Source organism: Heteronotia binoei, chromosome 4, assembly GCF_032191835.1.
Source record: "Heteronotia binoei isolate CCM8104 ecotype False Entrance Well chromosome 4, APGP_CSIRO_Hbin_v1, whole genome shotgun sequence".
Taxonomy (NCBI): Eukaryota; Metazoa; Chordata; class Lepidosauria; order Squamata; family Gekkonidae; genus Heteronotia; species Heteronotia binoei.
Genome location: NC_083226.1, coordinates 12,292,635 through 12,363,937, shown reverse-complemented (window position 1 = coordinate 12,363,937; position 71,303 = coordinate 12,292,635). Strand labels below are relative to the sequence as shown.

The 71,303-nt window shown below is 49.4% G+C and overlaps 1 protein-coding gene across 1 annotated transcript; it reads right to left on the bottom strand.

The window, feature by feature from the left end:
• Nucleotides 1-33,186: 33,186 nt before the first annotated feature.
• On the bottom strand, nt 33,187-59,862 carry ATP1A1 (ATPase Na+/K+ transporting subunit alpha 1). The gene is made up of 22 exons (XM_060236805.1): nt 59,755-59,862; nt 56,428-56,487; nt 54,557-54,760; nt 53,349-53,462; nt 53,086-53,220; nt 52,855-52,972; nt 50,504-50,772; nt 48,633-48,831; nt 47,374-47,483; nt 44,640-44,774; nt 44,182-44,374; nt 42,407-42,582; nt 41,567-41,703; nt 41,018-41,168; nt 40,508-40,676; nt 39,595-39,749; nt 38,846-38,969; nt 36,280-36,425; nt 36,022-36,152; nt 35,033-35,134; nt 34,837-34,928; nt 33,187-33,509 (listed from the first exon to the last, which is right to left on the bottom strand). The coding sequence occupies exons 1-22, from the start codon at nt 59,782-59,784 to the stop codon at nt 33,481-33,483; spliced, it is 2,979 nt and encodes a 992-aa protein (XP_060092788.1). The 5' UTR covers nt 59,785-59,862; the 3' UTR covers nt 33,187-33,480.
• Nucleotides 59,863-71,303: the final 11,441 nt, after the last annotated feature.

Here is a 71,303-nt window from a genome sequence, read left to right as displayed (position 1 = left end):
CAAAGCAGACAGATGGAAATCTTCCTCATGCCACTGTGGCCACATAGGAAAAAGTAATTTTAAAAGTATGATAAGGTTGTATGATGACAACGAGAATTCAAGAAGCATTTTAAGGTAGATGCTGAGCTGATATAATTTAGTACACCTTCCGGTGATGACCGGGGTGTGGGGCATATGCAAATGAGTTGTGCTAATGAGCTCGGCACATTTTTTCCTATGAAATGACCCCTGAGGGAAACTTTGTCTTAGAAGATTTTTGCTCATTGCAAAAGATGAGGAGGATTTTGGAGTGCTCCTCAACATTTATTTTTCTGTTGGAATAATTGGAGGGAAAGTCCTTTCTGTATTGGGGGGCGGGGGGGTTGCATAAGTCTTCTACTGAATTATCCAGTCCCCCCCATGTCCTTCCATTTTAATTGCATCCTAAGCTAGGAAAACACCTCAACTTGTGTTATCTGCCTTCTCCACTTTGTGCCCCTTGAAGATCCACCTCCCAGCTGCTGGGTGGGACCCATGACCACCCTGCAGCAATCTAGGCTTCCCAATCCCCAGGTCCCAGAGGGGGATCCCCCGGTTTTACAGGCGTCTCCCCTCCCCCAGCCAGCTGGCCGGCGGGGGAAGCCCCACCCCCACAACCATCATGCACCTCCATGAACGATTCCCATAGGGAATGATGGGGAATTGAGCCGCTGGTATCGGGGGCTTTGAGGGGGGCTGTTTTTTGAGATAGATGCACCAAATTTTCAGTATAGCATCTAGTGCCTCTCCCCAAAATACCTCCCAAGTTTCAAAAAGATTGGACCAGGGGGTCCAATTCTATGAGCCCCAAAAGAAGGTGCCCCTATCCTTCATTATTTCCTATGAAAGGAAGGCATTTAAAAAGATGTGCAGTCCCTTTAAATGTGATGGCCAGAACTCCCTCAAGTTCAATTATGCTTGTCACACCCTTGCCCTTGGCTCTGCCCCAATGTCTCCTGGCTCCACCCCCAAAGTCTCCTGGCTCCACCCCCAAAGTCCCCAGATATTTCTTGAATTGGACTTGGCAACCCTACAGCAATCTGAGGTAAGATATGAGGGAAATGGGGGAGGGGGTGGACGCATTGGAGCCTTGAAAAGTCCAAGGTAATTCTCCCCCCCCCCCCCCCCCCCCAATTCTCTCCTCACAAATGTTCCATTCAGTCATGTACCGGCTGATAAGATTCTGGCTCTGTACCCAGAACCATTACTTTTATGGAAGGCTAATCTGGTTACTCAATGGAGCCCAAGGAGTGGCAAAGTACAAAGAGTTCCCAGGGCAGGGCAGGGAAAACTGCGCAGGGCAAAGGAGGCTTCGTCTCTCCTCCTGCAGGCCAAAGACAAAAGGGATGATCTTCCTGTTAATCGTTAGCCCTTGAGAGAACCAGGGGGCTTGGGAGCAAGCCTTGGGCCATCTTCTCCACAGGCCCCACTCCAGTGAACCAGAACTGAGGGAAGGCTGAGTTCAAGGCCCGTCCATTCGCCTGTTCATTCACCAATGAAAGGCAGTGACCGGTGGGCCTGCTGGCCTTGGACAAGGGGCATCCAGACTTGAATCTTCAGAGGGATGGAGTCCCACCCTTTCAGGGTGAACCAGACTGCGATGGAAGCAGACGCAATTCTTATACGTTTTGTTTTCTGCAGAAAACAGGGGTTGAGGAGGAAGGCCTGGCCAACCTGGAGATCTCCCAGAACTGCAACAGACCACCTGGATTACCAATTCTCAGTTACCAACTCAGGGATGAGAAATCCCTGGAGATTTGGGGATGGAACCAGGGGATCTTTGCACAGGATATAGTGCCATAAAGTGACACCGCTTCGGAGAGGTCTCTATGGCATTCCACCCATAAAGTGGCACCGCTTTGGAGATGGTCTCTATGGCATTCCACCCTGCTGAGGCCCCTCCCCAGGCTCGACCCCCAAATCGTCAGGAATTTGCCAGCTGGGACTCGGAGCTGACAACCTTAGGCTGAGATAATTTCCACATCTAAGGAGAAGTGCAGATGAAGGGAGCTGTACCTTCTATGCCCCCGCCCCTTCCTCCCAGACCATTTCTCCAGTGGGGTGTCCAACTCTGGTTTGGGGGATTCTTGGGGACTGGGGAGGGGGAGATAGAAGCCTGGGGAGGAGAGGAGCTCAGCAGGGTCGAATGCCGTACAGCCCACCCTCCCAAGCCGCCACTTGTTCCAGGGGAATGGATCTCTGTGCTCTGGAGATCAGTTCTAATCCCAGGGGATCTCCAGGTTCTACCTGGAAGCTGGCAACCTTATGCTTTATGGCACTGTCCCATGCAAAGATCCCTCCCTTCCCCAAACTACACCCTCCCCTGGCTCCACCCCCAAATCTGCGAGGATTTCTCAGCCCAGAGTTGGTACCTGAGAGTTGGTAGCTCTGTGCCAAGTTTACAGTGTGGAAAGCAGCCCCAGAAAAAGGGGAGGAGAAGACGACTGCAGATTTATACCCCGCCCTTCTCTCTGAATCAGAGACTCAGAGCAGCTTACAGTCTCCTATATCTTCTCTCCCCACAACAGACACTCTGAGGTGGGTGAGGCTGAGAGAGCTCTCCTAGAAGCTGCCCTTTCAAGGACAACCTCTGCCAGGGCGATGGCTGACCCAAGGCCATTCCAGCAGGTGCAAGTGGAGGAGTGGGGAATCAAACCCAGTTCTCCCAGATAAGAGTCCACACACTTAACCACTACACCAAACTGACTCTCACACCAAACTGGAGGCGGGGTGTTCAGAACACGATACCAATCTTAGATCCACTCCCCCTTTTTTCCAGGGTTTGGCCACCTGTTCTGCCCTGCTCTATTCTGGTGGCACCCACAATGATCATATAGAATCATAGAGTTGGAAGGGACCTCCGGGGTCATCTAGTCCAACCCCCTGCAGAATGCAGAAAACTCACCAATACCTCCCCTTTTGTTGGGCACAGGGCCCTCATTTCCGTAAGGAGCACTAGCGCCAGGGAAGAGGCTATGTGACCTGCTGTTTTAGGGGAAGCATTTGTCTGGCAAGAGAAGAGCTCTCTCCCCATATCTCGCTGCTCTCCAGAGCTCAAAAGCAAAAATAGAAAGTGCATTAATTCTTTGGCAAGCACCGCCAGGCTCACTGGGAAATGCTGTGCTCTGTCCCCTCAATTGAAGGCTTTGGAGGAATGGAACTGTGGAACTAGGGTTACCATCCTCCAGGTGTGGACTGGAGATCTTTTGGAATTACAACTTCTCTCTACATGACACAGAGCAGTTCCCCTGGAGAAAATGGCTGCTTGGGAAGGTGGAGTCTATGGCATTGTGCCCCTCTGAGGTCCTTCCCACCCTCAAGCTCCACTCTCCCCAGACTCCACCCCCTCAGGCTTCACCCCCCCCCCCCAAATCTCCAAGTATTTCCCAGCCTAGAGTTGACAACCCTGGAACAGCTGTCCAAGCCAATGCCTGTATTTATCTATTCTATCGGGTGTGTTACTGGACAGACCGATGAAAGATGTAATCACAATGCTGGGACTGGCTTCTATGCAGAATTGACAGGCAGCCCCTTTCATGATCAGCCATGTTCTTCTGGTGAAGTAAAGTCCAGGTCAGGAAGAGTTAAAAAGAAAAGAAAAGTTAAAGGTAGTCCCCTGTGCAAGCACCAGTCGTTTCCGACCCTGGGCTGGCATTGCTTTCATGTTTTCACAGCAGACTTTTTACAGGGTCGTTTGCCATTGCCTTCCCCAGTCATCTACACTTCCCCCCAGCAAGCTGGGTACTCAATTTACCAACCTTGGAAGGATGGAAAGCTGAGTCAACCTGAGCTGGCTATCTGAACCCAGCTTCCACAGGGATCCAACTCAGGCTGGGAGCACAGGGCTCCGACTGCAGTACTGCAGCTTTACCACTCTGCGCCACGGGGCTCTTCACAGGGAGAGTTAAGGAGCCAAAAAAGCTACTGTGAGTTGCTTTGATGCCAGTCAAATTGTCTCATCCCTTCTGCTTTGCTTTGTGGTGTTCACCTGCTCTTAAGAACATAAGAGAAGCCATGTTGGATCAGGTCAACAGCCCCTCCAGTCCAACACTCTGTGTCACACAGTGGCCAATATCCAGGGGCCATCAGGAGGTCCACCAATGGGAAAAGAACTCCAGAAGCCCTCCTATTGCCCCCCCCCCAGCAAGAAGAATACAGAGCACCATTGCTCCATACACAAGAACATAAGAGAAACCATGTTGGATCAGGTCAACTGCCCCTCCAGTCGAACACTCTGTGTCACACAGTAACCAAAATCCAGGGACCATCAGGAGGTCCACCAGTTGGACCAGAACTCCAGAAGCCCTTCCACTGTCCCCCCCCCAGCAAGAAGAATGCAAAGCACCATTGCTCCATACACAAGAACATAAGAAAAGCCATGTTGGATCAGGTCAACAGCTCCTCCAGTCGAACACTCTGTGTCACACAGTGGCCAAAATCCAGGGACCATCAGGAGGTCCACCAATGGGGAAAGAACTCCAGAAGCCCTCCTATTGCCCCTCCCCCCGCCCCAGCAAGAAGAATGCAGAGCACCATTGCTCCATACACAAGAACATAAGAGAAGCCATGTTGGATCAGGTCAACAGCTCCTCCAGTCCAACACTCTGTGTCACGCAGTGGCCAAAATCCAGGGGCCATCAGGAGGTCCACCAGTGGGACCAGAACTCCAGAAACTCTCCCTCTGCCCCCCCTCCAACAACAAGAATGCAGAGCACCATTGCTCCATACACAAGAACATAAGAGAAGCCATGTTGGATCAGGTCAACAGCTCCTCAGTCGAACACTCTGTGTCACACAGTGGCCAAAATCCAGGGGCCATCAGGAGGTCCACCAGTGGGACCAGAACTCCAGAAGCCCTCCCACTGTTCCCCCCCCCCCCAACACCAGGAATACAGAGCAGCATTGCTCCAGACACAAGAACATAAGAGAAGCCATTTTGGATCAGGTCAACAGCTCCTCCAGTCCAACACTCTGTGTCACACAGTGGCCAAAATCCAGGGGCCATCAGGAGGTCCACCAGTGGGACCAGAACTCCAGAAGCCCTCCCACTGTTCCTTCCCCCCCAACACCAGGAATACAGAGCAGCATTGCTCCAGACACAAGAACATAAGAGAAGCTGTGTTGGATCTAGGGTTGCCATGCCCTTGGGCCAGGCAGGGGTTCCTCCGCCCTGGAGGTTCCCAACCCACTGACCCACATTGGGTCAGCAGGGGGAACATCTGCTGACATTGCTGGAGCAATGATGTCACTTGCAGGTGACGTCATTGCGCTGGTGATGTTGTGTGCGGCCGCTCTACGTGTTTCCAGGAAAACTCTATGGTTTTCCCTCCCAAATTGCTAGAGCGTCCAGGAAAACCATAGAGTTTTCCTGGAAACGTCTAGAGTGGCCAGCACATGGTGTCACCAGAGCGATGACATCACTTCCAGGTGATGTCATCACACTGTGCATGCACCGTGCGCATGAAAGTTCCCTGCCGGAGAACGCAGAGGACTTGGCAACCCTAAGTGGGCGATGCCGCTGCGCTGCTGCCGCCTCTTCTCCGCTTCACCGTAACTGCTCCTCCGAGATGGGCTCAGGCTGAGCCCATCTCGGAGGAGCAGCTACGGTGAAGCGGAGAAGAGGCAGCAGCGCAGCGGCGTTGCCCGCTCCGCTCTACCTCTGAGGTGAAATCAGAGAAGGGGAGGGTGGAGGCAGGCCAGGAGCGTGGCGAGCCGCGAGTCCAGGTCCTAGAAGGACCCAGATTCGCGGCTCGCCACACTCCTGGCCTGCCTCCACCCTCCCCTTCTCTGATTTTACCTCAGAGGCGGAGCAGAGCGGGCGAAGCCGCTGCGCTGCCGCCGCCTCTTCGCCGGTTCACCTTAGCTGCTCCTCTGAGATGGGGTGGCTTGCCACGCTCTTTGGCACTGTTTCCCCCCTCCCCCTGCTTCCGTTTTTTTGGAGAGCGGGGGAAGAGGCTGTAAATCCTGGGGTCCCCCGCCAGGGCGGGAGGGTTGGGAAGCCTATACATGACTGAATGGAACATCTGTGAGGAGAGAATTAGAGGGAAAAACTACTTTGGACTTCAATCTGAGGTAAGATGTGAGGGAAAGGGGAGGGGTGGGGGTGGATGCATTGGAGCCTTGAAAAGTCCAAGGTAATTTCCCCCTCTAATTCTCTCCCCACAAATGTTCCATTCAGTCATGTACACTTTATTTTGTACCTCTGACACAATCAGAGCGAGTGGCAGTCTGAAATGTAGTCATAAAACATCCACTTCCCTAATGTGAATTATTAAATATGGATTGCTGTTTCTGTTTCACTTCCTCCACAGTAGCTGCAGAAATCATGGAGAGTGAGGGAGGCTGTTCTTGAGTGAAAGGAGATGCGCACCAGGTGGGCCAAGGGACGGACAGGTAAACATGCTTCCATTAATAATCACTGGTGTGGATGAACTGGAAAGCCAGGCAGGTGCCCATGGCAGTACCTGAAGAGACTGCCTATCTCTATATCCAAAAATAATTGCAGGGCTTTTTTCTGTAGCAGGAACTCCTTTGCATATTAGGCCACACACCCCTGATGTAGCCAATCCTCCAAGAGCTTATAGGGCTCTTATTGCAGGGCCTACTGCAAACTCTTGGAGTGTTGGCTACTTCAGGGGTGTGTGGCCAAGGAGTTCCTGCTACAAAAATGTCCTGAATAGTTGTAGGTGAGAAGTAGGGTTGCTCAGACCAATTCAAGAAATATCTGGGGACTTGGGGGTGGGGCCAGGAGACTTTGGGGTGGAGCCAGGAGACATTGGGGTTGGAGCCAGGAGCAAGGGTGTGACAGGCATAATTGAACTCCCAAGGGAGTTCTGGCCATCACATATAAAAGGGACTGCACACTTTTTAAATGCCTTCCTTCTGTAGGAAATAATGAAGGATAGGGGCACCTTCTTTTGGGGCTCATAGAATTAGACTCCCCGGTCCAATCTTTTTGAACCTTGGGGGGCATTTTGCGGAGAGGCACTGAATGCTATACTGAAAATTTGGTGCCTCTACCTAAAAAAACAGCCCCCCCCCCCCAGAGCCCCAGATAGCTGCAGATCAATTCTTCATTATTTCCTATGGGGATGTCTCCATAGGAAATAATGGAGTTCCCAGCAGACATTTTCTTCTCTTCCCCCCGCTTTCTGATGCCCCTGAAGCGGGGGGAGGGCCTCCAATCCAAGGGATCCCCTGCCCCCACCTGGGGATTGGTAACCCTAGTGAGAAGAAAGTAGCACCTACTGATGGCCAGTTGAACTAACCTCAGGAATAGCCTCAGGGGTGTCTCATTGTCTGTCATGGTAGGGCCTGTTGGCGTTTGAGGTTTTACTTCTATGGCACAACACCTTCATTCCCAGGAATTGGTTTATTTAAGAAAAGTTGTATTCTGCCTTGGCAGAGTCCTGCTCATGGTGGTTTACAAGTCAGAAACGATACAATAAAATCATAAGTTATCAATATAAAAACAAAAGAAGCCATTAAAACCAAGCCGTGGGCGTAAAAATAGCACCAAGCCATCAGAAAGGACTTTAAAAAACTCCCATAAAACAGGCCACAAACCAGGAGGAGACCATAAAATGGGTAAAGAAATAACAGCAGAACTAAGTTTCCCTCCCAGCAGCTGGAGAAGTGATACCTGATAGAACCGGTAACAGACTGACCGAAGTATCAGCCCTCCCTTGTTCCCTTTTTAGAAATATAAATGTGCCACTGGGTGACAGGTTTTCCAAAAAGTTAATTGTTAACTGGAAAAAAATTTAAAAGTTGACAAAGCGTTTAAACAGGCATGTTCCAGCTTCAGCCAATGACACTCTGTCTTCTAGGTGCTTTCTGTCTGGCCTCTGTGGCAAACTGGTTAGAGGAGAACCCCCAGCTAGGGTTGCCAGCCTCCAGGTGGGGCCTGGAGATCTCTTGCTTTTACAACTGACCTCCAGCTGACAGACAATACACAGCATTCGAACAAAGCAGGAGTCGAGTGTACCAAGTTGTATTCAGAACGTAAGCTTTCGTGTGCTCTCTAAGCACACTTTATCAGACGAGGGGATCAGGTATTCCCTCGTCTGGTGAAGTGTGCTTAGAGAGCACACGAAAGCTTACGTTCTGAATAAAACTTGGTTGGTCTTAAAGGTGAACTTGACTCCTGCTTTGTTCAACTACTTCAGACCAACACGGCTGCCCGCTTGGATCTAATACACAGCATTGTACATGTCAGAGACTCGAACCCAGGTCTCCACTGGGTTATTACTTCTGATCCCCTGCACGGAACCCCTGAACTATTTCCCAGACCCGTGGGCCCTTGAGAGTGGAGGCACAAAAGATGATGAAGAAGAAGATATTGGATTTATATCCCGCCCTCCACTCTGAAGAGTCTCAGAGCGGGTCACAATCTCCTTTATCTTCCTCCCCCACAACAGACACCCTGTGAGGTGGGTGGGGCTGAGAGGGCTCTCACAGCAGCTGCCCCTTCAAGGACAGAGTCTCAGAACGGCCTACAATCTCCTTTACCTTCCTCCCCCACAACAGACACCCTGTGAGGTGAGTGGGGCTAAGAGAGCTCTTACAGCAGCTGCCCTTTCAAGGACAACCTCTGCCAGAGCTATGGCTGACCCAAGGCCATTCCAGCAGGTGCAAGTGGAGGGGTGGGGAATCAAACCCGGTTCTCCCAGATAAGAGTCCACGCACTCAAACCCGGTTCTCCCAGATAAGAGCCCACACAAGAAAACCAGGCCTTTAGAATTTATATAAAGGTTTATTAAATAGTCAAAAGGATTCACTGCGCAATGCAATCTCAACAGTTTAGTAACATGAAAACAAAGAAGCACACTTTTCTATTGGATGGCAAATCTTCTAGCAGCATAAAATCCAATCAGCAGCATAAAAGTATTCTATACATTGCAGTCCGTCACAATGAAGCATATTGTATCAAAGCGTACTGGCATGGCATTGGCATAACATTAGTATTACATTCTCTGGTCTATACCCTTATGATAGCTTTTACCTTCTGGCATCAGATGGTCTCTTGGGTCCCATCAGGGCTCTTCTTCAATGGAATTTTCCAGAAGACGTTGGCCACTGCTCCTAATTCCTCCTTCCATCTAGTTATACAGCTGAGCATGAGTTCCCATGATTAACCAATGACCACATTCTTGAGTCCAGAAAGAGAGAGAGATGACCCCTGCAGGGACGTTGACATCAGGAACATCTGCAAGCCAAACTAGCAGTCTTGAAGCAACGGCTGGACAGATGCTGGTCAGGGATGCTCTAGGTCTAGGTCTTGCATTGAGCAGGGGGTTGGACTAGATGGCCCCTACCAGCTCTCCGATTCTGTTATTCGGACTAGGCCTTGCAATATTCATGTTAACCCGTGAGGGAAATTAGGGTGCTTTGCCTCACAGTACAAGATATACAAAACTTTCTTAGACTGCGCTGGGGAAAGCAAAGAAACATTGGCCCCAGGGCCCCGATGAAGTGCCCCTCCATCTTCAGTTACTTTATCACGGGATCCTGTCCACAGTTCTGATTCAAATGATGTTCAGTGGGATTTAGATCTGATAACGTTCAGCATGTCTGACAGAGAGGGCACTTCTATCTCAGTCAATGTGTCCCTCCAAGCTGAGTGGCCGCTCATTCACACAGGACGCCCCGCTCAGCAGCTAACTGGAGCCCTGCAGGGTCTTGCACTGCCCATTGCCCATTTGAAGATTTCTTCTTCTTCTTCTTCTTCCACTATTACTACCACCACTACCACCATCACCACCACCACCACCACTACTACCACCATCACCATGGGCGATGTACAACAGTAATAGAAACATCAAAGATAGGATAAAACATAGAAATAACATTAGTACTACAAATCTAAGGCTGTGATCACAAACACTAAATAATGCACTTTCAGTCCACTTCCAATGCATTTTTCATTTTAAACAATTTTATTGATAACATATGGTAGCAAATTCTGATTATATCATTACTATCTCTAACCCATATGATATTTTCCAATCCCCCCTCCCTCTGTTACTAGACTCCCGCCGAGGTTATATACTTAAGTTCAATTATAAAGGTACCCTTAACCAATCAAAGTTCAATTTCTTTCTTTTCTCATATTCATGTTAAAAAATTGTCCAATGTCTTTTTACATTCCACTCTTTCTCTATATATCCTCTAAATTTTTTCCACTCCTTTTTAAACACATCCAAATCATAGTCTCTTAAAGTTCTTGTTAATTTGTCCATCTCGCTCCACGATAAAACTTTCACAATCCAATCCCATTTCTCTGGTATTTTTTCTTGCTTCCACAACTGCGCATACAATATCCTAGCAGCTGAGAGCAAATACCAAATTAGAGTTCTATCTTCTTTTGGAAATTTTTCCATTTGTAATCCCAACAGAAAGGTCTCTGGAACTTTCTTAAAGTCATATCCCAAAATTTTAGAAATTTCTTGTTGTATCATCTGCCAAAACTTTTTTGACTTCCAATGCATTTTTCAACTGGATTTTGCCAGCTCACACAGTAAAATGCAGTTGGAAAGTGCACTGAAAATGGATTGAAAGTGCATTATTTAGTGTGTGAGATCACAGCCTAAAAGAATTTTAAGAGAAGAAAAGTTTGTGGGAGAGGCCAAGGAAAATATAAAAATGTTTTTTGAACGAAATCTGGAAAAAGACACACCTGTACAAATAATATGGGATGCCTTTAAGGCCTTTTTTAGAGGACTTGCAATTAGCTATTCATCAAGAAGGAAGGAAGAAAGAATGCAAAAATATAATAAGTTAATAGAAAATTTGAGCAAACACGAGAAATTCCAAAAGGAAAAAAATGCAAAGGAAATTAGAATGAAGATTCAAACCGCGCAGCACCAGATAAATTTATTACTTATGGAGGAATTGAAGAAAAAGCTAAAATGGGCTAAACAAAATTTTTTTGAAAATGCAAACAAGACTAGCAGGTGGTTAGCTTTTAAACTAAGAAAAGAGAGAGAGAAAATTATTAAATCCTTAAAAGATGAAAATCAAGAAGAGGTTACGCAAAAGACCCAAATAGAAGAAAAAACTTTATAAAAAGCAGGAGGTATCGGAACAACAACAAGAAGAGTACATCGGGCAAGTTAAGATGAAACAAATATTAAGAGACCAGCAGAAAATTTTGGAGAACCCAATAACAATGCAAGAAATAGTAGATGCAGTTAAGATCCAGAAAAATTATAAAACTCCAGGACTTGATGGATTACCAATTGAATTTTTTAAATGTTTTGAAGAGGTTTTGCTGATCCCATATAAGAGAGTCCTAGAAGGAATAAAAAAAGCTTCTAGAGTACCGGAGTCATGGAATGAGACGTTAATTTCATTAATTCACAGAGAAGGAACTGATCCCACAGATGTCAGAAATTATAGCCCAATTTCCTTATTAAATTCAGATTACAAAATTTTTGCTGCCATTCTAACGAATAGATTAAAAAAAATTATACCTGATGTAATACATGAAGATCAAACGGGGTTCATACTAGGAAGATTAATGAGGCAAAATATAAGATTCATCTTGAACATTTTGGAATATTATAGGGAACATCCAGAGAAGCAATTTGCCGCCATTACATTAGACGCTGAGAAAGCGTTTGATAATGTTAATTGGAATTTAATTCTAAAAACTCTAGTGACCATTGGATGTGAGGAAAGTTTTGTGAACTTAGTTAAAGCTATATAAAGCCAAAAAGCTAGAATAAACGTTAATGGGCATCTATCAGATTCGATAACTATCGAGCAAGGCACTAGACATGGATGTCCACTTTCCCCTATACTTTTTGTTTTAACGCTAGAGTTTTTGGTAAAGGTGATAAGAGATGATCACGAGATTAGAGGTGCAAAGGTGAAGGATGAAGTCTTTAAAATCCAAGCTTTTGCAGATGATGTGTTGTTTATTTTGGAAGACCCTATCAAATCGATTGAAAATCTTAAAGAAGATTGAAACAATATGGAGATGTAGCGGGACTTAAGGTGAACTATCTAAAAACTAAATTCTTGGCAAAAAATATGACAAGAGAACAAATTTCTGAGCTAGAAGTGAAATCTGGGTTTAGTCATGAAAAAAGAGTAAAATACTTAGGTATTTATCTAACAGCGGATTTGAAAACTCTCCAGAGGGATAATTATGAAAAAATCTTAAAGGAAATAAAAATAGATCTTGAGAGATGGTGTGACATGCAAATTTCCTTACTAGGGAGAATTGCCTCGGTCAAAATGAATATTTTGCCTAGAATTTTATTCCTCTTTCAGATGATCCCAATTATACTGCCAAAGACCTTTTTCCAGCAACTAAATAAGATGGTAGCAAAATTCATATGGCAGAACAAAAAGCTTAGAATAAAGTTGAAGGTTTTACAAGATAGTAAATTAAGAGGAGGTTTTGCGCTATCAGATTAGCAGATCTATTATAAAGCTTGTGTCTTGACCTGGGCAAGGGACTGGTTACTATTAAAGAATAAAAGACTTTTGAGACTGGAAGGTGCTGACTTAATAAGGAGTTGGCATTCTTATATATGGTACCAAGCTCCTTTGAAAAACAGTATCTTTTTTAGACATGAGATAAGAAAGTTGATATATAAAATGTGGATGGAAATAAAAACTCAAATATATAAATACACCCCTATTTGGCTTTCCCCGGTAGAAGCTTCTATCCACCCAAACTTCTGTTGGGAAGATAATTGCACCTATGAATGTTTACTGGATAATAAGGGTGACCTGAATTTGGATGGAAATCCTAAATTAGATTGGTGGATCAAATTACAAATTAAATCGAGATTTAAATCTGATAAAGAAGTAGGTTTTACAAAAAAAACCTGAATGGATTTGACTCTATAATTTTTGAGACAGAGCGGAAACTTATATCTAGAATTTACAGTTGGTTGTTAGAGTCTAAGATGCGAGATGAGATTGTTAAGGAAAGCTGGATAAGGGGGATACAAGATATTGGGTATAATATTGACTTGGCTGAATGGGAAAAAATTTGGAGGAAAAATTTAAAATGAACAAAGTCTTCTTTATTTAAAGAAAATTTGTATAAAACGATGTACCGTTGGTACCTCACACCAGAGAGATTATCTATATCCTAATGTCACCAACAAGCGTTGGAAATGCAAAAAGGTTAAAGGATCTCTATACCATATGTGGTGGCAATGCGAGCTTGCCAAGAAATATTGGGCTCAAATATATTTATGGAGTCAGAACATTTTAAAAATAAAGATCCATCATACTCCGGAATTGTATTTATTAAACGTATGCAAAATGCTGATCTCCAAAACAGAAAAAAACCCTCTTACTTCACATAGTGACTGTAGCCAGAATTCTATTTGCTAAGTATTGGAAAACTCAACAGATACCTGATAGAGAGGAATTTTTGCAAAAGTTGCTTGAAGCAGCGGAAATGGACGTTAACTCTAAAACGGAGAGAAGGGAACTTAGAAGAATGTAGAAAAACCTGGAAACCAATGTATGAATGGGCAATGCACTTGGGAATTGATTTGATGGAATAGGATATATGTATCAGTATTGGTTCTTACATTCCTTTAGATGTTAGTTGTTAGTTTTGTCTGTGTTGTTGTTTTGTTGTTGGTTGTTTTTTAAAAAAGAATCAGATGGCAAATTCCAGTTATTTCCTGATTTCAGACTGCTCCACAGGTTGGGGGGGGTGAGGGCAGGGCAAATACAGAGAGCAAAGGAGGGTGCCAGCCAGGATGGAAACCATAGCTATCTGCTCAGTGTGTGTGTGTGTGTGTGTGTGTGTGTTAGGGTTGCCAAGTCCAATCCAAGAAATATCTGGGGACTTTGGGGGTGGAGCCAGGAGACAATGGGAGTGGAGCCAGAAGCAAGGGAGTTCTGGCCATCACATTTAAAGGGACTGCACACCTTTTTAAATACCTTTCCTCCATTGGAAATAATGGATAGGGGCACCTTCTTTTGGGGTTCATGGAATTGGACCCCCTTGCCCAGTCCTTTTGAAACTTGGAGGGTGTTTTTTTTTTTTATTTTAATTATTTATTTAATCTAACGGTACGATACAGATTATCACAGAGCTTATCAAAAACATAAACAGATAACAAAGAAAATGAAAAACATAGCTATAGCTCTTGAACTATTATTATCCTTAAGGAGGATCATCTGTGGTTTTATATCAGCTATTGGCATTTTCCCACATATCACAAAAAGAGAAATACTACTCAGAAGAGAAAAAACTGAAAGTTTCACAAAGTTATCGCTGTGAATAATTATTAAATTCTAATACGAAAAACAGTATTACAGATATTATGGAACTTATCGTCAATCATTTTTCGTATACAAATTTATGCCTTTTTCCCTCGTACCATCTATAAAATTTCTCCCATTTCGTACTGGCCTCTGGTTTAGGGTCCCCTTTCAACATATTCGAAAGTATGTCCATTTCTGCTGCGTTAAAAATCTTATCAACCACCTCCTCAAAAACTTGGAGGGTGTTTTGAGGAGAGGCACCAGATGCTATGTTGAAGGTTTGGTGCCTCTAACTCAAAGAACAGCCCCCACAGAACCTAAGGATCAATTCTCCATTATTCCCTATGGGAATCGGGTCTCCATAGGGAATAATGGAGTGCCCAGCAAGCATCTCCCCCCCCTTGCTTTCTGATGACCCTAAAGCAGGGAGAGGGCCTCCAAACTGGGGAATCCCCTGCTCTTACCTGGAGATTGGCAACCCTTGTGTGTGTGGGTGGAATTAGAAGGAGCAATGATCCCAGTGATTATTTGTTTAGGCTGTTTCTTGGCCTCTCCAGATGTCTGCAGGAGGCAGCTCCTGAGAATATTAAAGTACATAATTAAAGGGAGGGGGAAGTGGCTGCTGAAAACAAAGCCCAGTGATGTCACAATTTGACATATCATTTTTAAAAAAAAAACGCCACATGTAAAATGACAACCCAACTGCTATCAAAACACCCCTTGTGACCAAAATTATAACAAAGAGCCTCCAGAATGCCTAAAACATAACACCATAATTGATACCCACCTGCTAATGTAAAGAAACCAGCCCTGCCACAAAAGCAGACAGGATAAAACTAGTTTTTAAAAGCCCTGCCACCTGAAAGAAAGCAAGCTAAGTGCCGGCCAGACCTCTGTGGGAGACCATTCCACAAGCACAGGGCCACTAATGACAAAGCCCGGTTTTTCTGATTGCTACATGGTGTTGCCATTGCCAATTCCAGGAGGGGAGTTACCTGGAGATTTTGAGGGGTAGAGCATGTGAAGGGACTTCAGCAGGATATAATGCTATAGAATCCACCCTTCAAAGCAGCCGTTTTCACCAGAGGAACCAATCTATGTAGTCTGGAGATTAGTTGTAATTCTAGGAGATCTCCAGATCCTACTTCAGAAGGTGGAGCGAGCCCACTGAGCCAGGCTAGAGGCTCCGTTGGGAGGAGGGTCCATACAGGTATTCTTATTTACCCTATAGCCTGCCTTTCTCAAAGAGACTCGGAGCAGATCGCAAAACCAAAGTTGATCGCCAGGAGGGATGGGCATGAACCAGCTCATGAACTTCACAATGAATTTTGGCCACTTTGTGATTCGCGAACTGAAGTTCATGGCAAGTTCATGAGCTTTCCACAAACTTTCAAGCTGTTGTAGGAGCTGTATTTACTAACCTTGGTGGTAAGGCAAAGAGGGATGCATAATGATGGCCAGTGATTTATACGGTTACATGTCTGTTGTTTCCTTCTCCCACTGGTGCCGAAAAACAATTCCCTAACCTTTCCCTATGCTGGTATTATGAGGACTGTTATTCTCAGCATTTGTTTTTTTTTTTTAAGTCTCCTTTTAGCATGGTCATGTTGTGAAATGCATATATATGTATTTTATCTTCCTGTGCAAAGAAAGTATTAAGTTTGAATAAAGACAGTGTGTAATATTTGTTCATGTCTTATGGCTTTCAAGCATCTGACATTTATTCTATGTGTCTCTTACGTTAAGCAAGTTTGGCCTAGAGGGACCCTTCCTCAGAAACCCTCAGCCCTGGCTTCTCTCCATCATTCCCTTAATAGGCAGCCAGGAGCAGGGAGGCAGAAGATCGTTGCTTGAGCAACCGAGCTAGGCTGGTGGCAAATAAGTCCCAGGGAGCCTCTGCAACAGGTAAACAACCACTCAGCCGCCAGCACAACCGGGCAAAAGCAGCCAGGGACGCGGGAGCCGGAGCTGTTTGAGAGAGAAAATCAGACAATAACATTTCCCTGGCACGTTCCATCTCTTCAGATGCCCCAGTAATGGTCACCATAGCCCTCTAAGGTTGCATAATTTCCATGCTTCAGCTGCGCAGAGGGTGGGGACAGGCTGAGGACACAGAGACCTGCGCTTGCCTGAGGCATCCAGGAAGACGGTGGCTGAGATGAACTCTGAGCAGGGGAAAGCCTAGTTTATGGGGCCCCTGGTACTGCCTTACCTTCCTGCTCCCAAAGTCCCTTTGAAGCAGAATGCTCCAGAATCTGCCCTTGGAAAGGATGACCAGAGAGGTTACGGTTCTTAATAGGGATGCCAATCCCCAGGTGGGGGCAGGGGATCTCCCGGTTTGGAGGCCCTCCCCCCGCTTCAGGGTCATCAGAAAGCGGGGTGGGGGAGGGAGGGAAATGTCTGCTGGGCACTCTATTCTTCTCTATGGAGATCGATTCCCATAGTGTGTAATGGAAAATTGATCCTCGGGTATCTGGGGCTCTTGGGGGGGGCTGTTTTTTTTTCAGGTAGAGGCACTAAATTTGTAGCATAGCATCCAATGCCTCTCCTCAAAACACCTTCCAAGTTTCAAAAGGATTGAGCTAGGGGGTCCAATGCTATGAGCCCCAGAAGAAGGTACCCTTATTCTTCACTGTTTCCAACGGAGGAAAGGCATTTGAAAGGTGTGTGGTTCCTTTAAATGTGATGGTCAGAGCTCTCTGGAGTTCAATGATGCTTGTCACACCCTTGCTCCTGGCTCCACCCCCAAAGATCCCAGATATTTCTTGAATTGGACTTGGCAACCCTAGTCCTTAATCAAATCTGCTGGAAGCAGTACAATCATTACCTAGTTTCAGAAAAGATTTTAGGAAATGGTTCCTTTTTGGGGGGGGTGGGGTAAAAACCAGCTTTTAACCCTGTATGAATTCAGTTAAAATTGTGATTTAAGACCCACGGAAACGAAAGATGGAGCTCTGTTAACCACCATGTTTGCAAGTTGGAGTCTCGAATATTTATTGCATGCTCCCTGTTCCCTGAAGGAAACTCACGGTCTGAAGAGAGCTCACAGTCCAGTGCTACCAGTGCTATGTGCAGTTTCCTTTGGGCTGGAGAGCCCTGCAGACTTCTGTCACTGTGATTTTAAAATCATATAATGAAATATAAGTGGATAGACGCTCCAGCGGCAGATCTTTGGATCCTTGCGTCAGATTCTCAGAGAGTAACTTCTTCAACCTGCCCCGTTTGCCATGTGATTCTCTGTTCTTACCTAGGCAGGACACGCTCCATGTATCTAGGGCATTGGTCTCTCCCGGGGCAGAACACTGTTTCCCCTTCTCAGCAGCAGCCTTGTGGGGGGAGAGAAGCCGGCCCAAGGACACCCAGAGAGCTTCCCCAGCAGAACATTCTGTGGGGAGCAGTGTAGCTCGTCCTCCTTCTCCTATGGTATTTCCATGCCCTCAAACAGGATCCTGAACGTGCTGTTCTTGCCCCACTGGGGGAAGCCTGAGGTTGTCTGTAAGGATCTGCTACTAATCTTTGGAGTGCCAGCCTGGTACTAAATGTTACTAAGCCAAGCCAAGGCAATCTTTAATACTGCAAATGCTCTGAATCAGATTGTAAAGTATTCCTGAAATTCCTGAGCACTTTCCCTTCTGACAGTTGGACTATATATACTCCACTTTTCTCTCCAATGGGGACCCCAAGTGGCTTGTTCATAGAGTCGGAAGGGACCTCCAGGGCCATCTAGTCCAACCCCCTGCACAATGCAGGAAACTCACAAATACCTCTCCCTAAATTCACAGGATCTTCATTGCTGTCAGATGGCCATCCAACCTCTGTTTAAAAACCTCCAAGGAAGGGGAGCCCACCACCTCCCGAGGAAGCTTGTTCCACTGAGGAACTGCTCTAATGGTTGGTTGTTGTGTGTGTATATGTGTGTGTGAGTGAAGTGCCATTAAATCACAGCTAGCATTCCATCCCTGCCAGTCATGGCACCTTGTTGCTTCGTCTCAGTTTCCTGGAGTAGGAGGGGTCACAGGTGACCAGGACAATGTTCTTACCCAACAGGATTTCTGCTGGGATTTCTGTAGGCAGTTCCCCCACTTTCTCCATTCATGATCCCATCAGTGGCCTGGGGAGAGTCTCCATAAGCCCAGGTTCAATTTACATGAATGATGCCAGTCTCTGGGGTTGTGCCTGCCTAGCCAGCAGCTGGGGGACTTTGGTGGGGTCCGATGCCAGAGAGTCTACTAGCCTCCAAAGCAGCCATTCCCTCCAAGGGAACTCATCCTTATGGTCTGGAGATCAGTTATAATTCTGAGAGCTCTTCAGGCCTCCAAAGAAGGTGTCCCCATGCTCCTTTCTTTCCAATGGAATGAAGGCATTAAAAAGGCTTGCAGTAGGGTTAGAACGGATAAAAGGAGGTACTTCTTCACCCAAAGGGTGATTAACATGTGGAATTCACTGCCACAGGAGGTGGTGGCGGCTACAGGCATAGCCAGCTTCCAGAGGGGGTTAGATAAAAATATGGAGCAGAGGTCCATCAGTGGCTATTAGCCACAGTGTGTGTGTGTGTGTGTGTGTGTGTTTTGGCCACTGTGTGATACAGAGTGTTGGCCTGGATGGGCCGTTGGCCTGATCCAACATGGCTTCTCTTATGTTCTTATGTCCCTTTAAATGGGATGGCCAGAACACCCTTTGGAATTCAATTGTGCTTGTCACAACCTTGCTCCCGGCTCCACCCCCAAAGTCTCCTGGCCCCACCCCCAAAGCCCCCAGATATTTCCTGAGTCAGACCTGGCAACCCTAGAGCATATTCCTGCTCTTGGGAAATACCTAGAGATTTGGGGGTGGAGCCTGGGGAGGGCGAGGGGCCCAGCCTCCAAGGCAGCCATTTTTTTCCAGGGGAGCTGATCTCTGTAGTCTGGAGATCAGTTCCAATAGCAGAGCATCACTGGCTGCCACCTGGAGGTTGGCAACCCTATCCGAGCGTGGCAGGGTCACCATGTGCCATTGCTGAAGTGGCAAGAGAGCGCGTCAGTGCCCTCCTCACCGGAGATTGTCATTCTAACCACAAGCTTGGGGTGGGGAGGAGTCAGTTTGCCTTTTGGGGGGTGCCTGAGAGTGGCTGGTCTCTGTGACCCCCAGTGGCAAACCAGGGAGGGGGAGGGAGGTGCTGCAAAAGACTCACCTCCAAGTGTTGGGAATATGTAGGAGTTGTCAAGATGTCATTCACAGCCTGGCTTTGCTTACGCACAGGCTGGAAGACAGTGGGGTGGGGGCGGGAGGGGAGGGGAGGATTCCTGGCAGCCAGGGAAAGTGAAATCCTCAAAGGCAACCAGGGTGGCATGGGGGTGGGGGGGGGCAGAATGTATCTGTCAGCTAGTCTTCTGGCCTCACTTGAGCTGAAAACGTTCAGCTTGTGCAGTTTGGAAACAGATCTGGATGTTTAGCTCTGACAAAATGTCATGGGTATTTTTTAGAGGTCTTGATCTGCAGCAGAACAGCTCGATTCAAGCCCGGCAGGAGCACCGTAGGGACAAACAAGATTTTTGGAAGGTATAAGTCAGGGGTGGCCAAACTGTGGCTCGGGAGCCGGAGAAGGCATTTCACTCTTTAAATCACTTCCCTTTAAAGTTGCATTTAAAGTTGCTTTCTTTCCACCTCCCTCCCCATCTATTTCCTCCCTCCCTTCCTCCCTTCCTTCAAACATCTGGTGTTCATGTCTTGCAGCTCTCAAACAAAAGAACGTAAGACAGGGGTGGCCAACGGTGGCTCTCCAGATTTTTTTTTTTTGCCTACAGCTCCCATCAGCCTCAGCCATTGGCCATGCTAGCTGGGGCTGATGGGAGTTGTAGGCAAAAAAAAAACATTTGGCGAGCTACCATTGGCCACCCCTGACATAAGAGAAGCCATGTTGGATCAGGCCAATGGCCCATCCAGTCCAACACTCTGTGTCACACAGTGACCAAAAAAAGCAGATGCCATCTGGAGGTCCATCAGTGGGGCCAGGACACTAGAAGTCCCCACGCTGTTGCCCCTCACAAGCACCAAGAATACAGAGCATCACTTGCCCCAGACAGAGAGTCCCAACTATACGTTGTGGCTAATAGCCACTGCTGGACCTCTGTCTACAAGCCAGGCAGCTCCACCCCCTCAAGTATGCGTCGCCTACCATCCTACCATACTTCAATCACGCATCCAGCCCCCTTTCTGCCTCTGCACAGCAACCCTGGACCTCCCCGGTGGTCTCCCATCCAACCTTGGGGACGCAAAACACCTTACAGCATCATTCTGTTTTCCTGAGTCTTAGTCGCACAACGACCCTGTGAGATGGGTTGAGACAGTGACTGCCCCAAGCTCACCCAGCAAGTTTCCATGGCAGTGTGGGCATTCGAACCTCTCAGAGCCTAGTCAGACACTACACTGTAAAAAAGCACCAGTCGTTTCCGACTCTGGGGTGAAGTTGCATCACGATGATTTCCTGGGAGACTTTTTACAGGGTGGTTTGCCATTGCCTTCCCCAGTCATCTACACTTCCCCCCCCCCCAGCAAGCTGGGTACTCATTTTACCGACCTCGGAAGGATGGAAGGCTGAGTCAACCTTGAGCCAGCTACTTGAACCCAGCTTCCGCTGGGATCGAACTCAGGTCATGAGCAGAGAGCTTGGACTGCAGTACTGCAGCTTTACCACTCTGCGCCACGGGGCTCTCTACGCTACACTGTGCTGGCTCCCTAATACTGGCGGATGATGCTTAGCTTCTGGGGTCTGACAAACTCGGGCTAGCCGGGTTAAGGGCATAGCTGCCTTAACTTGTGCATAAATCCAGGTTTGATTGCACCTTATTTTGCGTGTCGCTGTCCCCCCAATCCTTCCTTCCCTTTGGGAGGGGCCATGGCTCAGTGGCATGCAGGGGACTGGATAAACATGGAGCAGAGGTCCATTTAGTGGCTATTAGCCACAAGGTATAGATGGAACTCTTTCTGGGGCGACTGATGCTCTGTATTCTTGGGGCTTGGGTGGGGAGCAACAGTGGGAGGGCTTCTAGCATCCTGTCTCCACAGATGGACCTCCTGATGGCACCTGGGTTTTTTGGTCACTCTGTGATAGAGTGTCGGACTGGATGGGCCGTTGGCCTGATCCAACATGGCTTCTCTTATGTTCATCGTCGTGTCTTCTGTGCAGCCCCACATGGGGACTGCCTGAGGCCAGGCCTGCTGCGGAAAAGATTTCAAGCTTTCTAATAGACAGGAGTGCCACTCCTCCCTTAGGCACTTTCCCGCCAAAAAGACCACCTGACGGAGGAGGGGCGCTACTCCCTCAGGAACTCCACCGCTGTTCTCTGCGTTTTTCCTCACCCCAGTTTCGAGGCCGAGAAGATTTTTTCCTCTCAATTTTTTCTCAACAGTTTTTTTCCTTTTTGTTATCATGATAAATGGCCACTCTCTGTGCCTTGGCTGCCTACGATTCACATAGCCCCAGGTTCAATCCCCAGCATCTCCAGTTAGGAAGGACCAGGGAGGAGGTGATGGGAAAGGCCTTTGCCTGAGACCCTGGAGAGCTGCTGCCAGTCTGAGTAGACAAGACTATCCCGGTGGTCTAATTCAGTTGAGGGCAGGTTTACAAGATGCAGAACAGAAAGGGCTGTCCTAAAGGCAACAACACTAGGACAGCGAGGGTTAGAGAGATCTGTAGGCCTCTCTTTCCCCTTCCCTCTCTTTCTTTCTCCGGGCCGGCCACCCCTAGTTGTCCCACCTGGGATGGATATTAGGGCGCTGTCTGATGCCATAAAGAATTCTTAGGTTTTAATTTATAACAATGTTATGTATCAGACCCTATGCATGGCGGGAAACCTTCGCGGGCAACCTGGCGACTCCCGGAACGCTAGCAACGTGATATTTCCGTCTGAGATCTGAACTTTTTTAAAGTAACCAATGAGCGGTCGGGGCGCAAAACTTGACTGCCGTGATTTGGTATGGGAAGTTGGGGGGTGGTTCTTTTGCATGCATATAAGCGGGGGCGTGGCCTTGCCATGTGGTTTCAGTATGTAGCTACCAATCAAGCCAGTTCTGTGTCAACTCCAAATGCATCGAACTCAGTATCCGACAAACAACTTGGATTCTAAATGGCAATATGCTGAATTGTTGTATTTTGATTGTTGCAAGCCTCCTGCATAGGGTTGCCAAGTCCAATTCAAGAAATATCTGGGGACTTTGGGGGGTGGAGCCAGGAGACTTTGGGGGTGGAGCCAGGAGACACTGGGGGCGGAGCCAGGAGCAAGGGTGTGACAAGCATAATTGAACTCCAAGGGAGTTCTGGCCATCACATTTAAAGGGACAGCACACCTTTTAGAATGCCTTCCTTCCATAGAAAATAATGAAGGATAGGGGCACCTTCTTTTGGGGCTCATAGAATTGGACTCCTTGGTCCAATCTTTTTGAAACTTGGGAGGTATTTTGGGGAGAGGCACTAGATGCTATACTGAAAATTTGGCACCTCTACCTCAAAAAACAGCTCCCCAGAGCCCCTGACACCCGCGGAACAATTCCCCATCATTCCCTATGGGAATCGTTCCTGGAGGTGCATAATGGCTATGTGGGTGGAGCTTCCCCATAGCCAGCTGGCTGGGGGAGGGGGGAAGCCTGTAAAACCAGGGGATCCCCCGCTGGGACCCTGAGATTGGGAAGCCTACTCCTGCAGCCCTGCTTGGCAGGGAACAGGGCAGGTACTAGTCTAATAAAAGAAATATTGCACCAAACTGAGAGCCACCTGCTAGCAAACAGCAGTCACAAACACACCCCAAAGCCCTGCAGCGGAGGAGAGCTTTCCAGCCCCGGCAAACAGAACCCGCCATCCTGTCCCTCCATGCCCAGGGAGTCTGGAGAGAAACCCGACCCGAAGCTCCAAGCGCCGTGCTTGGCACACAAAGCCCCGAAAGGCAATCTAGGATCAGCTCTGCACTGGTCACCTGCCCCTCCCGGCTGCTGCCTTGACCTGCGGAGCGATAATCAGGACCGCCTGGCGGCTGCCTGTGCACCTTTCTGGCTCAGGGCTGGCTTTGCGGGAGGAAGGACGGGGGAGAGACGGAGTCAGATGATCCATAATTGATTTATTCTTCTACAATGTACTCTGACGGCATGTCCATGAACAGCTTGCCCGAGGTAAGGGAAGAACAGAGCTCTTTGTCTGCCTCCGTGGGAACAAAGGCCTGCCTGTGAGCACGAGGGCGGGAGGGAGCGATCAGCCGGCTTGGCATCCTGCACCGTTGGCACCAGGCAAGGGGAGCCGGGGGCGCCAGGGCTGGGGAGGCTGCTGCTCACGGAGCTCTTTGGGCACTCGGCTTTTGTCTCCCTCTCCTTCCCCAGCAAAATACAGGCCGGCTCTCTGCCGGGAAATAAGCCACCGGGCCAATCCGTTCTTCTCTTTTTGAAACCCCCGGGCACCAAACTGCTTGTGGCAAAATGCAATGCGGGATTCGGGGCCAGCGTGGCCGGCACAGCTGCGTTTCAGTAGCCAGGTTTACCCATCAAGACGCCCTGCCTTGGATGGCCAAGGCTAATTGGATCTTGTTAAATCTCAGAGGCTCCGATTCTTCCTTGGATGGGAGACCCCCAGGGAAGTTCAAGGTTGTCATGCAGGGGCAGGCAATGACAAACCACCTCTGTCTCTTGCCTTGAAAGCGCTCTGGGGTTGACATCAATCAGCTGAGAATTGGCAGCACTTTGCACACACCAGAAAGCATGGCCCCATCTCATCAGATCCCAGAAGCTAAGCAAGGTCAGCCCTGCTTTGTACTTGGGTGAGAGGCGATCAGGGAAGTCCAGGGTTGTGAGCCAGAGGGAGGCAATGACAAACCACCTCTGAATAAGAACATAAGAGAAGCCATGTTGGATCAGGCCAATGGCCCATCCAGTCCAACACTCTGTGTCACATAAAAACATAAGAGAAGCCATGTTGGATCAGGCCAGTGGCCCATCCAGTCCAACACTGTGTCACATAAGAACATAAGAGAAGCCCTGTTGGATCAGACCAGTGGCCCCTCCAGTCCGACACTGTGTCACATAACAACATAAGAGAAGCCATGTTGGATCAGGCCAATGGCCCATCCAGTCCAACACTCCGAGTCACATAAGAGAAGCCCTGTTGGAGCAGGCGAGTGGCCCATCCAGTCCAACACTGTGTCACATAAGAACATAAGAGAAGCCATGTTCGATCAGGCCAATGGCCCATCCAGTCCAACACTCTGTGTCACATAAGAACATAAGAGAAGCCCTGTTGGATCAGGCCAATGGCCCATCCAGTCCAACACTCTGTGTCACATAAGAACATAAGAGAAGCCATGTTGGATCAGGCCAGTGGCCCCTCCAGTCCGACACTGTGTCACATAAGAACATAAGAGAAGCCCTGTTGGATCAGACCAGTGGCCCCTCCAGTCCGACACTGTGTCACATAAGAACATAAGAGAAGCCCTGTTGGAGCAGGCGAGTGGCCCATCCAGTCCGACACTGTGTCACATAAGAACATAAGAGAAGTCCTGTTGGATCAGGCCAATGGCCCATCCAGTCCAACACTCTGTGTCACATAAGAACATAAGAGAAGCCCTGTTGGATCAGGCCAATGGCCCATCCAGTCCAACACTCTGTGTCACAGAAGAACATAAGAGAAGCCATGTTGGATCAGGCCAGTGGCCCATCCAGTCCAACACTGTGTCACATAAGAACATAAGAGAAGCCCTGTTGGATCAGACCAGTGGCCCCTCCAGTCCGACACTGTGTCACATAAGAACATAAGAGAAGCCATGTTGGATCAGGCCAGTGGCCCATCCAGTCCAACACTGTGTCACATAAGAACATAAGAGAAGCCCTGTTGGATCAGACCAGTGGCCCCTCCAGTCCGACACTGTGTCACATAAGAACATAAGAGAAGCCATGTTGGATCAGGCCAATGGCCCATCCAGTCCAACACTCTGTGTCACATAAGAACATAAGAGAAGCCCTGTTGGATCAGGCCAATGGCCCATCCAGTCCAACACTCTGTGTCACATAAGAACATAAGAGAAGCCATGTTGGATCAGGCCAGTGGCCCCTCCAGTCCGACACTGTGTCACATAAGAACATGAGAAGCCATGTTGGATCAGGCCAATGGCCCATCCAGTCCAACACTCCAAGTCACATAAGAACATAAGAGAAGCCCTGTTGGAGCAGGCCAGTGGCCCATCCAGTCCAACACTGTGTCACATAAGAACATAAGAGAAGCCATGTTGGATCAGGCCAATGGCCCCTCCAGTCCAACACTCCAAGTCACATAAGAACATAAGAGAAGCCCTGTTGGAGCAAGCCAGTGGCCCATCCAGTCCAACACTGTGTCACATAAGAACATAAGAGAAGCCCTGTTGGATCAGACCAGTGGCCCCTCCAGTCCGACACTGTGTCACATAAGAACATGAGAAGCCATGTTGGATCAGGCCAATGGCCCATCCAGTCCAACACTCCAAGTCACATAAGAACATAAGAGAAGCCCTGTTGGAGCAGGCCAGTGGCCCATCCAGTCCAACACTGTGTCACATAAGAACATAAGAGAAGCCATGTAGGATCAGGCCAATGGCCCATCCAGTCCAACACTCCAAGTCACGTAAGAACATAAGAGAAGCCATGTTGGATCAGGCCAATGGCCCATCCAGTCCAACACTCCAAGTCACATAAGAACATAAGAGAAGCCCTGTTGGAGCAGGCCAGTGGCCCATCCAGTCCAACACTGTGTCACATAAGAACATAAGAGAAGCCATGTTGGATCAGGCCAATGGCCCCTCCAGTCCGACACTGTGTCACATAAGAACATAAGAGAAGCCATGTTGGATCAGGCCAATGGCCCATCCAGTCCAACACTCCAAGTCACATAAGAACATAAGAGAAGCCATCTTGGATAAGGCCAAGGGCCCATCCAGTCCAACACTCCAAGTCACATAAGAACATAAGAGAAGCCATGTTGGATCAGGCCAATGGCCCATCCAGTCCAATACTCCGAGTCACATAAGAACATAAGAGAAGCCATGTTGGATCAGGCCAATGGCCCATCCAGTCCAACATTCTGTGTCACATAAGAACATAAGAGAAGCCATGTTGGATCAGGCCAAGGGCCCATCCAGTCCAATACTCCGAGTCACATAAGAACATAAGAGAAGCCATGTTGGATCAGGCCAATGGCCCATCCAGTCCAACACTCTGTGTCACATAAGAACATAAGAGAAGCCATGCTGGATCAGGCCAATGGCCCATCCAGTCCAACACTCCGAGTCATATAAGAACATAAGAGAAGCCATGTTGGATCAGGCCAATGGCCCAGCCAGTCCAACACTCCGAGTCACATAAGAGAAGCCATGTTGGATCAGGCCAAGGGCCCATCCAGTCCAATACTCCGAGTCACATAAGAACATAAGAGAAGCCATGTTGGATCAGGCCAATGGCCATCCAGTCCAACACTCTGTGTCACATAAGAACATAAGAGAAGCCCTGTTGGATCAGGCCAATGGCCCATCCAGTGCAGAACGCGGCGGCTAGACTGTTGCTGGGGCTCCCAAGGTGGGAGCACATACAGCCGGGGCTGCGCGGGCTGCACTGGTTGCCAGTGGCATACCGAGTTTGCTACAAGGTGCTGGTTATTACCTTTAAAGCCCTATATGGCCGAGGACCTACCTACCTAAGGGACCGTCTCTCCCCATATGAGCCCCAGAGGGCACTGAGGTCATCTGGGAAAAACCAGTTGAATATCCCTGGGCCAAGGGAGGCCAGACTGAAGGCCACCCGGGACCGGGCCTTCTCTATTACCGCTCCATTACTGTGGAATCAATTCCCTGAGGAGGTGAGGGCCCTACGATGTTTAGATGGATTCCGTAGGGCCTGCAAGACCCACCTCTTCAAGATGGCCTTCAACTAGTGGAAAACTAGTGACAAACTAGGTATGCTGCTGAAAATGCTTTTATTCTTGAAATGCTTTTACTCTCTGAAATTTACTGAAACCTGTTTATAACGCCATATTGTTAAGTTAATTTTAATAATTTGTAATTGTTTTAACCATGTTTTATAAGTATAATTGATGTAATGTGTGTTTTCTGTTGTGAGCCGCCCTGAGCCTGCTCCGGCGGGGAGGGCGGGATAGAAATAAAAAATTATTATTATTATAACACTCTGTGTCACATAAGAACATAAGAGAAGCCATGCTGGATCAGGCCAATGGCCCATCCAGTCCAACACTCCGTGTCACATAAGAACATAAGAGAAGCCCTGTTGGATCAGGCCAGTGGCCCATCCAGTCCAACACTCCAAGTCACATAAGAGAAGCCCTGTTGGATCAGGCCAATGGCCCATCCAGTCCAACACTCTGTGTCACATAAGAACATAAGAGAAGCCCTGTTGGATCAGGCCAGTGGCCCATCCAGTCTAACACTCTGTGTCACATAAGAACATAAGAGAAGCCATGCTGGATCAGGCCAATGGCCCATCCAGTCCAACACTCTGTTTCACATAAGAACATAAGAGAAGCCCTGTTGGATCAGGACAATGGCCCATCCAGTCCAACACTCTGTGTCACATAAGAACATAAGAGAAGCCATGCTGGATCAGGCCAATGGCCCATTCAGTCCAACACTCCGAGTCACATAAGAACATAAGAGAAGCCCTGTTGGATCAGGCCAATGGCCCATCCAGTCCAATACTCCGAGTCACATAAGAGCATAAGAGAAGCCATGTTGGATCAGGCCAATGGCCCATCCAGTCCAACACTCTGTGTCACATAAGAACATAAGAGAAGCCCTGTTGGATCAGGCCAGTGGCCCATCCAGTCCAATACTCCGAGTCACATAAGAGCATAAGAGAAGCCATGTTGGATCAGGCCAATGGCCCATCCAGTCCAACACTTCGAGTCACATAAGAGCATAAGAGAAGCCATGTTGGATCAGGTCAATGGCCCATCCAGTCCAACACTCTGTGTCACATAAGAACATAAGAGAAGCCCTGTTGGATCAGGCCAATGGCCCATCCAGTCCAATACTCCGAGTCACATAAGAGCATAAGAGAAGCCATGTTGGATCAGGCCAATGGCCCATCCAGTCCAACACTCTGTGTCACATAAGAACATAAGAGAAGCCCTGTTGGATCAGGCCAGTGGCCCATCCAGTCCAACACTCCAAGCCACATAAGAACATAAGAGAAGCCATTCTGGATCAGGCCAATGGCCCATCCAGTCCAACACTCTGAGTCACATAAGAACATAAGAGAGGCCATGTTGGATCAGGCCAATGGCCCATCCACTCCAACACTCTGTGTCACATAAGAACATAAGAGAATTCCTGTTGGATCAGGCCAGTGGCCCATCCAGTCCAACACTCTGTGTCACATAAGAACATAAGAGAAGTCCTGTTGGATCAGGGCAATGGCCCATCCAGTCCAACACTCTGTTTCACATAAGAACATAAGAGAAGACATGCTGGATCAGGCCAATGGCCCATCCAGTCCAACACTCCGAGTCACATAAGAACATAAGAGAAGGCATGTTGGATCAGGCCAATGGCCCATCCAGTCCAACACTCTGTCACACATTGGCCAAAAACCCCAGGTGCCATCAGGAGGTCCATCAGTGGGACTAGAACTCCTGAAGCCCTCCCACTGGGGCCAGGATGTTTCTTATTTGATAATCTTATTTGACAATCTTGTTTTGACAATCTTAAGGGGTCAACTGAACTCAGCTGAGACTTCAGGGCACTTTCCACCACCCACTACCACCTTTCTGTAACTGCTACCCCAAGAGCAGCTCTATGATCTTAGAAACTGGGACAAATTTGTAGTTTTCCAGAACTCAAGCCTGGCGTGTAGCACAAGAGTTCAGTTCACTGCAAGCAAGATCCAATCTCATTATTCTCCCCCCACCCCCGCACATACACACTCTAGCTATGATATTTGGAGACCCTCAAGGCTCACAACTGTTTCACCCTTCCTCCCTCATCTTGACTTAGCATCTTCAACAGGGATGCAATAAAAAGGTCCAGGGAGGGAAAGGGGGGAGGAGGAGGGGAAGAAGAGATTGGATTTATACTCTGCCCTTCACTACCTGAAGAAGTCAGAGCACCTTACAATCTCCTTTCCCTTCCCCCCACGCCCTACGACAGGCACCCTGTGAAATGGGTGGCGCTGAGAGAGCTCTAACATAAATTACTCTCAAAAGAACAGCTCTGACAAGAGTTATGACTGACCCAGGGTCACTCCAGCAGGTGCATGTAGTGGAGTGGGGAATCAAAACTTGGTTCTCCCAGATAAGAGTCTGCGCACTTAACCGCTACACCGTACCAGGAGAGAGCAGAGTGGTTGCCCAGCATCTGCACAGTTGCCCAGGTGACGACATTGACTACCAAAGAGAACCTGAGATCTGAAGCCATTTGATTGGGATAAATGATGGAATCCAAGCAACTCAGTAATACCCCTCTGGCCCACTTCCATTCCATTGCGCTCGGCCCCTGTGGCTGCAGGAAATGGAAACTATGCAGCTGCCTTATTCAGAGATAGGCTGTTTGTTCTTCTAGCCCTGCCCATAATCTGACTGAGCGTTCGAGCATCTTAGAATCAGGTGAAGCAGGCTGCGATCCCCTTGGAACTCACTGCCACAAGATGCAACTCACACTGGCTTCAGTGTCTTTAAAGGGGGACTGGTCCAGTCCTGGAAGAAAACAAGTCCAGTGGTAGATTTTACCCTAATAGTCAAATAGGTCCCTTTAGAGTCTAGAATCTGAGTTACTGGAGACCACAGAAATGCCCAGACGGCTAGAGAAGGCAGAAGACGGCTGCCGAAACAGGACCTTTTGTGTTGTAGAAAAAGGGCTTATTGTTAAACCAATGGTTCCTCTGAATCGCTTCTCAGGAGCATAAAGGAGGTCTCAATGTGCGTTCTGAAGGCCTGAGCAAATCAGATCGCCTTATCACAGATACAGCCAGGAACAGAGGGGAACAGTTGCTAGGTTTTGACCAAAAGGACCACAAAGGATGTTTCTGATTACTGGACACAGAGCTGGTATAGATTCTTTCCCTAACAGGTCAAAAGAGATTTTAGAAATTCAGAACAGAATAGCCTTGGAGTGGGGCAAGAAATAAAAGGAGCAACACGGGGACAGTTGTAGATTAGAAGCGAACACGTATCAATGGACTGGGTTGAGGCCCAGTTACAGAAGCATTTGAGATCAGCAAGAATGTCCAACTACAAAAACTGACAGATCCAAGTAGTCAGCCGTGTTGGTCTGAAGTAGTAGAACGAAATAGGAGTCGAGTTGCACCTTTAAGACCAACTCGGTTTTATTCAGAACGCAAGCTTTTGTGTGCTCTCTAAGCACACTTCATCAGACGAGGATTTCTGGAGATTTGGGGGTGGAGCCTAGGGAGGATAGGGACCTCAGTGGGGTGCCATGTCGTAGAGTCCACCCTCCAAAGCCCCCATTTTCTCCAAGGGAACTGATCTCTGTCGTTGGGAGCTGAGCTGTAATTCCAGGGGCTTCCCATTTCCCACCTGGAGGCTGGCATCCCCAGAAGAAGAAGAAGAAGAAATTGGACTTATATCCCACCCTCCACTCTGAAGAGTCTCAGAGCGGCTCACAATCTCCTTTCCCTTCCTCCCCCACAACAGACACCCTGTGAGGTGGGTGGGGCTGGAGGGGGCTCTCACAGCAGCTGCCCTTTCAAGGACAACCTCTGCCAGAGCTATGGCTGACCCAAGGCCATTCCAGCAGGTGCAAGTGGAGGAGTGGGGAATCAAACCCGGTTCTCCCAGATAAGAGTCTGCACACTTAACCACTACACCAAACTGGCTCTCTCAGAAGCGGAATCGATTGGGACCTGCTATTCTTTAAGTATGCTATCTACACAGCAACTAACGGACTGTATCATTTTCTGTTATGTCAAGGTTAAGAATGCAAAATAGTTGAGCGTTAATAAAACATCATGGAAGCGGAGATTCTCTGATGGTATCACCCGTGTACTGTTCCCGTAACAAAGCCAAGACGTTTCAGAGGCGTGCCTCTTGCAAGTAATTAAAACGATCTGATATGGGAAAGACACCGAGGGCTTCTGAAGGGCACGCTTGTATCTGAATCAGGTCTGAAGTCAGTTTCTCACCACCAGCAGAGAAAATGCGGATCAGTCAGCCTTACCTAGAGAGATCTGTGCTTTGGAAAGAAATCTATCTCACAGAGCACACTCTTTCCACAACCCACGCAACACAAAAGACCTCAGGGCAGCTCCGAAATCCGACCCTGACGCACGGTAATTCAAGAGAGGTGCCCTAGCAGCCGGGAGGTCAGATTCCAAGATGAGGAAGCTCGGTTTACTGTAACCCGGAGTCCGAAAGGGCAGAAAACGGAGCTGGACTTAACACTTAACCTGGGACTGATAACACTCAGCCGTGGCAGCGCCCAGCCACCTCTGGCTTCATCTCCTGAAATGCCCATTTATAGCAGAGCAAATTTTAGGCAGGTAGCAGTTGCCACCTGGCAGGCACCCAGAGACTTGGTCTCCGCGATGCCAGCCCCCTCCCCCAACAGGGCGTGAAGATAAGAGGGCAAAAACACATTCCAGCTGCAACCCCGTCACCTTCCGACTTTGCTGCACGCCTGCTCTTCTCTAACACTCCACTGCAATCCGTTCCTCTTGTACCCTTAGGAGCCCCCCACCGATTCAAAAATCTTGAGCAGCCGAAGGTATTTCTTTCTTTCTTTTCTTGATGATGCAAGGGCTAAAGGACTGAGACAAATTCTGTGACTGCTAGAGTGTTCGTAGGATCCTTATCACTGAGCAAACGAGCCAGGGTTTCCCGAGTATGGAGAGACGACTGGTTGAATAAAGGCTTACTATAGTAATCCCTCGTAAATCTAAAAAAAAAAAAAATCTGCATTCCAGCAGAGCACGAGAGGATCGATCCTGTTAAAGCCACAAGGGCAGATTCTATCAGGAGTAGGGCCTGTTCAAAAATCTCCCTTGCAAAAAACATTGTCGGTCTAATTTTCAGTTTTGCAAGCAAAAAAGCGCTGCGATAGCGTGGGATGGTAAAATAGTGCATGGGGGGGGGGGGCTTAAAGATTTTGGGTAAGAAAGACCAAAAATAGAGGTCAGCATAACTCTTGCGGCCTTCTCAAGTTCCAGCTGCCATGGTCAATTTCAAGGACTTACTTTTTGAGCAGAGGAGCTGCTTTGGTTTTGCCCATCTCAAAAATATCAATCAGTTTCTCGTCCAGGGCTTTCCTCCGAGTTGATCTGTGGGTAACCCGATTTAAAGCCGCTAACAAACAGTCTTCAGCAAAGAGCTGTTTCTAATCTCAGTTTAAAGGCAAATATCCAAGGATATCTGCCCCAATTCTGCTTGCAGGAGGATGTTGGACACAGCATGGAACCATTCAACATTTCTGCCGCAGTGCTAACACAGTCTGGCTTCCCTCCATCCTGGAACAACGCCCTTGGGCTTCCCCTGGCCACTCACAGGCCGCGCTCCAGTAGGAAGAATGCACTAAAGGTGGCTTACAAGGCAGAGACATCCCCATGCCCACCACCTCCTGCGGCAGTGAATTCCACGTGTTAATCACCCTTTGGGTGAAGAAGTGCTTCCTTTTATCCGTTCTAACCCGACTGCTCAGCAGTTTCATTGAATGCCCACGAGTTCTTGTATTGTGAGGAAGGGAGAAAAGGACTTCTTTCTCTACTTTCTCCATCCCATGCAGAATCTTGTAATTCCTGGGGCGGAATCCCCTAGCTAAGGCTAAGATGGGCAGCCGTTTATCCCCGCAAAGTCCTGAGGAGAGGGATACACTAAATTCCCACGGGAAGAAAAGCAGCACGGGGTTGATGAGGCTGCCCCACCTCCCCAGCTGCTGGGATAAGATCAGCCAGCAAAGACACGAGCAGAGACACAAAACATCCTCTCTCATGATCCATCTTTATTTGTAAAAGTCCAGATATAAAATCTTATCGGTGTCTTAGAAAAACAAAAAGGCACATTTAAAAACTACTCAATTTTTTTCTCCCCCCCCCTCCACCCCACCCCCCCAGGGCTATGCTGGACACCCTCCCTCTCCCCTGCTGCTTCTAGGGCACCCGGCTTCTGTTCGTCCGCCTGTCCTTCTGACAAGGGCTCTTCCGTCTTCCTGCATTCCAGAAGCGCACAGAGGGGAGAAGCGTCAGGGTGCAAACCCAACGGCGTCCAACGGTACTTTAATAGTAGGTTTCCCTCTCTACCCAGCCTACAAAGGGAATGGAGAGAAAGAAATGCATCAAGTTACTTTTCCTGTTTCTGAACCGGAGGTGCTTGTTATGCACCTTTTCTCTAAACGTTTGAGATGGGTGATTTCTCAGAATAGCTCCTTCCCCCGTGTCTCATGGACTTCGACACCGGAGTCTCAGAACGGCCTACAATCTCCTTTCCCTTCCTCCCCCACAACAGACACCCTGTGAGGTAGATGAAGATATTGGATTTATATCCCACCCTCCACTCCAAAGAGTCTCAAGAGCGGCTCACAATCTCCTTTACCTTTCTCCCCCACAACAGACACCCTGTGAGGTGAGTGGGGCTGGAGAGGGCTCTCCCAGCAGCTGCCCTTTCAAGGACAGAGTCTCAGAGCGGCTCACAATCTCCTTTCCCTTCCTCCCCCACAACAGACACCCTGTGAGGTGGGTGGGGCTAAGAGAGCTCTCACAGCAGCTGCCCTTTCAAGGACAGAGTCTCAGAACGGCCTACAATCTCCTTTATCTCCCTCCCCCACAACAGACACCCTGTGAGGTGGGTGGGGCTGAGAGGTCTCTCACAGCAGCTGCCCTTTCAAGGACAGAGTCTCAGAACGGCCTACAATCTCCTTTATCTCCCTACCCCACAACAGACACCCTGTGAGGTGGGTGGGGCTGAGAGGGCTCTCACAGCAGCTGCCCTTTCAAGGACAGAGTCTCAGAGCGGCTCACAATCTCCTTTCCCTTCCTCCCCCACAACAGACACCCTGTGAGGTAGGTGGGGCTGGAGAGGACTCTCCCAGCAGCTGCCCTTTCAAGGACAACCTCTGCGAGAACTATGGCCAACCCTAGGCCATTCCAGTAGGTGCAAGTGGGGGAGTGGGGAATCAAACCCAGTTCTCCCAGATAAGAGTCCACGCACTTAACCACTGCACCAAACTGGCTCTCCATACTCCCCCAATTCTTGGCAAAGCCATTAACTGCCAAAGCAGCCCCCCTTCCCCCCGGTGGCATTCTTCACCGCAAAAGCAAGGTCCCTGCAGAACCCCCATGCTACCCGGTGGACAGTGGCTCAGTGGCAGAGCATCTGCTTGGGAAGCAGAAGGTCCCAGGTTCAATCCCCGGCATCTCCAACTAAAAGGGTCCACGCAAGTAGTCGTGAAAAACCTCAGCTTGAGACCCTGGAGAGCCTGAGTAGACAAGACTGACTTCGATGGACCAAAGAGGGCCTGATTCCGTAGAAGGCAGCTTCATAGGTACCCGCAAAGGAAAATCCCTTCCCATCAGAGAGGCTGCATGGCCGCCACACATGAAACACTCCCCCCCATAACTGCTGCAGGTTCTTACCTCCAGGGCTGCGTCTGATGATGAGTTTTCTTACTTCGTCATACACAAAGATGAGGAGGGAGTAGGGGAAGGCACAGAACCACCACGTCGGTCTGCAAGGGAAGGAGACGGCAATGAAGAATGCTCCCTTGTGTGTGCCCAAGTGTTGGGCGGGGCGAGGCCAGGCCTGGCCGCGCTGAGCAAGCTCGCCACTTACTTGAGAGGATACATCCTCAAGGCCACGTCCATCCCGGGGCAGTACGAGAGGAAGGCAGCCAAGGCCGTCTCTTCAAAGAGGCCAAATATGAGGATCTTGTTCCTGGTGGGAAGTATGGAGAGGAATCAGCCCCTGGAGACAGCAGCCTCCCAGCTCAGCCCTTAAGGGGCTCAAACAGAAGAAGAAGAAGAAGATATTGGATTTATATCCCGCCCTCCACTCCGAAGAGTCTCAGAGCGGCTCACAATCTCCTTCACCTTCCTCCCCCACAACAGACACCCTTTGAGGTGGGTGGGGCTGGAGAGGGCTCTCACAGCAGCCGCCCTTTCAAGGACAGAGTCTCAGAGCGGCCTACAATCTCCTTTACCTTCCTCCCCCACAACAGACACCCTGTGAGGTGGGTGGGGCTAGAGAGGTGTCTCACAGCAGCTGCCCCTTCAAGGACAGAGTCTCAGAGCGGCCTACAATCTCCTTTCCCTTCCTCCCCCACAACAGACACCCTGTGAGGTGGGTGGGGCTGAGAGGGCTTTCACAGCAGCTGCCTTTTCAAGGACAGAGTCTCAGAGCGGCTTACAATCTCCTTTCCCTTCCTCCCCCACAACAGACCTCCTGTGAGGTGAGTGGGGCTGGAGAGGGCTCTCACAGCAGCTGCCCTTTCAAGGACAATCTCTGCCAGGGCTATGGCTGACCCAAGGCCATGCTAGCAGGTGCAAGTGGAGGAGTGGGGAATCAAACCCGGTTCTCCCAGATCAGAGTCCGCACACTTAACCACTACACCAAACCGGCTCTCCAAGGTCCTGGGTCTTCTGTCGTGGTCTCCCCAAAGCTCTCCTCTCCTTTCATGAGAAGTGATCCACGGGGGTCACCCAAAAGTACTCTCCTGGCCCATTTCCAGTCCACTTCTGCAATTCCCGTCCTGGAAGGCGGCTCAGGCCACAGAACTGCCTCCCCGGTCCCATTTAGGAGCCGTCGACCCCCCTGGGACTCACTTCATGCCCTGTTGGAAGACGGAATTCCTTCTGGTCTTACAGATGACCAAGTCTGCCCACTGCACCACCACAATGCTGACAAAGAAGGACGTGTGGCACGTAAACTCCACAATCTTCCGCTGCTCGTAGGTCTGGAGGAAGGAAAGGGGGGGGATTGAAAAGAGAGAAGTTTGTTCTGGTGCTTGACTTTCCCCAGCTGATCGCTGCGGAAAACCAGACAGCTCTGCCAACACCCTCTCGGGCCATTTGGACACTCACCCACTGCTGTCCATAGCTGTCCTCCACGTCATTGACCCACCGGTCATCCCACGACACTCGAATACCCAGCAAGGAGGAGGGTAGGAAACCATTCTCGGCCAGGATCACAAAGTAAGTGAAGAACCCGCCCAAGGCTTGGATCATCCCTGAAATCCAGAAGGAAAGAGCAGGTGAGGCACCCAGAGCAGAGGTCTGAAGCAGGGGTCATTTCATAGGAAAAGAGGTGCGGAGCTCAGTAGTACAACTCATTTGCATACCTCATTTGCATAAGCTGCACCGGAAGATGTCCTAAATTCTATCAGCTCAGCATCTCCCTTAAAATGCTTCTTGAACTGCGTAACTGTCATAATAAAACTTTGCTCCCACCCAATGTTGCCTCTAAGCTGCGGAGCCTTGCGGGCAAAAATTCTACTTTGTGAGCTACAGGCGTGAAAGTTGTGAGCGACTGCATCGATGCGTTTGCTCTGGGGCCATTTTGCCTGAGCTAAGACAAAAAATGTGTGAGCCGGAGGCTAAGAAACTGAGCTCGTTCACACTCAGCTTAGAGCGGATATTGCTCCCATCATACTTTTAAAATTGCTTTCTCCTATGCGGCCAGTGGCATAATGAAGATTTCTGCCTGTCTGCTTTATACGTTTCGGTTATTTCCCCATTTTTTTGGGCGGGGGAAAATATTAGAAAGTCTGTCAGAGTTCAGCAAAATTCTCACAGGTGGGTTGAACAATGGAGCCCAGAAGCGAGTATTTGGGGGAGGGGGGGAGAGAAAGAAAGAGCACAATAAAATTTAGAGGTTTTGGAGCTCTGGTCCTGTGAGCTCCTGCCCAAAATGAGGCCTGATCTGAAGCCATGTCATAAATGAAACCACACACACACACACACACACACACACACACACACACAGAGTGGAGCTTCAGGGGTGGAGATTCTTCAAGGCTGCCAGATCTGCTGGCTGCCTCCCTGCTGAGCAAAACCATAGCGAGCTTCCACCTGAACTTCTACTGCACACCACTCAAGACGACACCACGTGTGAGTCACCGCTGCTGCATCCCAGCCACGTTTGAAGCCATGATACGCAAGAGTTCACATCTTTTGAAACACCTCCCTATACTATCCTCCGTGTTCAGACAAGCCAACTGCTCCTCAACAAACCCTCCTCACCCTTCTGGGACTTCCTGAAGACTCCCAAGCGCAGCGTATGCAGAAGTACAGAGAGACCATCCATGTGCCCCAAAAGGAGGAGTCTGGCAACTGAATATTCAGGTTCTCTTGCCTAATCTTTCCCTTTCTACCAATGGCTCCTCTTGGCCTCTGCTCCTCCACTCTTCACTCTTGAATTTGGCTCCTGTGTGCTCATCCATACATCGCAGAAAAGCAGCAAAAACAGGGTGTGGCAGACACACAGGACTTCAGAAGAAGAAGATATTGGATTTATATCCTGCCCTCCACTCCGAATCTCAGAGCGGCTCACAATCTCCTACCTTCCTCCCCCACAACAGACACCCTGTGAGGTGGTTGGGGCTGAGAGGGCTCCCACAGCAGCTGCCCTTTCAAGGACAGAGTCTCAGAGCGGCTCACAATCTCCTTTCCCTTCCTCCCCCACAACAGACACCCTGTGAGGTGGGTGGGGCTGAGAGGGCTCTCACAGCAGCTGCCCTTTCAAGGACAGAGTCTCAGAACAGCCTACAATCTCCTTTCCCTTCCTCCCCCACAACAGACACCCTGTGAGGTGGGTGGGGCTGAGAGGACTCTCACAGCAGCTGCCCCTTCAAGGACAGAGTCTCAGAGCAGCTCACAATCTCCTTTACCTTCCTCCCCCACAACAGACACCCTGTGAGGTGGGTGGGGCTGAAGAGGGCTCTCACAGCAGCTGCCCTTTCGAGGACAGAGTCTCAGAGAGGCCTACAATCTCCTTTCCCTTCCTCCCCCACAACAGACACCCTGTTAGGTGGGTGGGGCTGAGAGGGCTCCCACAGCAGCTGCCCTTTCAAGGACAGAGTCTCAGAGAGGCCTACAATCTCCTTTCCCTTCCTCCCCCACAACAGACACCCTGTGAGGTGGGCGGGGCTGAGAGGGCTCCCACAGCAGCTGCCCTTTCAAGGACACCCTCTGCCAGAGCTATGGCTGCATTCCAGCCGCTGCAAGTGGAGGAGTGGGGAATCAAACCCAGTTCTCCCAGATAAAGAGTCTGCACACTTAACCACTACACCAAACCGGCTCTCAAACTTGCAGTCTATAGTACTGGGAGGGGGGGGCTCACTCCCCTTGCCCGCGAGGAGAGTTACTGCTAATTCAGAACCTGCACATCCAATCATGTTCTGCTCACAAATCTTCCCTCCTGTTCTGCAACCCGGAAGTCTTTGGTTTCCAGCCCAACAGCTGAGCAGCCTCAGAGCGAGCGACGAAGAGCTTCCAGGCCCAGGGAGTCACCTCTTTCCCCCACTTTCATCAGCCCTTGGACTCCTTTGCTGTTCTCCCAGCAATCAGCAGCCACGCTTTCACGAGTGCCAAAGCCAAGAGACACCTCCCCCCATCCAGAGAGAGACGGAAGGGGGCCGGGCACACTTACCAATCTGGCCGTAAGCCATGCTGATCAGCCTCTCATTCACCAGTTTGTCCGTCTTGGGGTTCCTCGGCTGCCTCTTCATGATGTCACTTTCCGCTTGCTCGTACGCCAGAGAGATGGCAGGAACCTTTACGCGCGGGGAGAAAAGCATCACATTGTAGGCTGCGTTTCTCTTGGCGCTCCAGAAGAAGAAGAATTGCAGATTTATACCCTGCCCTTCTCCCTGAATCAGAGACTCAGAGCGGCTGACAAGCTTCTATACCTTCTCTCCCCACAACAGACAACCTGTGAGGTGGGTGGGGCTGAGAGAGCTCTCCCAGAAGCTGCCCTTTCAAGGACAACTCCTGCGATAGCGATGGCTGACCCAAGGTCATTCCAGCAGCTGCAAGTGGAGGAGTGGGGAATCGAACCCGGTTCTCCCAGATAAGAGTCCGCACACTTAACCACTACACCAAACTGGCTCTCTATTAGAGCTATGGCTGACCCAAGGCCATTCCAGCAGCTGCAAGTGGAAGAGTGGGGAATTGAACCCGGTTCTCCCAGAAGAGTCTGCACACTTAACCACTACACCAAACTGGCTTTCTATTAGAGCTATGGCTGACCCAAGGCCATGCCAGCAGGTGCAAGTGGAGGAGTGGGGAAACGAACCCGCTACACCAAACTACACCAAGATGGGAGAACGCAGCCTCCACTGAGGAGCATGGGAGCAAGACAGGGCGATTACGGCAGACATAAAGAGCAGCCTCACTAACCATGTCAGTGCCCAGGTCGATGCACAGGATGGTGACGGTGCCCAGGGGCAGGGGGATATTGGCGATGATGAAGATGAGGAAAGGAGTGATCTCAGGGATATTACTGGTCAAGGTGTAAGCGATGGACTTCTTCAGGTTGTCAAAGATCAGGCGGCCTGAAAGAGGGAGGAAGGGAGAGAAGAAACTGCGATGAGGTGGCGACCTTCCCTAGAAGTCGGGGCAGCTCAAGACAGATCGAGTTGTCTTCCCAAAGCAAGGCGGAGCCAACCACAGTACCAACCAAAGGCTTTGCCAAATCCCACTGGGCTTGGCTGCCAGTTACATACTACAGGCCAAAGAGGAGGAGGACCAGGGCTTTTTTTGTAGCAGGGGCTCCTTTGCATATTAGGCCACACACCCCTGCTGTAGCCAATCCTCCAAGAGCTTACAGGGCTCTTAGTACAGGGCCCAGAGATAGAATTCTAGCAGGGGCTCCTTTGCATATTAGGCCACACACCCCTGATGTAGCCAATCCTCCAAGAGCTTACAGGGCTCTTAGTACAGGGTCCAGAGATAGAATTCTAGCAGGGGCTCCTTTGCATATTAGGCCACACACCCCTGATGTAGCCAATCCTCCAAGAGCTTACAGGGCTCTTAGTACAGGGTCCAGAGATAGAATTCTAGCAGGGGCTCCTTTGCATATTAGGCCACACACCCCTGATGTAGCCAATCCTCCAAGAGCTTACAGGGCTCTTGATACAGGGCCTACTGTAAGCTCCAGCAGGATTGGCTACATTAGGAGGGTGTGGCCTAATATGCAAAGGAGTTCCTGCTACAAAAAAAGCCCTGAGGAGGACACCAAGAAGGCACCACCCTTCAGGCACTGCCCCCCCCCCCACCAAACAAGGAACAACACGGCCATCAGAAGCATTACCTTCTTCCACCCCTGTCACGATAGAGGCAAAGTTGTCATCCAGCAGAATCATGTCCGCTGCCTGTTTGGAGACGTCAGACCCCGCAATACCCATAGCCACACCGATGTCTGCCTTCTTCAGCGCGGGAGAGTCATTCACACCATCTCCTGTGACGGCCACAATGGCACCCTGAACACAAAGAGGAATGTCAGCTCCTGGCCCCGGAGGAGGGAAAACACCCCGTTATCCCAAGCAGGGCCTCAAGCTGGCCTATCCGGGGAGGAGGAGGTGGAAAGAGTTTGAAAGAGGAATGAACCAGAAACAACTCCATTTTAATGGATTCAAGTGGGCAGCCGTGTTGGTCTGAGGCAATACAATTCGAGTCCAGTGGCACCTTTAAGACCAACCAAGTTTAATTCTGGGTATAAGTTTTCATGTGCATGCACCCTTCATCAGATAATGATACAATGTCCCCCTTGTTAACTGAAGCACTCCTGCCAAGGAAGCCAACCGGCCCGTCGTTCCCTCACCTGTCGCTGACAGCCCTCCACAATGATCAGCTTCTGCTGAGGAGAAGTTCTGGCGAAGACGATTTCCGTGTGGTGCATCAGGATGTCATCCAACTGTTCGGAAGTCATGTCCTTCAGGTCTGAGCCGTGGATCACACAAGCTTTGGCGTCTCTGAAATCCAAACACGGCCCCTGTTCAGACCTTCCAGAATGTTCTTCCTGCCCTTTGAGGGGAATTCCCCCTCCCCACTATGCAAGAGTTGATGTGGCGGTGAAAAAAGGGTGTCGGGTAACTGCTCCGCAAGAGACAACATGGGCAATGCCTAAAAGATTCCTAATCCTAATCCTAGCCAAATATTACCTCAAGAAGCAGCGCGCTGCCCTGATCAGGCTGGGGGTGGGAAAGCTGAAGCAAAAGTCCTTTTTGTTCAGAATTGGCACCGGCGTTGTTTACCAGCCTCTGCCGCGCTGTGCTGATGCAGACATTTGGATGTGGAAAGCTGACATCCAGGAGCCCTCTTTCCCACCCCCAACACAATCCCTGCCGCCTCAGTTTCCCCGTCTCAGTACCTGGCGTTGACTTGGTTAACGGGGATGTTGAGGCGAAGGGCGATATCTTCCACCGTCTCGTTGCCCTCTGAGATGATGCCAACTCCCTTGGCGATGGCTTTCGCTGTGATGGGATGGTCCCCGGTCACCATGATCACCTGGAAGGCAAAAGCAGCCATGACAGTCCAACGGCAGCACAAACGGGAGGGGGAAGGGCTCTCTCGAGGCTGGGGGTTGCCGGACAACAATCAAGAGGGCAAAAGCCTCCAAACAGAGCCACACATCTGCCTCGTTTGGGTCTGCCTGTCCACCCGCCCCCCCATTTCCCTCTCCACACTGGCAGTCTGATAAACAATCGACACCAAAAATTGGCTATGTATAAGATTTATATATTACATGCAATGATTAATACAAAACTTGAAATACTCTATTCAAATCATATATCTCCAACAGTAACAAAGTTTCTCAACCTGTGTCTCAGACAAATCCACACTATAGTCCTTCAAACAGAGTGCTCAGAAAATCGTTTTAACAAGACACAAAACCCTGGAAGACAAGGAAACTCTTAGAAAAACGCTGAGGTCTCTCGCTCCTGAGGTCCTTTGCCCGACAATTGTTTCTTTTTCGAAGCTGGGATTTCTTTGGCACCGATAATTTTATACGGAACGGTAAAGCCTTCCACAGTTACAAGAGCGGTCGACCCGGCCTACATTCTGAGAATCTGGCAAGCTGTTTTGCAGTAGCTATTGCATATAATGCATATATTTTACTACTAATATAAGACATTTCCTTGATGGAAGAGTCTATTTCCCTGTGTCCTGTCCAGCTGCGTATTAAGTCTGATAAACAAAGCGGCCCTACCTTGATGCCGGCACTTCGGCATTTGCCCACAGCGTCGGGCACAGCGGCACGAGGAGGGTCGATCATGGAAATGAGCCCAACAAAGCAGAGGTTGTCCACGGGGAAATTCACTTCGTCCGTGTCAAACTGGAAGCCTTCTGGAAACTGCTCGTCGGGCAGGGCCAGGTGGCAAAAACCTGGAAAAGCCAGAACGGTTCAAATTACTTCCTTCAGGCCGACTTAAGTTTTAGACACCCCATGTAAGCTGCTCTGAGACTCTGAGATTCAGAGTGAAGCATAAAGCCAATAGCATCATCATCTTCAATGGGGTGAACATTTCACTTGGCTATCATGGCTACTAGCCACTGGCTGGGCTATCCTCCCCCAGGTGTATCTTTATGGTGATGCTATTTTTAACTACCAATAAGAACATAAGAGAAGCCATGTTGGATCAGGCCAATGGCCCATCCAGTCCAACACTCTGTGTCACACAGTGGCCAAAAAAAAATTATATACATATATACACACTGTGGCTAATAGCCACTGATGGACCTGTGCTCCATATTTTTATCTAAACCCCTCTTGAAGGTGGCTATACTTGTGGCCGCCACCACCTCCTGTGGCAGTGAATTCCACATGTTAATCACCCTTTGGGTGAAGAAGGACTTCCTTTTATCCGTTTTAACCTTTCTGCTCAGCAATTTCATCGAATGCCCACGAGTTCTTGTATTGTGAGAAAGGGAGAAAAGTACTTCTTTCTCTTACTTCAATCTCCACTAAGTGTCATCCCTATCTACCAAAAAATGTCCCCCCCCTCGCCACTAGCTTTTCCTTGTGAAGATTCTCCGCTCCCTTAATTATCTTTGTTTCCCTTTCTCCGCACCTTTCCCTAAATGCCCTTTTTGAGATGGAGCTCCCAGCCGTCTACAACCAGAGCAACCTTCATCCCTTTAGGCAAAAGACATAAAAAGCCATAAACCGCTTTATGTAGGATGTCAAACAGTCCCTAGCATGAAATGTGCCTTCCTCCCCTTTCTGCTGTACCCCAAGTGGACTTCCCCACTGAGGTATCCATCGCAATCACAAGCCCTTTCCGTCACACCCTGTCTCTTTCAGAAAAGAACAGTGCGTGGACAAAGTGCATTGGAATTGGGAACTAGGCCGGGGTCCTACAGGGAGGTGTCAAGCTACACTACTGTCCCGCTGAGATGACAGCAGACACATTTACTAAGCTGCTACCAAAAGACAAATACCAAGGCCCGCAGGACAACTTGAACACTGGGAACCTCAACAGCATGTAGTCAAGAGGGAGTGTTGGAGTGAGTGACAGCATGCCTGGACATTTTTTTTTGGGGGGGGGGGGGGGAGAGCACACTGATCTACTCTAAGTGTGCATCGGTGTTATTTCCTTGAAAGGGATGCCTGTCTAGGGCTTAACCTGGGATCTGCCCTCTAACCTCTCCTCCCTTTGTCCTCTCACTCACGTCACATGGCCTTCCATGGAGGCACACGTCTCTGCGGGTCTCTCCTGCAGAAACAATGCCCTCCTACTCTCAGTCACTGTCAGCCCAGACCCTCAACAGCTGAACATTTTTTGTTTGCTTTGTCTTTGCTTCGTGGCTTGCAGCATTTCACACTGACCTCCTTCCCATTCCTCCCACATGCTTTAGCCAGTCCCCAGGGGAAAGGTCTTCATTTCGGTGGCCCTCTTCTCCAGCTTGCTTCCCCAGCTCTAAAGTCACAGGCCGGGGCTATCCCCCATAACATTCAGCCGGAAGTCCATCCCAGCTCTTTACCTAGCACTCTCTCCCCCAGGCCTCCCAATTCGAGGTAGGCATTCTGGAACGCGTCTTTGGCCTCTTCGTCTAGGGGCTGCTCCTTCCCGTGGATCAGGATGGTGCTGCAACGGTCCAGGATCCTCTCCGGGGCGCCTTTCATCACAAGCAGGTACCGCGACTCCGACGGGTTGGCATTCTTGTGGATGGACAGCTGTGCGTTGAGAGATTTTGAGCGGGGTTATGAACTAAAGAACCTGAACAACGCTTGAAGGGTTCTAGAACCTTAACAACGCTTTATGGGTTCTAAAACATCTGGTTTTGGACACACATGCAGTACAGTTTTATGCGTCGACCACCCAATGTACTGAAGGGGAGAGAGGCCTCAATTTGATCAGCACAGAATGCAACCAAGCGGAGGGTAAACAGAAGACCAGCTGGCTCAAGAGTTGCCCTTTTGGGCCTTTCCTTGCTCCTACCTGGTATTTGTTAGTGGAGTTGAAAGGTATCTCCACCACCTTGGGGTTCTTCTCACGCAGTTCCCTCACGGACCCACAGCACAGTTCGATGCATTTCAGGAGTGCAGACTCCGAAGCATCGCCCGCCACTGACCTCTAGCAAACAAGACAGAACCACACGTCAACACTGAAGCCCCAGGAACCAATCCTCCTCGCCCCAGAGAGAAGGCCCCCCCCCCGATTCTATACCCAAGAGATTGTTCTAAGAACAGAAACAACATAGTGGAAAAGAGCCAAGAGCAGGTTGCCAAAAGAGTTATGTCACCATCACCAAACTATTCGAACCTGCACTGAACGTGCCTGCTCTTCATCAGGAAACACGTTTAATGCATTTAGGACAAAGTCACATCCCTTTAGCCGACAGACTTTGCTCCTCTGGAGCAAATACCCCTGACTCAATCCAGCATATATTGCTTGATTGTTCTTTATACCATAACCTCCGTAAAGATTTATTTGGCAAGCTTTCTTTTTCTCCAGATTTGTCCATTCTGCCACCCTGTTATTATTTATTGAGTGATACTGAGGGGGTGGTTAGGGAGGCTGTGGCAAAATTTCTGGCTGACATCCTTAAATTTAATTCTGACCATGTTTGAATGCATCTGTAAGCTCGGTTTTATCTTGATTTTATCTCCAATGTTTAAATTTTTATATTCTGTGTATTTTTATCTGAATCTATTATGCCATTAAAGGTTTGGTATGGTATGGACAAAGTCACAGAACAAACTTCCCAAGCCGAGTAAAGGAACTTTGTCCCCTCAATGTGATGGGGCAGGTACTGGAGGAGGGGGGGGGGGCTCTACAAGGGCCGCAACCACCTGTCTTTGCTCCTTGCCTGAGACTGCGGACAAAACTTTTGTCCCCACCAATTTGGAAAAATCAGAACGTGTCGGGAAGCCCACTTTAAAGTTACTTCCTCTTTTGGAAGAAGTGCCATCCTTTTCCAAGACACTGTTTGCCTCCCCACGCAGAAGTATCGACAGAGCTACAAAGTGGCAATTCCTTCTGTAGGTATGCAAATCTAAGACCCGTTTCTAGGCTTCGAGCACGGGTGTCCCTAACCTGGCTGAACCTGACAGGGCCTTTTCAGTGTCAGCCCAACTGTTATGGGATAGCCTCCCCAGGAAGGTAGAAAGGCAACTCATAAATGTTTTAAATATATAAATAAACCAACCTATTGGCACGGCAAGGCTTAAAAGAATAGATCGTCAGTACCACTATAAAATGGCTGCCATGGGGAAAACAGTCCCTAATCCCTAAATGCTGAGAATTCCCACCAGACATTAAGTCAGGCATTCGCCAATAACACTGGCCACTATTTCCAGTGTTGGTTGCTCTCTGCAGATGCCTCTGGGGCTCTTTGGAAGCACTTCTTTAACCAACAAGGTAGAGGAAGGCTGGGGGTGGTTCTCTGCTTTGGGGAGAAGTGGGTGGATGGCAGCAACACACTGGCTGGGGCACCAGGGTTCACTGGCCTAATAGATGCAGCCAGCTTCATAAGCAAAACAAGACTTCCTCTTGTGACCGTGAAAACCAAGATACACCTGCTACGACAGCAGAGAGAGCAGCAGTTTGCACTGTTTTGTGTTCACAGTTCTGCTTGGAGAAAACGAAGGCATTTCCGCTATAAGTTGCACATACACACACAAACACAAACACACCCCGATGAGTACTATTTTATATGCGAAGCAGATGGAATTTTGTGTGGTTTTTTTTAAAAACAAAATTCAGGCTTGATAAGTACTGCACAACTGGAGAATTGAGAACAGCCTGGCTTAATGTGCTGGACCAGGGTTTGGACAAAGCAGATTCAAAGCCCTGCTCTGCCAAGGAAGCCGGCTGGGTTGACCTCGGGCCAGTCACACCTTCCCACCCTCGTCTACTTCGCAGGGCTGTTGTGAGGACAGGAGGAAAGAAAGTTCTACATCCATCCCCTTGACTGGGGATAAAAGGGGGGGGTATGAAGTTAATGAGCTTCGTTATCACAAGGGGATGCTGACAAAGGGGAAAACTCCATGTTGTCTACTGTTTCAGAACACAACACACACAAACCCCTCTGCTGGATCAGGCCAGTGGTCCATCTGGTCCAGCATCCTGCCTCACCCAGTGGCCAACCAGTTCCTCTGGAGGGCCAGCAACAGGGCAGAGGGGCCGAGGCTTTCATAAGAACACAAGAAGAGCCCTGTTGGATCAGACCAGTGCACAATCTAGTCCAGCATCCTGCCTCACACAGTGGCCCAAGCAAGTGGAGGTCCAACAAAAGGGCACAGAGGCCAAAGGCCTTCCCTGATGTTGCTTCCTGGCAACTTTTTCTCTCTAGCTCACTAGTGGAGTCCAATTATGTCCCAAAAGCCTCCCCCTTTCAGGATAAAAGGGGGGGGGGGTCCCAAAAGCCTCCCCCTTTCAGGAATTCATGAGGACTGCAGGGCCAAGATACGGCACCCAAGGCTGTGGCTCAGTGGAACAGCTGCGCTTGGCACACAAAAGGTCCCAGGTTCAATCCTAGGCATCTCTAGTTGGAAAACCAGGCAGGTGATGGGAAAGGTCTGAAACCCTGGAGATCTGCTGCCATTCTTAGCAGACCACACTGATAATGGACCAAAGGATCTGATTCAGTATAAGGCAGCTTCGTACGTAGAAGTGCTGCTGCAATTAAAGCCCACAAAGGCCAAGGGTTGGGAGGGCTGGGAGGACATACCTTCAGAATGGGGACGTTGTCCTGATCGGCCTGAAAGACAGCCCGGTTGCAGAGGCCCGCGACCCTGGCTAGAGCAGTCCAGGTTGCAGAGGTCTTGTCAAAAGTGGCTCCTGGGTGGCAAAACACAAAAGAAGGATTTTGTCCAGCTCCACCCCAAGACTTCACAGAAGATTCGTTTCACCCCCCCGCTGACAACCCAACCGCTGAGAACTCACACTGACCACCAAGGGTGGAATTCTAGCAGGAGCTCCTTTGCATATTAGGCCACACGCCCCTGATGTAGCCATTCCTCCGAGAGCTTCCAAAAGGCTTTTCTTTGCAAGCTCTCAGAAGATTGGCTCCAGCAGGGGTGTGTGGCCTAATATACAAAGGAGCCCCTGCTAGAATTCTATCTCTGGACCCTGCACTAAGAGCCCTGTAAGCTCTTGGAGGATTGGCTCCAGCAGGGGTGTGTGGCCTAATATGCAAAGGAGCCCCTGCTAGAATTCTATCTCTGGGCCCTGCACTAAGAGCCCTGTAAGCTCTTGGAGGATTGGCTCCATCAGGGGCGTGTGGCCTCATATGCAAAGGAGCTCCTGCTAGAATTCCACCCCCGCCGACCGCAAGATTTACTTCCATAACTGCTGAACAACCTAAATGAGAAGGGAGACTTCGCATTCAGCACGAGGAGGAGTTCTGGCAGATGTGCCATTAGAGTATCGCTGTTTGACTTCCCTCGTGAAAACCAGCACCTGTGAATGCTCTTGGGGTGATGTGACACCCCAAACTCTGTGTGGCTCCAAGCAGGAGATTACTGTGAGTGCCGTCACTGGTGGCTGCTGAGTGGGTTTCCACCTGAAAGCGAAAGGATGCCTAGGGTATCAAGGCTCCTTTTGAGGCCATGGCCAGCCCCTGGAGACCCACCACGGAGCAGTGGTTGAGAGTGCCAGACTATTATCCGGGACACCCAGGTCCGAATCCCCACATGGGAAGCTTGCTGGGTGACTATGGGCCAATCACACTCTTGGACTACCCTTGTAAGGATTTTAAAAAATGAAGGGGAAGGGAATGATGTTAGCTGCTTTGAGTCTCCCGTGGAGAAAGGCAGGGCCCTAAATGAATAAATTAGCTAATTACACAAATGAACCATAAGACAAGCCCTTGACTACACCAAGAATTGTACACAATGCTTCAGGCGTTTCCTGCAGACACTCTGCCGCACTTCCTGAGCCGCGCTGCAGCTCCCTCCTCACCCCTGATAAGCAGAGCGACCTTCTTACCACTCTGGTTTTCTGTGGTGTCAGCCTCGTGGATCTGGTTATCGAACCACATGTGAGCAACAGTCATGCGGTTCTGAGTCAGGGTGCCCGTCTTATCCGAGCAGATGGTCGAGGTGGAGCCAAGGGTTTCCACCGCTTCCAGGTTCTTCACGAGGCAGTTCTTGCGCGCCATCCGCTTGGCTGTCAGAGTCAGGCACACCTGGGAAAGCGAAAACTTTGCATTGACGAAAAGCTGCTTGTCTCCAGACAAATAGCTCACATTTTGTTCCCGCCTGGTTAAAATTCCACAATAAGAAACACGGTTCGGTATGATTTGGATGACCTGCCTGAATTGTATGATTTATATGATTTTATAGACATTTGATATTTGACATTTTAGACTTATTTTGGACTTCCTGGATTCTTATAAGGTTTGAAGGTTTTTATGATCAAATAGATTTCTTGGAATATTTTTGGTGATTTTGTATAGCAAAGATTTCAGGTTTTCACGGCTGGTAACATCATTAGGGTTTGTAGAATCTTTCGGGATCAAGTGCCGTGTTCTACTGGAGAAAGTTTTCCTTCCAGACGTTTCGTTCTCAGCTGCGGAGAACATCCTCAGTGGCGTTGCAGCCGGAGCAGGCGCTCTGACCTTCTTGGCTGCTGTGCATTGGGTGGGGCCAGGGCTGCTGGAGAGCTGCTATTTCTAGGCTGGAGGGGGTGTGATGAAAGGGCAATTGGTTTGTGGATGTGCCCATTGTTTGGTGGGGCTTCCTGGAAGGGTAGTGATAAGGAAACTGGCTGTTGAATGTGACCATTGTTCTGTGTTAATTGCTGGGAGGGTTGGAAGGGGTGTGAAGAAAAGGAAGACGGTTGTTGACTGTGCTGATTGTTCTGTGGAATTTGCTGGTTGTTCTGAGACTTTCTGCAATTTATAGTCTGTAGGGTGTTTTGCAGAGCTGGGTACCAAGATTGGTGGATGAAAATGCCTTCTTCCTTTCTGTTAAAATTGTGCTGGTGTTTGTAAATCTCAATAGCTTCTTTGTTCAGGCGGGTATGATAATGTGAGATTAATGTGAGATTTTGTATAGGTTTGATATTTTAGACTATGCTTATAAGGTTTGAAGGTTTTTATGATCAAAAAAGATTTCTTGGAATATTTTTGGTGATTTTGTATAGGTTTGATATTTTAGACTATGCTTATAGGATTTGAAGGTTTTTATGATCAAAAAAGATTTCTTTGAATATTTTTGGTGATTTTGTATAGGTTTGATATTTTAGACTATGCTTATAAGGTTTGAAGGTTTTTATGAGCCAACAGACTTCTTGGAATATTTCTGGTGGTCTTAATAAGGATGTATTATGGCTAATACAACCCCGTGGCGCAGAGTGGTAAAGCTGCAGTACTGCAGTCCAAGCTCTCTGCTCATGACCTGAGTTCGATCCCGGCAGAAGCTGGGTTCAGGTCACTGGCTCAAGGTTGACTCAGCCTTCCATCCTTTTGAGGTCGGTAAAATGAGTCCTGAGTTTGCTGTGGGGGAAGCACAGATGTCTGGGGAAGGCAATGGCAAACCACCCTATTAAAAAGGCTGCTGTGAAAACGTCGTGAAAGCAACGTCACCCGAGAGTCGGAAACGACTGGTGCTTGCACACGGGACTCCTTTTTAAAAAAAAATTATGGTTAATGGCCTGTGGCAAGTAAATCATGGTCTTTGACTATAAATAAATATTCATTCATTCACCTGGGAAGCGAAAAGAGAGGGGGGAATCCCTTGTAGACAACAAGACGTGCCTCCAGAGATCTTTGGGGAGAGCTGGCTTTCCGCGATCAGCAAGCCATCCTTCAGAGAGCAGCTCTCCCTTCCAACACAGGGGACCGGCGCCCAGCTTACCGTGACAGTAGCAAGGAGACCCTCGGGGACGTTGGCGACAATGATGCCGATCAGGAAGATGACAGCCTCCAGCCACGTGTACTCGAGGATGAGAGAGAGGACGAAGAAGGAGACTCCGAGGAACACGGCCACGCCAGTGATAATGTGGATGAAGTGCTCAATCTCAACGGCGATGGGAGTGCGTCCCCCTTCCAGCCCGGAGGCCAAGGTGGCAATGCGGCCCATGACGGTTCGGTCACCGGTGTTAATGACGACGCCACGAGCAGTGCCTGGAAAAAACAGGGACGGAGTTTTGGCAAGAATGGTCCTGGGCTTCGGGCAGGATGAGAACATTCGCGAGTGAAAGAAGGCCCACTATCTTTCAGAACCGTACTGCCAGTCTGGTGTAGTGCTTAAGCGCGCAGACTCTTATCTGGGAGAACCGGTATCCAAGGCTGCGATCACACACACTAAATAATGCACTTTCCACCTGGATTTTACTGTGTGAACTGACAAAATCCAATTGGAAAGTGGACTGAAAGTGCATTATTTAGTGCAGGTGATTGCAGCCAAAGATGCCCAGCCTTCTTCAACTATCCTTGTTCTTTGCACCTTGGAGCTGCTATACGCAAAATGACCAACAGCTCTGCTTGCCCAATAAAAGGTAAAGGTAGTACCCTATGCAAGCAGCAGTCGTTTCCGACTCTGGGGTGATGTTACATCATGATGTTTTCACGCCAGACTTTTTACAGTGGGGTGGTTTGCCCTTGCCTTCCCCAGTCATCTACACCTTCCCCCCAGCAAGCTGGGTACGTTTTACCAACCTCAGAAGGATGGAAGGCTAAGTCAACCTGGAGCCGGCGACCTGAACCAGCTTCCACCGGGATCAAACTCGGGTCGTGAGCAGAGGGCTCCGACGGCAGTACTGCAGCTTTACCACTCTGCGCCACGAGGCTCCTCTTCCTTGAGTGATTCCCCCCCCCCCCTTAAAAGTTAGATTTCTCACAAGGCAAGTACAGGCTCACCAGCAGAGCACAGCATGCTGAATATATGCACTCCTAACCAACCCCCGTAAAAAGTCTGCCGTGAAAACATTGTGAAAGCAACGTCACCCCAGAGTCGAAAACGACTGGTGCTTGCACAGGGGACTACCTTTACCTTTTTTTTTTTTTTAGCAAAATGCCATCACCAGTCACAGAATGCTCCACAAGAAGCTTCACGCTGTGTGAACCATCTCCTCCCAACTATGTCAAGTGAACAGAGAAGCCCCCCAACTTTTCCCGATTTTGAAATTTTCACTGTTGCCTTAACATATGAAGCTGCCTTCTACTGAATCAGACCCTCGGTCCATCAAAGTCAGTATTGTCTACTCAGACTGGCAGCAGCTCTCCAGGGTCTCAAGCGGAGGTTTTTCACACCTATTTGCCTGGACCCTTTTTTGGGGGGGGAGATGCCGGGGATTGAGCCTGGGACCTTTTGCTTACCAAGCAGATGCTCTACCACTGAGCCACCGTCCCTCCTGCCTTGCCCTGGATGGCCCAGGGTAACCCAATCTCATCAGATCTTGGCAGCTAAGCAAAGTCCAGGGATCTCTACACCGAGGCAGGGAATGGCAATCCACCTCTGAATGTTTCTTTGAGAACTCAGCAGGGGTGTCAAACTCATTTTTTATGAGGGCCAGTCCATGTCATAAATGTGACCTTGTTGGCCGGGCCATATTAGGTTGGGCTGGGCCATGTGTTTACCTATTTAAGATAAGGTAGTACAGATATAAACTTTCTAAAGGACACAAACAAAATTAATTTTAAAAAAAATCCTTAAAATATGCTTAAAATGTTAGCATTCATTGGTTTTAAAGTTGCTTTCTTTGTATCTCTCCATTGCAATCCAGGGAACTGGGCAAAGGAAGCTGTGGCTCTTTCCTTCCTTCCCCAGGAGGGGGAGGAGCCTCAGCCAATAGAAGGAAGAGAGGCTTGGCTCAGTAGCTCTGCTGTGCGATAGAAAGAGATGGAAAAACAAGCTCTGCCCTTCCTCCCCAAGGGAGGAGCTTCAGTCAATGGAGAAAATAGAGATTTTGCTCTGTATCTCCTGTGCGATTGAGCAAGCCTGGCAAAGCAAGCTGTGATGCAGAAGGAAACAAGGGTGAGGGAGAAGGAAGCAGATGGCAGCCAGTTGCTCGGGGACCTGATAGGAGCCCTCCGGGGGCCTGATTCAGCCCCCGGGCCGCATGTTTGACACCCCTGCCCTACAGGGTTGCCGATGGCACGATCCCCCACATCCTGCTTTTCTGCACCAGTGTGCCCGAAGATCTAGGACTGTTTAAGTGTTTCGATGAACTGCTCATTTTGGTCTACCCTGCGCACGGTTTTCACCTTCAACGCAGTTGGTGGAGAAGAACGCAATATTTCTTGTCTCTAGCGGGTTCTCGTTGGTGAAGTCTGGAGACCTGGTCTGAGGCTCTGATTCGCCAGTGAGCGAAGAGTTGTCAACCTGTGCATGGAACAGAACGAAGCACTCAAGAGGGTGCAGGGGAGGAGGGGCAGCACCCTAATTCTCCCAAGGAGAGCTTCACGTCACTCCTCCTGGCCTCCTTGCCCACGTACCTTACACCCGTGAGCAGAGATGATCCGCAGGTCCGCTGGGATTCTGTCTCCTCCCTTCACCTCCACGAGATCTCCAACCACGACTCCTTCTGCGTTGATGCTCAACTTTTCCCCATTTCGGATCACCAGGGCTTGCTACGAGAGGGAGAAGCTCCTTTCAACGGGATTCTGGGCAACGGTCAAGCGTTTGATCAGCCCCATCATCCACCTAAGCCCAGGCAGACACCGGGAGCAGAAAGGAAGATGGAGGGGCTCTCACTCACCTGGGGCACCATGTTCTTGAAGGACTCCATGATCTTGGAACTCTTGGCCTCTTGGTAGTACGAGAAGCAGCCGGTGATGATGACGACAGCCGCCAGCACGACGCCCAGGTATAACTGCCAAGGAGATGGCAAACATTTTTATCCCATTTAAGTGAAATCGTTCCCATGACAAACGGTGCCATTTCCCAAACAATCCAATTGGCTCCATCTAGTTTGTGGTGAGCACGATTAGAAACCCCACCCCCCAGAGAATTTTTAAAAAGATGACGACTGCAGATTTATACCCCGCCCTTCTCTCTGAATCAGTCTCAGAGCGGCTTACAATCTCCTGTATCTCCTTCCTCCACACGGACACCCTGTGAGGTAGGTGGGGCTGAGAGAGCTCTCCCAGAAGCTGCCCTATCAAGGACAACTCCTGCGAGAGCTCTGGCTGACCCAAGGCCATTCCAGCAGCTGCCAATGGAGGAGTGGGGAATCAAACCTGGTTCTCCCAGATAAGAGTCTGCCCTTTCAAGGACAACTCCTGCCAGAGCTCTGGCTGACCCAAGGCCATTCCAGCAGCTGCCAATGGAGGAGTGGGGAATCAAACCTGGTTCTCCCAGATAAGAGTCTGCACACATCACCACTATACCAAGCTGGCTCTGAAGTATAGGCTAGATGTAAACAGCCCAACATGCTGATAACATTTCCACCGGTGAAAATCCATTTTAGTCAAGAGCTGGAGGCATGAGTATGATTTGGATGGAGAATGGCAGCCACACAGAAGACCAGTCACCAACCAACAGGCCAAGCTCTTCTCGGGCCTGACCAAATGGCCAGTCTTCAAGCAGCCCCCCCCCCTTGACATATGGCAGGCCTCACAGGTTTCCCGCCAAGCGTGTGAGGAACTCTAAGGACAGCAAACCCACAGCAGATCGCAGAGGAACTGGCTGCTCCCTGACGAACCTTCCCAGTTATTTTCGGAGGGGCCTGCTTCAGCTGCCCGCCCCCCCGAGGCTGGGGGGGGGGCAGCTTGAGACAGGACATCAGTCGCACCACCAAAACCCTCTCCCCTGGGAGACTTGCCTCTCAATCAATCGCCGTCTTCTGCCAGCGGGCAAAGGCCTTTTTTTTGTTCTGTTTGGCCTGCCCCCAGTAACAGTCGCCATTCCACCTCCCCTTAACCCCAGCCCTAATCCCCGCCTCACACACGACGCCTGTTTACTCACATTGTCATTGTTGGGCTCCTCCTCAGTGGCCGCCTGGATGCCGTAGGCGAGAAAGCACAGGATGGCCCCAATCCAGAGCAGGAGGGAAAACCCTCCGAACAGCTGCCGGCAGAACTTCACCCACTCTGGGGTGGTGGGAGGGGGGGTGAGGGCGTTGGGACCGTCCCGAGCCAAGATTTCCGCAGCCCGTGCAGTCGACAGTCCCTGCAAAGAAAGAGAATTCCATTACAGCGCAATTCGGGGGGACGAGGACACTGCTCCGCTCCCTTCAGAGGGGCTATCCTCAAACTGTGCAACTGACGTTTTGGGTTTTGTAAGGAATATCTCAAGGCTTCCTTGAATTAGTGAGTGGGGGGGGGGGAAGAAGAGAAAAAAGAAGAAGGAAAAAGGAGGAGGAAAAAGGAGATATTGGATTTGTATCCTGTCCTATACTCTGAATCTCAGAGTCGTCACAATCTCCTTTTACCTTCCTTTCCCGCCACAACAGACACCCTATGTGGGTGGGGCTGAGAGGGCTCTCACAGCAGCTGCCCTTTCAAGGACAGAGTCTCAGAACGGCCTACAATCTCCTTTCCCTTCTTCCCCCACAACAGACACCCTGTGAGGTGGGTGGGGCTGAGAGGGCTCTCACAGCAGCTGCCCTTTCAAGGACAGAGTCTCAGAACGGCCTACAATCTCCTTTCCCTTCTTCCCCCACAACAGACACCCTGTGAGGTGGGTGGGGCTGAGAGGGCTCTCACAGCAGCTGCCCCTTCAAGGACAGAGTCTCAGAACAGCCTACAATCTCCTTTCCCTTCCTCCCCCACAACAGACACCCTGTGAGGTGGGTGGGGCTGAGAGGGCTCTCACAGCAGCTGCCCTTTCAAGGACAGAGTCTCAGAGAGGCCTACAATCTCCTTTCCCTTCCTCCCCCACAACAGACACCCTGTGAGGTGGGTGGGGCTGAGAGGGCTCTCACAGCAGCTGCCCTTTCAAGGACAGAGTCTCAGAACGGCCTACAATCTCCTTTCCCTTCTTCCCCCACAACAGACACCCTGTGAGGTGGGTGGGGCTGAGAGGGCTCTCACAGCAGCTGCCCTTTCAAGGACAGAGTCTCAGAACGGCCTACAATCTCCTTTCCCTTCTTCCCCCACAACAGACACCCTGTGAGGTGGGTGGGGCTGAGAGGGCTCTCACAGCAGCTGCCCCTTCAAGGACAGAGTCTCAGAACAGCCTACAATCTCCTTTCCCTTCCTCCCCCACAACAGACACCCTGTGAGGTGGGTGGGGCTGAGAGGGCTCTCACAGCAGCTGCCCTTTCAAGGACAGAGTCTCAGAGAGGCCTACAATCTCCTTTCCCTTCCTCCCCCACAACAGACACCCTGTGAGGTGGGTGGGGCTTAGAGGGCTCTCACAGCAGCTGCCCTTTCAAGGACAACCTCTGCCAGAGCTATGGCTGACCCAAGGCCACGCTAGCAGGTGCAAGTGGAGGAGTGGGGAATCAAACCCGGTTCTCCCAGGTAAGAGTCCGCGCACATAACCTCTACACCAAGCTGGCTCTCATCAAACAAAACAATCTGTATAAGATATCCCACCTTACATTGTGTTCCCCACTGAGATGACTCCCCACCCCTATTACCGATTTCCAGCATTAGCCAAGGCCCAGGCAATGTTTTACCGTACAGTAGCAAACCGGCATCAGGCAACGAGGAACACCCTCTTGCCAAAAGACCCGGAAGCCGGTCAGATCAGTACTGATGACTTTTAGCTGGGGCAGGGCAGGAGCGAAAACCCAGTCCCAAGCCCCAATGCATTGGCACACCCCACAGATGTAGATGAAACGTTAAGCGCAAAGAGATTCCTTTGTCGCTACAAGAACTGCATCTCCTTACCCGGCTTAGGTCCGTTCCGTACTTCCGATGAAGTTCGTCGAGGCTGAGCTTGTGATCATCCTGCGAAGGCAACGGAATCGGTGAGATGTGATCTGGACACCCGAGAGGTCTGCAGTACAGCCAGGGTGCCAATCTATGTTCCCTCTAAGCTGCAGTCTTGTGAGCAAAAAAATCTCCTTTGTGCGCTACTGCCATTAAAGCTATGAGCTGCTACATAAAATTAGTGTGCTCTGGGGTCATCCTTCCTGAGCTAAGACAAAAACGTGTGAGCGGGAGGCTAAAGACCTGCGAGCTAGCTCACGCTAACTCAGCTTAGAGGAAACGCTGGTGCCAACAGACACAAGACTTCAGCTGCAGCAGGACACCTTATTGCGAGAAGATCTCCTGGCCTGCTGGGCTCTTGCCAAAGACCTTCCCCTAGGCTGCCACTCGCTGATCACGCAATACAGACTATGCACTGCTCTGCGGAACTCTGTGAAGGGACGTACTCATCTCAGATTTGCGGCTGGGAGGTACTACAACTTCTGGGCCCCCTGCTTTAGAGTCTATGGTACGGCCTGCTTAAAAGAGGGACTAGAAACTTCCCCTTCAGTCAGGTCTGGTTCCAACATGTGCTCCTGCCGTGAACTCTGACTGCCCTCAGTCCAAGACGGCACTGATCTGTGCACGCCCCCGCTCCGCCCGCCCCCGTCCTGTGACTTCTCAAGTTCTATCACAGAGAGCTACTGAAAGGATAAAGACCAGAACGGAAGAAAGCGCCTTTTAGTCAGTTCCGGAAGGCCTTCGGCACGCAGCAGGAGAGCCTGCACGCAACGACGGGCAAGGCCTGGACTTCCACCTTTGCCCCAAGCCTGTGTCGCTCCCTCAGGTGCGACAGCGGCTGCCAGATAAAAGCAAGTGCTCAGGCTGTATTCCTGTCGCTGACCTGCAAATACCCTAGTATTCGGGGGATTTAAATCGATTCCCAAACAACTGTAAAATCAACACCACAGGACAAGTACTGCCAGTATTAGGATTGGAGTCTTTAAAAGCTTGTATTTGCACAAGAGGGCTGGTCTGTTAGCTATGAGCAGGGCTTTTCTTGAGTAGGAACGCAGTTCTGGCTGGCTCGGCATCAGGGGGTGTGGCCTAATATGCAAATGACGTCCTGCTGGGCTTTTTCAACAAAAACCTCCATGAGTGAAATAATGTTAGTGTCAGAGGGTGTGGCCTAATATGCAAATGACTTCCTGCTGGGCTTTTTCGACAGATGGCTATGACGGTTACACGGAACCCCCATCTCAGAGGCAGGAGACTTCTGAACAGCAGGTACAGGTGAAAACAAGGAAGGGGCCTTTGGCACCATGTCTGGAGGGTTTGGTAGTTGATCATTCACTATTAGACGAAAGGGTGCAAGGGCTCTGGTCTGATGCTGCAATGCCATTTTGCAGGGCCCCCCAACCCCCCCCCCCCAATTTTAGATAAGAAGAGAAGACACTAAGAGCAGACGGGATGTGTTCTTGGCACTCTGGGAGCGGGGGTGGGGTGGGGGGACATTTGGTCCAAATTCAAAAGAGGAAGTTATGCTCCAACAAAGGCTGTCCTTACGTTCAGGTTCCGTTCTTCACAGAGGGCAACCTGATACCTTTGGAGATTTAAGTTTTTTTTAAGTAAAGTGCATTGTGAAAGGAGCTCAAACCCTCATTCCAACAGACTGTAGAATAATACACAACTTTTGAATACGAAAAAAAGAAGAGACTGGATTTATACTCCGCCCTTCATTACCTGATGGAAGTCTCAGACTGGCTTACAATTCCTTTTCCCTTCCTCTCCCCCTCTTGTGAGGTAGGGGGGGGGGGCTGAGGGAGCTCTGACAGAAACTGCTCTCGGAGAACAGCCCTGACAGAGTTATGACTGACCTAAGGTCACTCCAGCAGGTGCAAGTGGCAGAGCGGGGAACCAAACCCAGTTCTCCAAGATAGGAGTCTGCACACTTAACCACTACACCAACCTGGCTCTTGTGTAAGCACAACCCAAAGTAACCCTGCTATTCCAGTGACCCCAAACCATCCCAAGCTTCCTTGCAGATGGAGGAGAAAAATACAGAAGAAACAATTAAGGTAGGTTGGAACTTCTGGGCACATCGCTGTAGATTCTATGATATGCCCTGCATAATAGGCCCTTAAAAGGAAGTGAGCTAACAGAGGGACTAAAAGCTTCCCCCGTATTCCTCCTGGCTCCTCTGCTACACAGTGACCGAAGAACCTGAGCTGAAAGACACAACTGGACCTTTCAAACCTCAGTGAGGCCATATCCCTCACTCATGCCTGCTCTCGCTCTGACATGGAAGGCCGCGGCAGACAGCCTCGGTCTGGTTTCTCAGGGCAGAGTGGGGACACCTCTAATACTTCCACAGAACAACTGATTTATTTCCATGCTCACTTCCTTTAAAGCCAACTGCACCGGCAACAGTGATCAAGCAGTCCAAGCAACTGGAACCGATTTTCTGCTGTGTCCACAGAAATTACCGCTAGATAGTTCTGTCCAATTTAGTTTAAAAAAACATTACAAGATAGTTCTGGTTCACCAGAATGTTGCCAGACGTCTACTCTTTGAGCCTTTGACACTGCGCGGCCCGCTGAAGTATTGCTCGGGGGGGTTGGTCAGCTGAAGCGGCCATTTCCTTGCCTGCAGTACCCGGGGAATGAGCTGAAGTGACCAGCTATGAGGGAACAAGGAAGGCCTAAGGGGAAATCTGGTCCCTAGCCACTGAGGCAAGAAGCCTTCGCAATGTGGGATTACAACACGCTGAAGAGGATTTAAGAGACACGCTAAGTAGTTAATGGAGCAGGCACTCCCGTGTTCCACTTTGTAATGCCAATGGGAAAAGTCACTGTTTACTGAAAGATGCCCTGAGCTGGATAGTCTAGCCAGGTCCGATCTCATCATATTTTGGAAGTTAAGTAGGGCCGACTCTGACACGTACTTGGATGGGAGATCTCCTTGGAATACCAGCAGTTGGGAGGCGAAGGTAGGGTTTATTCAGCCACCTCCCTGAATATCCTCCAGGCCCCCAGTAGGGGTCAGTCACCAGGTCGCCGTGACCTCCAGGTGCATACATACACACACTCACACATGCACATGCAGTCACACACAAAAATAAAAAAAAATTCAAGGATTACTGAACGACAGCAGGATGAGGAGAAAAGAAGCACACAAGCAGCAGAGAGGATGAAATTCGGGAGAGAACCTTTGTAAACCCGACAGGAAACATCACACAGCAGTAGGCCCCCAAGCTCCACAAGGTCAAGCTTCTGAAGCTGTTCCAAAAGCCGTGAAGTTACTCACCAGCGAAACTTCCTTTTTCAGCTCATCCATATCCTTCTCTTTCTTCCCTTTTTTCTTCTTGGCCCCATGCTCAGATGTTGCTGCCGGCTCATATTTGTCACGCCCGGTCTGGAAGAAATCAAAATGGCAAACCATCAGGTGCAATGCTCCTGCTAAGGCGAGCACACAGGAAGCCCCACCCAGCAGCAATCTGGAGCTGCACAGGAGGAAAATTTAGAGGGAGTATTGGTCACCAGACGAATGCAGGTCAGACAGCTGGTACCTCTCCTGATACGTTTCCCTTATTCTGGCTGGCGGAAGATCTCCTTGGCCAGAGATCTTCCCTGGCCCTACTCCCAAAATTCCCTTTCTTTGGACATGTATCACCCATCCAGCACAGACCCTAACTGTGGTTCTCTCAGTGTAAGTGACACTTACGCTGTGGTTCCGTCAGCGTAAGCAACTTACATCTGATTCTGTCAGCGTGAGCAACACACTTTGAGCGCCACACGCAACAAAGCAAAACAGAATCACAGGGCTCAAAAAAACAAGAGGGCGTCACACCAGACGTTTGTGGCATGCAGCATTGTCAACCAAAGAGGGAAAACTGCCTACCCCGAAGCTTATAAAAAAGAAGATGATGAAGAAGAAGATATTGGATTTATATCCCGCCCTCCACTCCGAAGAGTCTCAGAGCGGCTCACAATCTCCTTTACCTTCCTCCCCCACAACAGTCACCCAGTGAGGTGGGTGGGGCTGGAGAGGGCTCCCACAGCAGCTGCTCTTTCAAGGACAGAGTCTCAGAGCGGCCTACAATCTCCTTTCCCTTCCTCCCCCACAACAGACACCCTGTGAGGTGGGTGGGGCTGGAGAGGGCTCTCCCAGCAGCTGCCCTTTCAAGGACAACCTCTGCCAGAGCTATGGCTGACCCAAGGCCATGCTAGCAGGTGCAAGTGGAGGAGTGGGGAATCAAACCCGGTTCTCCCAGATAAGAGTCCACACACTTAACCACTACACCAAACTGGCTCTCCGAAAGCAAATACCGAAAGCACCATTTTTTACAGACAGAAGTGCCAAAGGCTGAGTAACCATCACACTGAAATAATGTTTAAAGAAAGAATAAGCATGGAATGGCATGAGGTATCCCCTGAAGACCACAATTTCTGCTGTCAGGTTCTCTTCAGAGGCTGGCCTACCACAGAAATGGGAGTGAACATACAACGCAAAACGCCAAGAAAACAAAAATAAAAATAGTGAGACAATGGCTACTGTTGATCTGTAAACTCAAACAATGATTTGGCTCCTAAAACACTAAATGCACCTGAGGAGTTATTGGAAGTGAGATAATGAATGTAAGTCCTTCACTTGTCTAAATTTTTTTGTTCTTGAGGGGAACGCCTCCCCCTGCAGGTGTCTGCGCTTGACTCACCACCCAAAGAAACAACTTCAAATTTCTACCACAGAACAGTGCCTTATGCTCACAGCCTTGTGAGGGGGGAAAAGGATAAAGCTCCATTCAAGTCTCCCCAGGAGAAGATCAAATCCCCATCCACTCCATGCTGATCTCTCCCAGAGCTGTGACGGCAGCTCGTTGCTATGCAATCAAGCCCAGGGGATCCGAGGGCATGCGCATTCCCCTCCAAAGAGCGCAAAGCAACCAAACTGAGTTCCACCATTTCCCCCTGTGGTGCCTTTTCCTGGCTGGAAATTTAATTGACCAGTACCTACAAGCTTTCCCCAGTGGGCATAAGAAGACATTGGGGTGCTTATTTTTGACAGGAAAAGGTACAAAGGGAAAGAACTACTTTGCCCCTTCTTCCTCCGGGGTACATTTGCCCTCCCCCTTAATGCTGTGGCGGCTGCCGTAGCTGCAATATAGAAATGCACGTGCAGTGGAAAAAACTGTGAACTATACAAAGCATGTCGTTCTGCCCTAAGGGGGTAGGGGGAAAAATGATCTGCACAGTTGGTTTTGTTGCGTTTGTGAACGTGACCCTCCCCTTCTGAACTTTGGCTGCTTCTGAGGACTCTTCCCGCAACACTCTCAGAGACTGGCAAGAACAGGAACGTCAGCCAGGCCAGAGGGAAGAGATATCAAAATTCCTCACATGAGTCCTACTAGGCCCCCTACCTGAGCTAGAAATAGAAATGTCATGGCCCAGGCAGGAAAGATTGGCTAAATTGGAGAGGTCATTCCCCCGCCCTCCATGGCCTGGTTTCCCCTGAAGGAAAAATTGGGGGAACGTTGAAAAGAAAATATTAAGTTGAACTTTATAATACTGAACTCTTTTGTAATATATTACCATTAAATACTTCACAGCACATTGGTGCTAAATTTACGGTATTTACTTTTACCCCCCCCCCCCCAAAAAAAAAACCCTTAAAATTTTGTATATGTTAAAAGACGAAGAGTCTTTTTACCAGAAAAATGGGACTGGATTTTAAAAGTTATGTCTTGGAGTGAAATGGACAAACTTACAAGAATTTTAAAAGACTATGAGTTGGAGAGTTTTAAAATGGAGTGGGAGAAGTTCAGAAGATATGTAGAAAAAGAATTGAAAATAAAGGGACACTGGGTGCCTTTTGATAATAATTGAGTTTTTAAAAGAAGAATGAAGATGGATTATAATAACTGAGTTGGTTTATACAGGGTTTGTTTATTCTCTTGTAGGATGATATGTAGTTCTCTTTTTAAGAAAATTCTTTAAATGATAAGGTTACCTTTTTTTAATTAGTATTTTAAGTAACTGACACCAGCGGGGGTCTTGATATGGGGGGAGGGGAGGATAAAAAGAGTAATGTATGGGATAGGTATTAAGTTTTTTTTCTATTAGTATTTTATTAGTATTGGATATTATTACTGTATGTTACTAAATAAAATTGTTTTAACCAAAAGGAATCTACAAGTGCATCCATTTAACTTTAATATGATATATGAAGAGGGGCAGGGATGACATATGAACTACTGATGTGATACACTAGTAATCTTAAAATTAACCCAGAAACCCTGTGGCTAACTGCATTCAAAATACTGTTGGATTTATGATCTTATACATTTGTGATGACTCAGATGTTACATGTAATAAAAGAGTCTTTTTGAAGTGCTCCATAAGTCCTCACACGGTTTGTGCTGTACATTTGGAATGAGTGAAATACTTTGGAAAAAGAGGGTGTTACCTCAAATTGCCCAGTTTTTCCATTAGGAAAAGCTGGGGGGGGGGATCCGCTTGCAGCTGCTGGAATGGCCTTGGGTCAGTCATAGCTCTGGCAGAGGTTGTCCTTGAAAGGGCAGCTGCTATGAGAGCCCTCTCAGCCCCACCCACCTCACAGAGACTCACTCTGAGTCTCTGATTCAGAGAGAAGGGCGGGGTATAAATCTGCAATTCTTCTTCGTGGGCTTTCGTGAACGATACCTTTTGATTTTGAAACTCTTTTTCCAAAGGATTTCTCACTCATTCCAAGGATACAACACAAAACAGTGTGAGGACTTATGGAACCCTTCAAAAAGCCTCTTCATCTTTTAACATATGCAAAATTGAAGCTTTCCTTTTATTTAAAAGTAAATATTTAGCACCAATATGCTCTGATGTATTTAATGGCAATATATTATGGAAGAACTCCTTATTAGTTCAGCTTAATACCCAAACACATCGACCAGCCTCCCACCAATTGTGACCCTATGAGAAAGTTTCTGCCCAAAGAAAACGTTTCCCTTCTATTTACTACAGAATGTTTTCTACCTTGTAAAGCTATTTTTTTCCTGTCTTTTGGATGGCAAAAATTAAAACTCCATGTGCTATGCCAGCACCCAGAGCGACAGTCTGCAACCTTTTCTCAAGTGTGGGGTATACTTGCTTCTCTTAAAGAAAATCTTTATACCTTTAAATGTTATCAATATGCCAAATAAGTATAATTAAGCTCATTTGTACCCTAGCAAGAGCAGAGGGGCACAGCTTTAGGGGAAAAGGAAGCACCAACCCTCTCCCCTCAGTCCATCCCCCACACGTCATGGCTTCCCCACTAGGAGGATCCTGACACGTTCACACTCAACGGATTTGATGCACGAAGCCAAACACGGATTCGATGCACGGAGCCAAAACTTGATTTCCTAAGCAAGCAGAGAACTGAAGCCCGGCCTGTTGACAGAACAAAGACTCCCTCACAGCCAGAAACCTCAGTTCCAAATTTTAATTGTTGCTCAGGCATAAACTCTGGAATATGTATAGATGGCGTGTGTCGACACATAAACGTTAAGCCTAAAAATGTTCTGGTTCAAGACGCCACACGCCTACAACTGGCACAGAAATGGGGATGGTTTTTAGCAGCTTGGGAAAGTTAGGGTCCCTGCTCAGCTTAGATTTGGGGGGGGGGGGCGGAGCGCCCGTTTGCCCTTCTCTGCTCAGCCCTGGGCTATTTTTACCTTGGAACCTACCCTGGCTACACCACCATCTGGGAAGAGTAGAAATCTGTTCGGGTCAGACCAGATGAAAAGAGGTTTGTTCTTCCCTGTTCCACGCACAAGGCAGAGAAAACCCTCAGCGTCTCAAGAGGCAAAGTGGAATATTTACGTTCCTCATACTTCTGGAGCGCTCACAGGGCACTGTAGCCTTTGGAAGAACACCACGGGCTGATTTTTAATCAGCGAAATGGAACTTTTGTCCTCGGCCCAAGAGACAAGAGCTGAGCGTAAAAAAGTTCCACATTCTTCACTGGGCTGGATCTCCTCCACTCTTGGAAGAGGCTTTGTGTGTTCAGAAAAAGGCCTATGCAGTCTAGCCCAATGCAAAGAGTTTTGTTTTTCCACAGATAAACCTACACAGTTATCTCTGCTTCAATTCTCTTCGTCTCTTGCTTTAAACAAGACAAAACGTATCTTGGATTACACCAGGCCGGCCCCACCAAACGCTTTAGCACTTGGGTGGATTTCATTACCTTTTCCAGCCTGAAAAGGAAGTGCGACTTATGAATCATGAACATGACAGCAGACGCAAAAAGCCTTGATTTGTTCTTCCAGTATCCCTGAGCGTATCGTCCCCCTCCCCTCAGCCACTACTATTTCAAAACGTAGCTTGTGTGAGTCAAGTGCTCTCCACGCCAGGCAATTCCCCCGCCCCAATGCAATTTGCATGGCTCGGGAACTCTCAAGTACCCCCTTCCCCATTTTCTTGTGAATTATTTCAGTGTACTTCGACATTCCACAGCCGGCATGATTGGCCAGCCCACACCAGCAGCCTCTGAGGACCTGACAGACGACCAGACACGCACTTCCTGTCTTTGATGCAAAAATCACTGGCTGTTTGGTTTAGATGCAAAGCAGTGATTGTTAAGAGGAAGGGGCACTGCTGCGTTGTCGCTTCACCACTGGCCCAGGCCCACAACAGGCCACAGAGAGGAGGCGGCAGACAGTCAATAAGGGCGAGGCATCACAAAGCATTCTGGTCTGCTCCTCAGTAAAGCTACAGGCAGCACCGAATGGGCACGGCGGCAGGCTGTTCATTCCCCTGAGCTTTACAGAAAGCTGAGAACAGAAATAAGACTGCGGGGGAAGGAGACGCCAGCCAACCCAAGCTGACAGCATATAAGTTCGCCATCAAAAGCAGGCCAGCCAGCCATATAGGCCAATAATATTTCCATTTTATGGACCAAGCACATTCCGTGAGTTGCATGTTCAGTGAGTCATTCAGCCTACGTGCGATCCCGTTAAGAAAATTTAAGTTTTCTTTAAGAAGGGGACGTGTTTTTTTGCTTATCCACCCCCCCCCCCCATCTTGTTTCTGAAGAAGCACCAGCTCCCCAGAAAAAAAAAGTCTCAGGTCCAACTGAACTGCACCGAGGAGAGAAGAAATCCACAAAATCAACATCTCCACCTGAAAGGCGCTTAGGTGTTCTTAATTGCATGTCGGACCCAAACCCCCGCAAGACTGGAATGAATGACTCGCACGTGTTCAAATGAAAACAAAGAGAAGATCTGCCACCTCAAATAGCCCAGGACATCTTTTACACACAGAACTGCCATTCCCCAGGCGGTAGCTGGAGATCTCCCGGTATTATAACAGGTCTCCAAGTTACAAAGATCAGCTCCTCTGTAGGAAATGGCCGCTTTGGAACAGGGAAACCTCCAGCATTACATCCTGGTCTCACCCATCCCCGCCCCAGGCTTCACTCCCCAAGTATTTCTCAATCCAGAGCCGGCAGCCTTACCCACACACCAGCTTCTCTTTCTCCATCCACATTCATGAAAACAAGAACGGAAGCCCATTTCGTTTGCTGGGTGGCACCAACTTGCAAACTTACAAGGCAGCACTCAGGACAAGACGGGGGGACTTTGGGTGCACAGCCTCATTCGCTCCCGGTTGCGTCAGGAGCGTGAACCACCTCAGAACAAAATCACCCAGTAACGCGTGCCAAAAGTAACGTTAATAACATGCACGCTTGATGCCAGCGGTTCGCCCTTCCAGCAACGCTTTTTAAACACCCCAAAACATCTCTCAACACACACGCAAGCCAGACGGCAGGTAGCAAGTGTGGGGAAAAGCCTCCTCCTCCCCCTCCCACAAAGAGCTGCTGCCAGTCAGAGTAGACAATACTGAGCTGGGTGGACCAATAGGCTGATGCTGCTTTGTACCTTCACTTGCTAAATGGGGAGAATTATGGCCTCTCTCACAAGCCTAGTAGGAGAAAACATGTGAGAATTTTTAAAAAGGGGGCCAGTGCTACTTTCAGAAGACAACTTCAGAGATAGTGAGGACCATGCGGGGATGCGCGTGGGACACATTTATGGAGGAGAGATCCATCAATGGCTACTAGCCAGGACGACACAAAGGAGCCATCATGCTCAGGAAGAGCATCAGGGGAAGGCCTTGGCCTCTAGATTAAAATGTTGGATTTGCTGCCAGAGGATGTTGCGATGGCCACAGGAATAAGCAGCTTTAAAAGGGGATTAGACAGATTCAGGTAGAATAACTACCAACGGCTACTCGACATGGTGGCTGAGGGGAACCCCTCCCCCATTCAGAGGCACTCAGCCTGCAAATCCCAGAGCCAGGAGGCAACATCAGGGGAAGGCCTTTGCCTCTGTGCCCCGTTGCTGGCTCTCCAGAGGAACTGGTTGGCCACTGTGTGAGGCAGGATGCTGGACTAGATGGACCACCGGTCTGATCCAACAGGGCTCTTCTTGTGTTCTTATGAAGGCCTCGGCCTCTCTGCCCTGTTGTTGGCCCTCCAGAGGAACTGGTCGGCCACTGTGTGAGGCAGGATGCTGGACTAGATGGACCACTGGTCTGATCCAGCAGGGCTCTTCTTGTGTTCTTATGAAGGCCTCAGCCTCTCTGCCCTGTTGGTGGCTCTCCAGAAGAACTGGTTGGCCACTGTGTGAGGCAGGATGCTGGACTAGATGGACCACTGGTCTGATCCAGCAGGGCTCTTCTTGTGTTCTTATGAAGGCCTCAGCCTCTCTGCCCTGTTGCTGGCCCTCCAGAGGAACTGGTTGGCCACTGTGTGAGGCAGGATGCTGGACTAGATGGACCACTGGTCTGATCCAACAGGGCTCTTCTTGTGTTCTTATGAAGGCCTCGGCCTCTCTGCCCTGTTGTTGGCCCTCCAGAGGAACGGGTCAGCCACTGTGTGAGGCAGGATGCTGGACTAGATGGACCACCGGTCTGATCCAACAGGGCTCTTCTTGTGTTCTTATGAAGGCCTCAGCCTCTCTGCCCTGTTGGTGGCTGTCCAGAGGAACTGGTTGGCCACTGTGTGAGGCAGGATGCTGGACTAGATGGACCACTGGTCTGATCCAGCAGGGCTCTTCTTGTGTTCTTATGAAGGCCTCAGCCTCTCTGCCCTGTTGTTTGCCCTCCAGAGGAACTGGTCAGCCACTGTGTGAGGCAGGATGCTGGACTAGATGGACCACTGGTCTGATCCAGCAGGGCTCTTCTTGTGTTCTTATGAAGGCCTCAGCCTCTCTGCCCTGTTGGTGGCTCTCCAGAAGAACTGGTTGGCCACTGTGTGAGGCAGGATGCTGGACTAGATGGACCACTGGTCTGATCCAGCAGGGCTCTTCTTGTGTTCTTATGAAGGCCTCAGCCTCTCTGCCCTGTTGCTGGCCCTCCAGAGGAACTGGTTGGCCACTGTGTGAGGCAGGATGCTGGACTAGATGGGCCACTGGTCTGATCCAGCAGGGCTCTTCTTGTGTTCTTATGAAGGCCTGGGCCTGCATGCCCTGTTGTTGGCCCTCCAGAGGAGGTGGTTGAGGACACAGCGTGAGGCAGGATGCTGGACTAGATGGACCACTGGTCTGATCCAGCAGGGCTCTTCTTGTGTTCTTATGAAGGTCTTATCAGCCTTTTTGTCCTGTTGTTGGCCCTCCAGAGGAACTGGTTGGCCACTGCGTGAGACAGCATGCTGGGCTAGATGGACTACTGGTCTGATCCAGCAGGGTTCTTCTTATGGACTTATGTTCTCAACATTCCCCAACAGCAACTGTGGAATTCCAGATCTGTGTTCCTGACTGCGAGTTTCAATTTGAAATCCCTGCAGCAAAGAAAACAGCTCGAGCAGAAAACCAGGAAAGGGGTTAGTAGCCAAGTTACCCCACTATCAAAACGTGTTTTTGGGGAGGGAGTACTTCTTATTCCAACAGCGAGGCAAAGGGAGGGGAAGGGAGCTTCCATGTTCAGGAGATTTTTAAAAAATCAAAACTGCTTTCACTGCCTCACACAGTGGCTGACCAGTTCCTCTGGAGGGCAAACAACAGGGCAGAGAGGCTGAGGCCTTCATAAGAACACAAGAAGAGCCCTGCTGGGTCAGACCAGTGGTCCATCTAGTCCAGCATCCTGCCTCACACAGTGGCCAACCAGTTCCTCTGGACAGCCACCAACAGGGCAGAGAGGCTGAGGCCTTCATAAGAACACAAGAAGAGCCCTGTTGGATCAGACCAGTGGTCCATCTGAGTCCAAGAAAAGCTCCTGGAATGACCCTCTCAAGACTAGCACAACGTAGGCAAAGGCTCTTTCTTTTCTGTTCCCTCACATGGTTCTACAAAAACCTGAAGGTCAGCTCACCACTTTAACTTCTTGGGCCCATCGTCTGGCACTCCCACCCCCCCCCCCCCCGCCACCGCATACTCAGTCAGGCCTCCGAATGAGGTCGGGAAGCCATTCAGATAGCAAACGCGACCACTTCAACCTTTCATTCCTTATAAGGGGCCCCAGGACCCATTTCCATGAACTGGCCTTATCGCTCACAACAGGCCGGCGAGGAGAGTGCCCAATTCCAAGGGGGGTGGGGGGGGGGATGCTCCACCAAAGAGTCATGCACAACCACAACAGCGGCTCCCAGGGAAAGGCTGCCTTTACAAATTCTTGTTATTTGCCCACAGATGGCATTACCATAAGCATGACTTCATGAAGTGCGCGTTGCTACAAAAGGGAACGGTGAGATTGCTGTGCCACATCCAGAACAGAACAGCAACTGGGGGGAGGAGCCATGGCTCAGTGGTAGAGCATCTGCTTGGCATGCAGGAGGTCCCAGGTTCAATCCCTGGCATCTCCAGTTAGAAAGGACCAAGAACTTCCTGACCGTTAGAGCGATTCCTCAGTGGAACAGGCTTCCTCCTTGGGAGGTGGTGGGCTCTCCTTCCTTGGAGGTTTTTCAACAGAGGCTAGATGGCCATCTGACAGCAATGAAGATCCTATGAATTTGGGGTAGGTAGTTGTGAGTTTCCTGCACTGTGCAGGAGATTGGACTAGATGACCCTGGAGGTCCCTTTCAACTCTATGATTCTAAGGAGATGAAGTGAAATATCTCTGTGTGAGACCCTGCAGAGCCGTTGCTGGTCTGAGTAGACAAGGCTGACTTGGATGGACCGAGGGTCTGATTCAGTATGAGGCCGCTTTGCTTATTCATGTGCATTCACTAGAGGATAATGAAATCGTAAATTAGCTTTAGTGCGGTAAATCCCCAGGATTCCATAAGAGGACTCTTGTTTTGAGAAAAGCATGCGAACATTGAAAAAACAAAAAATCTACTGTTGCTCCGACAAAGAATAATGTCCGATTGCTGCACAGGATCTGCGAAGAGCCTGTGAATTTTTTTGTTGTTCAGTCACAAAGTCGAGTCCGGCTCTTTGCGACCCCATGGACAAAGTCACACCAGGCCCTCCTGTCTTCCACCATCCTCCGAAGTCTGCTCAAATTTGTGTTTGTAACATCAGTAACGCTGTCCTGTGAATTTAGGGGGAGGTATTTGTAAGTTTCCTGCGTTGTGCAGGGGATTGGACTAGATGACCCTGGAGGTCCCTTCCAACTCTATGATTCTAAAGCCATGGACCCCAATGCCAACTAGGTTCAAGATCCAACGTGATCTAGGGTTGAAGGAAGGTCAAAGTACACCCACTGTGTTTTAGTTTGTTTACACTTTCCCTGATTTCATATTCATATGAAACTTTTTTTAAAAAAAGCATCCAAGTGTAGCTCACCTAATATTCCCACAACTCCGGCCTAGATAGAACAACTGCATTTCTTCCAAGACCACTAGAGAAATATATACCCCTTCAAATGACACCCCGCCACAACCCGCACCAGCCCAACTTTCACAGTGACCCGCACTGAACATGAGTGCAAGAGAGGGCCACAGATGAGACTGTGGCCGGTGTCGCCACTGGTGGCTGGTACGGGGGCTCAAGTCAAAAGAGGAACTGTTTTGTGAGCTCACCGGAGCGGGCAAGGGGAAAGAACGCACCTGCAGTGTGCAAAAAGAGCACACTTTGGAGACAAGGTGCAGTTCTGACATCATCCATGCGGTGAAGAAAGAAACCCATCCCAGCTAATTAAAAATCAGTAATAAAACAATTTGCCACAAAGAAAAATCACCGCTTGTGGGTCAGATATGCGGGCGACACCAGATGCTGTTTTCACTGCCAGCAGCTTGGACAAGGAAATGGCAAACTCAGCCTCCCAACCAGAGAACCGACCTCTCTACATTTGACACCCTAAGAGACGCTGGCCACAGACTGTATATGATAGATTAAAAATACTGACATACAGGGCCAGTCCTAGACTGTCTGGCACCCTAGGCAAGGTTAACTTCTGCACCCCTGCACTGATAATGTCACTGAGTCACATGGAGCGCCCCATTCAGTGCCCCCCAGAAGGACAGTGCCCTAGGCCTAGCTTGCCTAGCGACAGGGTCATCCCTGCTGATATAGCCCCGACCTGGATAGCTCAGGCAAGGCTGACCTTGGAAACTAAGCAGGGTTGACTCTGGCAATTACTTGGACGGGAGACCTCCTTGGAATACCAAGTCGAGAGGACAGGGGCAGGCTTTCAGTCACCTTTCTGAATATGCACTAGGGCCCCCTAGTGGGGATAAGTCACCAAGGTCGACATGACTTCCAGATGCAGACACACAGAATACAAACAAATAATATCCCCCCACCGGTCTAAGCCAGGAGGGCTCTTACAGTATAACCTAACTACTCTTGGAAGAGCCCCGTGGCGCAGAGTGGTAAGTTGCAGTACTGCAGTCCAAGCTTGCAGTCCTGCGTTCGATCCCGGCGGAAGCTGGTTCAGGTAGCC

Coding starts and splice junctions, on each gene's coding strand:
- ATP1A1 (XM_060236805.1), bottom strand. CDS start 59,784: ATGGATGAGCTGAAAAAGGAAGTTTCGCTG. Junction 54,761..56,427: donor ACGGAACGGACCTAAGCCGG/GTAAGGAGATGC, acceptor CTTTCTTTGCAG/GGACTGTCGACTGCACGGGC. Junction 36,426..38,845: donor CATGGCTTACGGCCAGATTG/GTAAGTGTGCCC, acceptor TCTGGATTTCAG/GGATGATCCAAGCCTTGGGC.